Raw genomic sequence first — 62,089 nt, forward strand, 5'->3', positions numbered from 1 at the left:
TTCGGTTGATACGTATCGAGAAAACGAGGGGACGGGCGCACGGGTGAAAGAACTCATTTTCATTTATCTCCATTGAAAATGTCTCGCGCAAGTTTGTAAGTGGCCCCGAAGTCCGGAAAAGCTCTTCGGGTTATGCCACTGGCTGGTACAGTGGCACGTTCGTGCAATAACGGTAATCGCCTCGATAAGTATCTGCCCCTCCCACCCCCGGTCGGAGAACACATACTTCGAACTGGATCACGCTGTGCTCGGCCCTCGTACACGGCCACGGCGAAAAAGTCACGGCAACGAAAGAATACAACGTATTAACGGCGATTACCCGGAACGACGGGTCGTCGACCAGTTTCGCGGGAGGTAAGAACTAACACTAGGTGGATGGGGGAAAAGAAGCTGCGCGAAGAGGAAAAAAGCTAAAACGGCGTAACAACCCAGGGGAGGAGGACCAGAACGATTAACCGGGCTTGCCAGTGACACAGACGAGCATGTATGACCGGTAGGGGACAGTGAGTGTTGTAAAAACCGGAAATTGTGAAGGTCTACCGACACTATTTTTATGGGTAGTTCATTTGTGAACAATCTACTTTAGAAAGGGTCGCGGTAGAGAATTTATTTATAATTATATTTATTTGTTCGATCGCCATTCAAGATGGGCAGAACTTTACATCGCCGTCTTCTGGTCGTATTTTATCCTGTTAGGCTTAAATACAGAACGAACGATCTACTTTACGAAGACTACTTTAGAAGGAGAAGCAAGAATGAATGATAGATTTTGTAGTAACATGAACATACGTTTCATACTGTGGCTGTAATAATTTGGACGCCCATTGAATTTATATCTCTTAGAAGCTACACCTGTCTATTTAACATCGTCTGGAAAAATAGCGAGTTATATAGAGTGCTTCGGAAGTGGCAGTACAATTCGAGAATAAGTGATTCTACACACAAAAATAGGTCGAAAATGCAGAATAAAATTTTTTTATATAATGCTTCGTTTTCGAGAAAAGTCACTTGGAAACTTCAGCGAGTATACGCGTATTCGTGGTGACATTTAAGTAGAAACGGAATGTGGTGGGCAGACGCGTTAGCAAACATCCTACTCGATGACTGCACGCGTATCCAGCAAATCTTCAAATTCCATTATCTCGGAAACGAAGCATTATATAAAAAAATTTTATTCCGTATTTTCGACTTATTTTTGCGTGTAAAGTCACTTATTCTCGGGTTGTACCACCACTGCTACTATGTTACGGTTTAATCCGTTTAATTAATCGAATCAGGCTCGATATGGAACACTGAAGGCGCATTTTTCATCTCCGTCCAGCGTTCTCCGCCTCGTTTCCAGTTTTCTACGATGCAAACCACGCGAATCTCCCGGTGTTCCCGTAGGCTGGCTACGGCGATCCTCCCCCGGCTGTAAATTCTAATTTAAATAAAAATCGTCAACATAAATTTTCATAGGGCCGGGAGAGATCGCCGTCCGGGGAGCGAGTGGCGCGCAGTGTTGCCGAAACATTAACACCGTCCGGAGATTTCGCGCCGCGGAAGAGACGAGATCTTAACAAATTAATTTATATTCCGAGGCGAGGGCAATTTCCCGCTTCTGCAGCGACGCTTTCGTCTCCGGAGAATACTTTGACGGGGAGAAACCGACACGGTTTTTCAGTTGTGTTCCCAATGACTAGTGGAAAAATGTCTAATCTGCTCGGGAGTTATAGAGGACATTTCACAATATATGGTTACAAAACTTCGTAGATACAGTGTACGCGATCTGTTCAAAAAGATTTGAAGCTTCCAAACTCAAATTGAAACAGCAGTTTTCTCCTAAATTGAAATATTAAGAATAGTTTTCTTTTGAAGAGATATACTGTTCACAATAATTATAGAAAGTTTGACAATGCCTCTAATACGACGTCTTCTGATATGAGATTACAGAGTATTTTATTCTCTAAACGCATCTTCAGTTTGATTATCCGTCATATGCGTCTGATTCGGTTACATCAACTTGAATCCTGTTACCCAAATCGTAAAGAGGGACACAGAAACGATAATCGAAATTTATTTTGACACTCACAAGAGATCACCTGTTACTTCCTGCGCTCTACTTTCTACGTCCATTACTTATCCACGTCTATAATTGTGTCTATTCAAAATATCATCCCGTTAACCAATTAACATATAATATATTTAATAACATACGTCAACATACTACAGGAAGCTTCATAATTAAACGACGCTCCTTTTAAACAGCACTGTACACTCACGAAGTACTTCCGTTTTCCACCAAAAGGGGTAGCAATCTCTCTGTTCGTGTTCTACAGTTCGAGAAGAATTCCAATCGACAGTTTAATAGAAACAGTAAATTTGAACACGGGTAATTACGCGCGCGATCCATGGCGCCCATTTAATTTCCCCGTGAATACGATTTTCCGAACGGCACGCGGCGCCAGCCGACACGTTGAAAATTTAACGCGTCCTGCTCGTTATCATCCCCCTAATACCTGAGGCACGCGCGGCGTTCCGTGCGCACCAGGATTCGTGTTTCACGTCGCTGGAAACCGCGATCGCTTGTTTATAATCGAACAACCTGAACACGTTCAACGAAGAACGCGCGAATTTTGGTCAGCTTTTTGTGGAAAAGGACCACTGTGCGACGTCCCCTCCGAGGGAACCTCAACTGTTTGTTAGGCCGACCAAATTCCAATCATCTCTGATTCGCCACCCCTTCTTGGAAAAATAACGTAGCCGCGTGAAAAAACGAAGAATCCATGGACTGGTTGAAACATTCGTGCGAAGTCGCACGTTCTCGTGTTCCTCGAGTGCCGTTTCGCGAACCGTTTTTACGACGACGACGACTACATCGTTCCGACGAAGAAAGACCTCCTCGAAGTTCGCGGAAAACTACAAAACTTTCCGGCGTGTGTAATCGGCCGAGTCACGGTTTACAGGAGGGTGGTTGGTGACTCTGTGGTGTGGAATGTTGGAGATGGGAACGAATTGTAGATCTCGAATCGCGGTTTCAAGGACTTCTATCTCGGAAGTTGCTAGCTGATTGGTTCTAAACGAGATTTGTTAGGGGTTGTTACTCGAAATGCGTAGATAAACTTGTGTCTGGGTTATAACGTATTCAATTTTACATGATACATTTCCAATTTGTTTTTGCATGTAGAATAACTTCCTGTCCGGTTGTCATACCCGATTTAAAACACCCTGTAAAAATACGAAAACCTGTAGTTCGAATACTTTTATAACTTACTCCCAGTTATCATGGAACCTTATTTTCAGCCTAATACAAAAAGAGAAAAAGTAAAGTCGAAAGAGCGAAGTAAGTACTTACGCCACGATCTCAATACGTTTCTACATATTCTAGGCGTTAGTTATCGAAACGATTCCGGTACAGTCGGTCGACGGAAACCTGGTCGTAGAAGTAGAACGACGGGATACACGCGTTATTGCGCCTTTCATGAGAGTCAAATAATCGGGGAAGCGGGGCACCAGGAGAGAGGGGATGGGGTGGATCGAGGAAGGGCAGAGTCGTAGTGGGCAATATGTTCCGAAATTGTTTTACTCCGACCGGGAGAGCAAAAAGAAGATAAAAATGTTCCCGTCGTAGCTACGTCGCGCTGCTTCCTGCCCTGCCGAGCGCCGCGGAGTAACTTTTGCGGGATGTGATGTGGAAAATTGGATTCAAGTTTGGGGCGGGAGCGTAGCCAGAAAGGGACAGCGCCGCGGACGAGTACGAGGGTGGGTAACAGAGGCCTCGAGGAAGGTGGGGCACAGGGGACGAACGGAGAAATAAGACGGTGGAAACTCTGAGAGGAGCACGAAGACGAAGGAACGTGGGAAACGTGGAGCAACTGGAGGATAGAAGGAGAGACGAAGGAGGTCCAGGGAAGGAATAGGAGAGTCAGGAGGGCAAAGACACGAGGAAGAGGTTAGCTTCGGGAGCAAGGACACGCTCGTTTTATTGTATCCTTGCTCCCCTCTTACTCCCATCCCTACGTTCTTCCTTATCCAACCCCTACCAGAGTACTCTGTTCTCGTTCAACCCTCCGTCACTCTTTCTCCCTCTCTCTTTCGGTTCCTCTATACACACGCGCGCGACGCCTCGTTCGCTGTGAGCCACTGCATCCCCTGCACGTACACGTAAGAAACTACGCTTCACGGCTCGACCTTACTTCTCGTGTCTCGTCTACGATTTTCAACTCGACGAAGCGGTTCGACCGAGTAATTCCCTGGTGGCCGGAAGCAGAATCTCTCTCTCCTTTTCCACCTTCTTCGAGTCCGTTCGCAGCTGCGTCTTCTCCCGACGTCATCCTAAGACTTTCCGACGTCTTCCCTTCTGACTCCTACTTCCATTCTCCGCGTTTTCTTCTAACCTCCCCTTTGTTTTGTTCCGTGGTCAGGGATCTGGGAAATCGTCGGGAATAGCCGCAGATATTAATCGAGATGGAAACCGCTGCGAGCAGTTCCAAAACGATCGACAGAACAGTCGACTGTTCCTTAAAGCGTCAAACGCAATCCATCCGGTAATTCCTCTAAAATCGAGCGATTGATCGAATCGAAACCACTGTCGACTCGATCGGGACGATAGTTATTCTTTTCCGATGCGTCGACCACGGTGTACGCGATCTTAACTTACCACGACAATCGACAGAGACACACCAACGGAATATTCCAACCGACCGGGTGGCCTTAATTCGCGCGACCTTTTTTTTCCGGGCGAGGTGGCAATCGAGCCGCGACGAGCAATCCTCAATTACCACCGACGACCTACAAGTCGACAATGGAGGTACGAGGATTTTTTGTTTTTTTGGAACGTCAATTATCGTCGGCACCTCTCTGAGAAAGCTGTTCAAGGACAACGGCGTAAAACGAAATCGATAAACGCAGATAATGCGTACAACCAAAAGGGATTAGAGGCGTTAAGAGATTAGCCTGACCACTTGAAAATCGTAGGTACCTTTTTCAGTTTTACTTCATTGTATTTCCAGAAAAAATTCAAGTAATTACTTACGATTTTCAACTGGTCTCAGTCTAACCCTTAATGGTACTCTTTCGCTGTCGATTAGAACTCCAAAAGTCACAAAACGTCTGTGGGATTCGACCTACTTCGGCAGTCAAACGCGTAGGTACCTGTCGTTATTAAATTTACATCGATCAGCGGCTACACAAACTCGGTTCGAATAACGCACAGTCGAGGGGACAAGAAAAAAGAACGTCGGAACGGTTTACCTATGAATCGATGGCCAATGTTCGGATGCCAGCGACACTTTGTAACCGTAGCAAGGGAGAAAAAGGAAAAAAAAGAGTCACCGATACGATGGTCAATGCATCCGTGGAATATTTTATTTTATGGTGCCCACCCCACTAACCCACATCCGCGATTTGAGTTATCGGTAGTGGTTGTGGTGGATACGTCTCGAGATGTAATACACCGTGGACCAGGGGGAAGAATTTACTGACCGACCGATAAAACAGCGATACCTGCGTTCTGGCCGTAGATGGTTTCGTGCGACAAGCCGGTAACGGGGGGATCAATGGACCACGGAATTTTTGCGAAACGTCGTTAAATCCCCTCGTGTCAGCACGGCTCTCCGGGAATCGATTCCTCGGCTCCCAGAGCCTGCGGCTATTTCTGGTATCGTTCGGGATATCGAGCTCTCCCGCCACTCGGAGTAAGCGACTTAGCTGACCTATGTGAGCGACGAAAACTACCGTGGCGATTTTCCATTCGACCGGCTTTCCATTCAAGGAACCCAACCCCTCATCGTATTACTACGAGCTTGCACTATGCGTTAACGTGTCGCAAGTGACAAATCAAGAACTCGAAACCTGAACCTCAGAGCCAGAGTATATTAAGTTACACTTGCCAAACTTTAGAGGATAGCAAATCATTTGAAAACCTTGAAACTTTAGAAGCCTTCGAACACTCATCGAGGATTCACTGTATTCCCATTCTAGGTAAACACGAAGCTACTCAGACGTCATTCTTCCACAGAAGATTAACGGGAATCAACGAACCATAAAATTCGTGTTGAGAGGAGGTGTGGTGATGACGCCTGAATACCACCCCCTCCAGAATGACAAGACCGTTTGTTCGCGCGTCGCGTGAACGTGGGCGAAATAAAGGTGGAAAGGTGCAATCCCGCCGGGCTAGGAAGAGGAGCTAATCTCCCGACATAAAGTTGGCTCCACGGAGGCAACGCCAGGCGCTGCTTTAACGTTGTATGTACCGCAAATTATACCCTAACCAACAGAGTGCGAAGGGGAGGGGGGAGTGGCGAACAGCTGCGCCAAGAAAGGAAGAATACTGTGGAAAAGAGAGGAACGAGACCGTAGGAAGGGGGATGGATGCACGCGACCCTTTCCAACGGCAATCTGTAACTTCTCCATTCGACGCTAACAACCAGCCAACACGAGGAGTGAGAGAGACCCAGAGCTCTCACGAAGGAGCGCTCTTCACGGTCCGACTGCTCGACCTCTAATACCATCTCTCCTTCGTCCCTTCGTCTTGGTAGAGGATGGAGGGGGTGATAGTTCACGACGTTAGCACGCCCCTTGCCCCGACGTGTTCCTTTGGCCTCGTTCCGAAGTGCCGTTTCTCGAATAAACAGTCTCGACGGAAAGGGACGCAGGCAGGATGGAATGGTGGTGGATGGAAAGGGGGGCCGCAAAACGACCAAGTCCTTTTCGAGGAGGCCGTGAGTAACGTGTGGTCTCGGTGGCCGTCAGTAGCTTACTCGCTCTACAAACGTTCCTTGATGAGATCGACGCGAAAACACCCCCTCGAAACCCCCCCAGTTGGTCCTCAAGGGAGAGAGACTTCTCGAAAGTGTGTGGGTTTGGTCGAGTGGTCGTTCGCTCCTCGGTTAACGAACTGAATTTTCAAAAGACGTTGCCTTTAATGGATCGAGGAAGAACGTTTTCGGGGACGCGTCCTCTCGTTCGACCCGCCGACCATTCTCGTGAATTACACGCGACCACCCACCAGGTTCGTTCTTCGACCACGAATTTCCGTTTGTTCCATCCTGGGGCGAACGATCGTATATCTGATATATCTTTCTTTCGCATTTTTTAATCGCAAATGTTCTGTAACACACGCGCGGTACATCGAAAAACGTTATCGAGCAGGAAGCGTGAGGGGCACCTGTTGCCAGCGTTCGGCTAATTTCTCGGCGAAGCCGCGATCTACGTCGACGCGATTCCGTTCATCCGTTTTCAAATATTAATAAGGCGTGTTGAACAATTATTTGGTAACCGTTTGTGCGTAACATGACGTGGCTCGCCAGCGAGAATACCCATCGCGATGTTTGTGAATGAACTGGATTTTATAGTTAATGGATAGAGTGCGGCGAAATGGAGTAGTATTTTCCGATTAGTGAAAAGATATTCTTTGCACCTTGGTCGACACACCTCATAAACGACCCTGCTTTCCATAGGGGTGTAATTTTCCAAGTAGCGCACGGTTTTGTTAAAGAAGAAATATCATATCGCCTACACCTGTATCTTGTCTATGTTCTCCCGTCCAGGAAAAAACCAAGAAACGTTTCATCCATAGGACACGCTCCTGGTCCCGTAGTCGAACGTGAAGCTGGACCAAGAGAACCGAAGGTCATCGTCGCTCTACCGATCCGCTCGTTGATTGAAAGTCATCAGGGATGTCGCGGCCGGAACCGGAAAGGGCATACGAGCACCCTACCGGTGCGAAAAAAAAGGAGGGCGTCGATGGAGGAAGTGCAAAAGGACCGGACCAACAGCCGGTGTATATCGCGCACCTGTTGCCCCCCACAGGATCAGGATTTACATTTTAATAGACAGTAGAACCACCGCAAGCGACGAGAGAGTTCAGGGTTCTCGACTGGTCTTCGAGTCATTAGGAAAATGGATCCCCCCCTTTTCACCGTCGTCGTGGGACGAACGAATGGGTGGATGGAGTGGGATGGTCGATGACCCGAGGTATGGCGCCGGGCATCCAGGGAACGGTCAATCAACGAAATTAAAGAAAAACGTCGGCCTAATTGGAAAAGTTTTTCACTGGGAAAACAGGGACCAGCGCGCTGTTGGCGGTGGGTGGGTATTGCACGGTGTTCAAACTGGAACGCTGGAGGAATTACATTTAAATTAGATTACCGGCCCTACCACCCCTCCCACCCACCCCCCGTAAATATTGGAGTTGTACACGGTTGGACATCGCGCGGACCGGTATCGTATTACGAAATATGAATAAATATCATTTCTCGACGGGCTTATTGCACGACCGTCGGCGTGCACGGAACGCGCGCCCTTTGTTTCCGGTTAATTTCGTTGATTCCCATCCACTTGTTACGCGTTACTCGCGGCGGTTGTTCGCAGCTACGAAGGATACGCGGGGCTGGCGCGCCCGTGCATCTGGGAATTTAATTAGCTTAATTAAACTCGGATTCTTGCCGAGCCCTGCGCATTATCCGCATAACCCAGCACCGGGACCGCTTGACCTACAATCACGCCCGGAAGAATGCGGTTGGGTTCGAACTTACGGTGCACGACAGAACAAAATTTACTGATATGATAAATTCTCGATGAGTGTTCGGAGGTTCCACGGCACTGATACGAAGAAGTCCCCTTTTCTTTTTTTTTTTTTCGAGGAGAAATCTTCAAAAAGCGTACCGCCTTTGCTGGGAGTATTGGGAGTATTGAGAGGTTTGTGTCTTAGTCCAGATTGCACATGACACCTTGAAGACTATTTTTGGTCCGAGGTGCCTTTAAGCTATCTTCAAGACGTCATGTGCTATCTGGGAGGAGATATGAATCAGTTGGTATATTTCTATCACAGTAATTCGTGGTATCACATTACTAAACTTTGTTCCACATAAGAATAACCTCGTTTCGTGCATGGAACAGGATCTATGACTATTCATTGGTAGAAGATCGGCAGAGATAGCGAGCATCAAGCAATCGCACGCGTCCGAATCGGTCGGCAGTAGGGGGGCTGCGCAGGTCGGTCGAAAACTCGTCCGAGCATGAGGTTATTCTTACATGAACGGGGTTTAGCATCATTGATTAGGGAAAAGCGATTAAATCACGTAAAGAAAAACGGTCATCGAGGTGGATAAAACACGCTCGACCCACGTTTCGATCGGGACCATCGAACGCCTGGGTTGTGGAAAACTGCGAATGGAATTCAAGGAGGAGCCCGTTCCCGATAACGCGTGTGCGAAGGGGATGAAACGGTGTTTGTCGGAGTTTACGCCGCATCGTTTCGCGCTCGCTTTAACTTCGCCGATTGAATCATGAGTGAGGGGTGGCTGGTGGCCCTTTTCTTCGCGACGAGGACCCTCTACCCGGAGGGTGTTGCTTCGGTTTTGCGATCGTGGAAGAGAGGGCCAAATGGAATGGGATTCGGGTGTCTGTCGTTCGTGGAACGCACGTATAGGCCAGACAATTTCGCGTCCACTCGCCGTTCAATGCAATATAGGTTAAAGGGGGAACGGATGGAAGTGGAAAATGGTAGGATAGAAGGCATCGATGAAAGACACGATCCCCTCCGACACTCTAGAATTTCATTGATTTTCTAGCCACCGATTACATCTTTCCACGATTGCATTTTTAACCGTAACCATTAGTCATTTTAATTTCGAGTAGGATCGTCAGAGGAGAATCCAGCTACCGTCGACGGTGCTAGAGTTTTCTTTTTTTTCTCGAGTTTCAACGAAAATTTTCGAGAGCATTGACATTTTTTACGGGGGATAGAACGGTCGGAATTCGCGAACGAACCGGATGAAATTCGTGGAAAAGTGCTCGCGATACGAACAGGAACACGCACTGTTTCATCTTCCGTGGTATTTTCCGCGGCCCATTTTTCTCGATACACAGGGTGTTTGATTACCGGTGTCGGAAACGTCAAAGAACGATTCTATATGTGTCAAAGTGAAATGAAAAATCAAGAAGGACAAAATTCCGTTGGTGGCTTCGGTTTAGTTATTAATGGTTAGAAATTCGACCCCTGAAGAACACACACGTTTTCTTCACGACCAAAAAGGTAATGTGTAATACCTGCATTCGTAGCCTGGACTGTTTCCTCGCGATACTTCATAAGAAAGCATGAACGAATCGTTGCACGATATTGAAGCTAGTTACTTCGTCAAATCCACAACAAAGACTACTTCACACATACACACAGAATAAACACTAAATAATCCAACTCGAAATAAATTAAAACTCACCGTACTGCATTTTTTTCGAGAAAATACTTTGCACTGACACATTTACGTAACATCATCGCGCGCGTGGCAATATACAATTTCACTATACTAAATTAAATTAATATTGCAAAATAAAATTATTCGAGGGTTACTTCGCGTCGCCTAGATGTGTTCGCGTCGACGACGGTCACTGAACTAAGGAAACATTGCCCGAATTCTCCACGCGAAGGACATACAGGTAATAAAATACCGTTTACTAGCAGGAACAACACCTTAAGGACAAGCGAAGACGAGGTGTGGCCGAACGACCGAAAACAGCGGAGGGCGCTTCTGACCGCAATTATCAAGGACGTTAACAACTTGAAGGCAAAACCTCGTGCACAATTTCGTGATTTTCCTTTTACTACGTTTTATTTTTTATACATGATAGAAATTCGGTCAGCCATATCACAAGGGTCATCCTAGCCTTTAAACAGTTAATAAGATTAAATAATTGTTTGACAAATAACTACTCATTTACGCAAAAGCATTATCTTATTATGAAAATTAGAATTTCCACGTTTAATCAATGACAAATGGCAAAGTATTATACCTTTCTTTTTATCTTTTATTCATTATTCAAAACTCTTTCCACTTCATCTAGATAATGAATTGTCCCATCTCAGCTATAGGAAGGAAATACTCTTACAATCAACTTAACGAAACGCATGGAATCACGTATTATTTTTTCACAACGACATCGGAATACTTTCAAAGTGTTTCCCTATAAAGCTTCATCTCCATCCACCTCGGTGAAGCTTACGTTATACGGTCTCGAGACGTTAACGGAATCCTAAAGAGCCGAGATCGCGTCGCGAGTCGACCAAAGAGGACGTCTGAGAAAAACGGGACCCGAGGTTCCCAGGGACGTTGAATTCCTCCTTCCTCCGCAGACATCGACCGCGAGAGTCGTTTTCGACAGTGGAATAATTTGTAAAAATATTATCGATGGCAACAGCTTTCGCGCGCGCCGCGAGCGTGTTCCCAGTGTCTACGAAGCCGTTAATGGGCTCCTGAAGTACCAACCACGGTAGAAATCGTTAAAGACACGCTAACGATATTTCTCGGTTACTTCGGCTGTCGACAAAAAATATCTCGCCGGGGCGAGCGATCGCTTAAAGACGCAATTTAATCGGGAACTTTACATTCCATTACGTCAAAGAAAAAGTGCCGTATCGTCGACGGTGTACAGTTTCTCTTCCAACCCCCCTTGCACCCTTCCACCTTTCGCTCCACGGTGAAAGCTTCCTGTCCAGAGAGTTCGTCCACCTGAAATTTTCCTTTCAAGGAAACCCCCTGCACGAACTTTCAAATAGCAACCAACCGTCCTTGCTAATAAATGTTGGAAAACGTTGTATATCGTTTGACACAAATATGGATTTTGTTTATTTTTTTCAGAATGATAGGTGTAGAAAAATTTAAAAATAATACAATTTGAAAACAATGAAGGAAATATTCAAGGGAAAGACTAATGGTTTCAACATGTTGACTGGCACAGTAGAAGATGCCGTACGTAGCTAGACACACTTTACTTTTTTTTCTAAGTCATAAATCTTCGAAAGTGTCTTATGCGTTTGGTTAAAAAGGCTGTTGGTCTTGTTTCAAAATATACTGCAATATTAGTTTTATGGAAAATTTGATAAGGTATTATAAATATTCCAGCTTCTTTGCAATGCTCGTATGACCTATATTTGGATCAGATGCGAGTAGAAGTGTTAAAGATGTGCGAATTGGTTCCATGATGGAGTATTACTCGCTGATATTAAACAATACATTACACGGCGATACACTGACACCAACACATCGAACGTGTTCTGATACTAGGTAATACGGATAACTACCATAATCCATAGTGAGGGACCGTACCCATGAAGGAGTACATTGTACTTGAATTTCAATTTGTGCAGTTGTGATAACCTGTCCCCTTTAATGACACATCTATAATTCAATAGAGCTTCAAACGTATAGCTTTTAGTGCGAACAGTGAATAATTGACTATTAGTCGTTACAACTATTCCATACATTACATACACATTACTTTTACACATATTGAAACATTATTTTACGACTTACACAATTACGAAGCGTATAATCTACTTCTGTCTGTTTTCATAGTTCCTCCAATTTATTATTCCAGTTCGACGTACACGTGTAGATCAGTATAAACTCATTGCTTGTGGCAGTTCGACGTCCATACATACTTTCCCGTTTCTTAAATATACATTTATAATATATTAAATATTTACATATATTAAATAGATTAATATATTAGTAGTGAAATGTGTTAAATCACTACTAAGCATTGAATTCATCTAAATTAACTACCGCCCGAGCCATTCCTTTAGTAAATAATTACCTGGTCAAGGGGTTAATACTCATACTTCCAGTCATTAAGGAACATTCTTCGTTAACAGTTCATTGACTTTATAAAATTTCTGACTTTCAATACCTTCGGTAACCAGAATCGTTAAACAATCCCCTCCTCGAAACGAGTAGCTGATTATCGCCCACGATAATAACAAGTATCGAGTCGTGCTAGTCGCGCTAAAGGCATCTCGACAACAGACGATCCGCCGATAGCGGTTCCTAGACGACGTCGACGACCAGGAGCACGAGAGTTGGGGCTTATCTCACGGCGGCTGAGAACTGCGTCGCGACACGCCGTTCACGCGGAATTTCCACCCGTTTATCGACTCTACCCCTGTATCTTTACGAGCCGTTATCGTTGATTCTCACGCCGCTTGGGCACGTCGACGGAAATCGTCAACCCGACCGAAAGCAGACACGGGTGGAGCACAGTAGGCCAAAAACAAACAGCGGAAGAATATACTCCTTGCGTTTAATCCATCGGGACTAGACGGCGATCCATTTCTGTTGGGGTTACCTTCACCTCAACAATCATTTCACCGACACGAGTTCATCGACATCGAATTTTGCCGACAATATTTACTCACCGACACGTTTAGACCACAGACAATCATTTCATCGACAATGTTCACTTTTTTTTTTAATTGATACCAAAAGAACTCTCGATGAGCTATGTGACTTCAGATGAGTTTACATAATCAGTCCAAGAACCTAAACCGAAATCATAACAATTTTCAAGCCCTGGTTAGAACCTCCAACTGCGAAGGCATCCAGAACCAACGGACGGAACTGCGTCGTCTCACCCATAGTTGTTACACTTCGCCTTTGTTGGGAGCGCAAAGACGCCAGGTTGACGCCAGTCGGCAACTCGGCCACCTGGGAAATACCTGGTAATTCCCGTAAAGCTTGTATTCCTTTCTTTCTCTCTCTCTCTCTTAGCATCTGGCTGAACCGTTCGCTCGCCTGATTCCTGTCCTCGTGAGTCTCCTTTTTTCCACGCGGTTGCCTGTCCCTTCCGTCATCCCGTCTTACCTCCGCAGGAACCACCTCCAGCACACCAAACACAAGCGAATGGGAGACGAGCATCCGCGAGAGAATTGGCCACAGCCCCGACTTCCGTGCTCTGGAGGCCTCTGTAATCAGGATTAGAAATGCGCCACGACCCCGGACACCCTGATGATTTAATTTACCCAGCCTGTTCGCTCTTTCCATTCGACTCCAGGAGTCGCGGCTGAGTTTCCTCGCAACGAGAACAGTCGTATAAAAAAAGTCCACCGCTGATTGGCTATTGTACGGAACTTTCCACATCGAAATCCAACGGAAGTAAAAATTGATCCCTCGGTAGGTCGCTGTCTCGGTGAATGGATCGGGAAGAAGTCCCGTGGACGATGGACGTAAAACTTTCAGGAACTGAGGGGGGGCACCCTCTACTTAATGATTCGCGAAGCAGCCAGCGAGCACACCTTCGCGACACTAGTTTCAGAAGAGTATCCGCGGACAAACAGAACGCGTGGATCCACGAGGATGGTTCAATAGTTCTACACCGGTGTTCGAAACTTCGATTGGAAGCACTGACCTTCTTTCCTTCCACCGATTCTCAGCTAGTCGAGGAAGAACCGAACCAGTGAGAATTTGAATAGCCCAGGTCGTCAATCTCTTTTCTTGGTCGACGCGCGTTGATCGATGTCCTTCGATTTTTTACGAACGAGTAGGAGATATTTGGCTAACCGATAGAGCACGTAGATGATCGTTAATAGGACGGTGAACAGGAAAGTGTAGACGTCGACGAGATTACGTGTGCACCAGGACATGTTCGCCCCTGCGGTCCTCACGTAGGGTACACCGTTCCCGCGACCAATGTACTCGGTCCACCATACCGCCGTTTCCAATGGGGTTGCGGGACGATCTCTGTACGCTTTTGATAACCTTCGAGCGTTCTCGCGGTACCTGTAACAGAATAATAATAATAATTTATTTTAACAGGTGTTGTAAACACTGATTCTTATATGCTTAGTGAATAGCAGTTACAACAACTATCTGTTTACACACACCACAGTACCAATGACCATATCCATGCTGAAAATCCCCCCGATCACTAAAGATCGCCCATACAGTCGGTTCAAAGTATTTTCTAACGTCACCACATACCATACAAACCTACGTTACGGTCGATTACGTTTAACTCAAGCGCAGCTCGACAAGTCCGCAGCTAGCAACGCTTCCCAGGGTGTTTCTTCCGGGTCGAGACGTTAACAACGTAACAGCCCGGTGCACAATACACCGAGGGAGACCGTCTGAATAATTCATGAAATACATGGAAATCGATCGACCATTCCATACCAACATCGAACGAAAAAAGATGCCGCGGCGATACTTTATAAACGTCTCTGAGAGCTTTTAACGGGCGCGCTCATATGTCACCGGCGAAACAACCCTTTCCATATCGACTATCAGGCACCAGAGGTTTGGATGGCGGCCGTCTCGCCCCAGGGAACATCGAGAACATTCTCCCCGTTCCCCTGGGATTGGTTGTTCGAAACGCGCCTTTAAGCGCCAAGTGCTCGAATCCTCGAAACGTACGTGTAGCGGAATAGTCCTGGGGAAATCGTTGTCGAACAGACAGAGATGGGACGGAAAAAAGGAAACGGGAGGCGAGAGGGTGAAAGAGGAAACACACACGATGCACGCCAGGCCGGAAAGGGAAGGGGTAGAGAGTAGAGTGGTAGCTAGCAACCAGCCCTGACGACCCGGAGCACACAATTTACCAATCGGTACTCTCCATTATTCGTGTTTACAGCTGGAGGCCGCGAATCAACCTGGTCGTCCCCCCTGTTATTTGCCTCGGTCAAATTCAGTCGCAGCCCTGCGGTGGTTTTGAATTAACCATCAATTTTAAGCGCGTTCGACGTCCCTTCCGTCGACGCTGCGCGGTGCCCGTACGCCGGGGAACACCGCGTCCGCGATGTTTCGAAAGGGTGTCGGACCGACTCCGCGTCGATGAAATTAATTTATTGTCGCGAGCGCCAGCAAGAAGGGATGGGACGCCACGCGGTCGAAAAAGACGGAAACGGAGAGACTCGACGTGGAAATTGTTCACGGGCTTTTGATTTTAGAGGGTTTGGTGTGATCGATCGTCGACGACTCGTGAATGATTGCCTCGACCATACACGAGGGTTGTGAGTCAATATACAAACGACAACTATTTGATAACTTCTGTCCTAAATGAGATACACAGGGTGTTGACCGTTAAGGGGTCTTCCCACTGTGACATCCTAAAAAATTGTCATTTTTTCTGTCTCCACTGAACGCTGGATGGATACCCAGCTTAAGAAGGTTAAATCGATCCTCTCGTTGTTAATCTCTGATGAGCGTTGGTTCGTTGTTTCAAGCACTTAGCGTTAAAAATCGTGAGTTTCCATCCTTCCCCAGTTTCATCCCACCGATTCCGACGTGACAATCGTTCCAGAACAATTCCTTGCCCGCTCGGCACGGTGGCTCGGTTAGTCCCATGGGCGCCATAGCGTTCACGGGGACATCGTTCTTTCTCCACCGCAATTAAGAATCCCCTAACCGAATAATTCTACGCGTGGGACGCCGCGGATGAGTTGCGCGTGCTCGAGTTTCCGCCCCCTACCCCACCGGAAGTCGTGGACTCGCGGAGGAACGAAACGGAGGAGGCCGGCTCCGTGTGGTGGTGGTCCCTCGCGATAACGTTACAAGTCGGGAAGTAAGTTCGTAACGCGCGTCGGTGCGGCCCGGGACCGAGCGACAACGATCCGAGATATCGCGGGAATTATGATCCCCCGGAGATACGAGGCGGCCTCTGAAATGGGGATAGAAATGGTTCCTCGCCTAACTTTCGCTACATCTGCCTGCAGACTTTCCGGGGCTAAATAATTTCGCCCGGTTCCCGATAACGCCACCCATCCACCGCCCCCTCTGGCAACCCCTCGAACTATTTCCTATTCGCAGAAGGAAAGAATCCGTGGGTGGATATCCACGAGCGACTCCGGAGGATACGATCTTTCGAAAGTTTACCACCTTGTTAACTCGCCCTTTTAGGGAGTGTCCATGGAGTATCGATCGATTATTTGGGAGGTCGGCTGAAAATTGTATGGGTCTCGATCACGTACCGGATAAGGTGGTAATGCTTATTGGGTAATTAACCTTATAGTTAGGAATGTCCTATGTAACAAATTATCGTTTCTCAAGATATTTCAGCACATGTTTTGCAATTCGCGAATAACCCCGCCATTTCGTAACATTTTTACTTTCTAAAAATTTGAGAATACAGCTGGAAGCTACATTTATATACTTAAACTCGTAATTATCATGAAGAAACTTAAAAAGATTAAGTCTAGCAATTCAGACCCAGCGATTTGGAAGACAACTGTACATACAATCCCGAAAAACATCGCCAGAGTCACAGAATTCAATGAAGTACCATAGTACCATAAATCTAGAGGACTTTATGGACACCTTGTATGTTTCTGGCATACTTTACGAGATCGTTAATTTCCATAACACGGAAATTCAACGTTATCACATTAGTTACGATTCTACTCACATTCGTGAGTGAGCGAAGACGGGAAATCAATTCCATCTCACAGATCCCACAATTCGAAAATATATCCAACAAAAGGTCAACGGAATATCTCCATCGAAACATAACACCCCCGATGTAATTGCGAAAAAGTTAATTAAGCAGTCGAGAAGCATAACGAACGATCCCGACGAAATCGTCGCGCGGTTATGAAATATTCCCACGAAAGAAATCCCACCGCGGCGTAGGTGGAGAACGTTTCACGATCGGGGGCGTGTTGAGTGGAGAAAGGGGCATATAATAAATGAGACTTCCGGTTATCGGGATCTCGCCACGGTCCTTTGCCGCTTGCAAATCGCCCTGGAAACGAGTCACGAATATTCCGGGCCACGGAACCGACGCCGCTGAATATGCAGGTACATGCAATTAAAATATTCGCCGACGCCACGCGGCACCCAGTAAGGGGGAGGGGGGGAGGGAGAAGTAATTTTTCAAAAAGTTAGTTCGCTGGTCTCGTCATGCGTTATATTGGCCGGCCGAAGTCGGCGAAATTCGAGGCGTGTTGGTCCGCGCGGAAAGTAATCTTCGTCCCTCCCCCCCCACGCCCCTCCCCCGTGCTCGTAATTCCTTCGAAGTTACTTTACGATTTCCTCGGGACTGGGCTCGAGCTCGTTGTCGCCCTGGCCGCCAACCCCGACGCGTTACCAACTTACTTTCCCGACTTGTAACGTTATCACGGCGAGGCCGACGAAGAGGAAGCCTCCTCTCCCCGTCTCTCCCAATTAGCCGTGGTAACCGAACTCGAGCACTCGACACACCCCCTTTCTGAACCACTCCCCCTTGCCGTCTCCGTCTTCCGTCGGCGCATTATTCAGGATTCTGCCGGCAGTCGTCTTCTAAATTATAAACCATAAATTTCGGATCGCGTTACAAATAGCGTCGCAATTACGGGCCCGAACGAGGCCCCTCCCATTCGCCCGCGGAACCAGATACACGCCGCCCATGTCTCGGCGGGGAACTCGGGGAGCGATCGAACGGAGAATATAGTTCCCTTTGAAATTTCGCATTTTCTTGTGATCCTGAATTCATTAACCGTCACGGGAGTAGTATGGATGGTGTTATTCAGCTTTGAGGGGAAGGGGGAGGGGCAACGTGATACAGCTGTAACACGACCGCGAAACGCTTAACAAACAGCCGTGCGAAACGACCGGTCGCGCGTTCCGCGACCCCACGCTAATTGGCCCAGAAGCAGAAAAGTCCGACAAGGGAGGGGGGAGGTGGGAGGGTATGTTTCATTTGCACCTGACACAAACAACGTTTAAATCCTCAATTACAGTCGCTCGCGCGCGCGTCACGCGGACAGGATATCCGTTTGACGTACGTGCCCGTTAATTTTGGAACGTGGTTCCTGAGGTCCTTAAATTGTTTTGTTTAAACGACACAAGGTCTCGTTCCTATTCTCCGATCCGTCGGTTTAAAATTGCGTTTCGGTGTTGAACGTATTTTATTGCTTAAACGTTGTCGCGTGATTTTGAATGTACTGTAAAATTGTAAGTGATGATGGTTTATACTGTATGATGGTTTTAGAGAATTTTGAAATTAGGCAAATATTAGTTTCATTAACGAACGAATATGGCGTACAGAGCGCACTTTGTAATTATACTGAATGTTCTTATTGATTAATTAGAATTAATTGCTGTTACTGTATACATATTGTGTTAATATGTGGAGCTCGCCAATGGCTTTCATCAGAACGGACAGTTTGCTGATAGCCTTTGAAGCACGAAACGCGCCAACAGTTTGATCGAAACAGATCGGTCGTTATAGAATTTCCGCATAGCTAGAAACCCTCTTTACAGTAAAATGGGAACAGTGCAGCCCAAAATTTGTCACTGCAATTCTGCAACGTTCTCTGTCCTAATGGATCCTAACCGAATTTATTGCATTTAACATTTTGGTATAAACATTAATTTACAGTTTTGGCTGGAAAAGAGATGTGTGACATATCCATAATGCGTCGATCGAAGTGTTAAGTATGTCCACTTATCCAGAGATTACGTTTCTATCCGATGTAATTCGAGTCGGACGATTTTAAAGAACTTCTCTCCACAATCGTTATCGAATAGAGTCGAATGGATCGAGGGTCACGTCGCTCCGTGACCGACCGTTCCGAATTAATGAAACGCAGCAGCCAAGACAGCCGAGGCGGATCGGAAAATGGGAAAGCCAGTCGGTTTAAGGAACTGCGATGAATTTACAGTGACTTTGTTCTTTTCAGCTTCCTTGCGCCCTAGTTTGATGAATTTTCAACTAACGAGTGTTGCCGGCGACGCTTCGGAGAATGTTTGTTTCTTTTCGTTCTAATTAATCCTTTCGACACGGAAATCGAACTGACTGGTCTACGTGTTTCCGTGCCACTATATACGATCCAAATAATAGAGGGTCCACTCTAACAAAAATACAGCTCCAACTTCTTTAATGGAACTTTTAGGGCATGTAGTAGGCTTCTTCGACTTTACAAATCACCACCGATATAGGGTCTGATACTAAGTTTTTGAGTTATTTGCTTTTGGAGTTCCCCGCGTGAATTGAATACAAGTTATGTTGCCCGATTATTCGTGGGTGTTGTGGCGACAACGTCCATGGTTCCTACCGTAATGGCGAGAGTTCAAAGACGTACCTTCCAAAGATGTTTTCAGATGTATTTGAGACATATTTGAAACATATTTGTGACATACTTAGGACATATTTAAAACATGTTTGGCACATATTTGAGACATATTTAGGATATATTTGAACACTAGCCATCACGATCAAAATCCTGAACGTTGCATCAATGCTCGAAGCTCGATAACAAACACGAAAGACCAGAAGTGATTAGACGGTTCCGGTTGTGAAATAATTCGAGGGCGAATCGATACAGCGGTATTAAACCCTTGCGCACGGAAGAATAAATGCCGGGGCCAAGACATTCGCGCTTATCGAAGCTCTCGTGGCGCCTTGGAAACAGAAAGAACGAAGGAACCTCCGGTGAAATGGCCCCCAGGCCCCGAGCTCCGATCCAATTAGATTTTTAATAAAAGTTTACCCATCCCGCCGCTCTGTCCCGCGAGTCACGTACCGGTTTGCGTCCCTACGGGCAGAGAAAAAGATTAACTGGTTCCCAGGGTAACCGGGCTTTTGACACCAGGCTACCGGATGCCCTACCGCGGATTAAAGAGTTCACAGAGCACCATCATCGATACTTGTCTATGTTCTCATCACTCGATATAGGTGTGGCGAATACTGAACTCGCTAACGTTGTATTATACAGCACGTGTAATCTAAAGGGTGATAAAAGAAACACTCTAAAACTTTAAGGATTTATAGCACTCACCAAGAAGAATGAAAAATGTTTAATTAACATAGGTCCTACTACTTATTATGATATTTGAAAATTGTACGTGGATTTGTAATGAGATATGAATTTTGTATTGAAATGGAAGGAAAGCATATAGAACGTCTGTAATAAATGTGAAAAAAAACTTTTATTTCTTTCGGAGGATTGATTTCAGGACCTATGTTGATTGAACATTTTTTAATCCTCTTGCTGAGTACTGTGGACTTCTAAAGTCTTATACTCTATTCCTTTATCACTCTGTAGATAATTCTCTTCCACATTAGTCTACTCCAAGAAATTGACTATCTGTACTCGACGTCCCCATTCTTTTCATGTCACCGTATAAATATGGTAGTCGTAGGTTGTCTAATCCTCTGACTACCACATCACTCATATGCGTACACCTGTGCCACAACTTACGGACTGGAGCTTGAAATTCAATTTACAGTAAGAAGTCGACTCCAACAAATCTAGTTACGTCCTGTGTAGCTCGAGACTGTTGAAGAATGATCAATGTTTCGTACGTACAGTTTCTGTTCCGTCAATGAGGACTTCAAAACTCCAATAATTTTCTGAAGCCTGTTCTAGTAGTCAACCTGTTACGTACACCGAATACCACAGAAAAGTATAGACTCTATTTCCTACGACTGTAATTATAAAAACTTCTCCTGGGACACGCCCATACGAATTTCGAAAAGGCGAGCGTGGCTCTGTGATTTCCGAAGTGGGCGGAGCATCCGGGCACCGAGGGCGAACCCGAGGGGGCTGGTCCCCTCCCCCGTTTTAAGCAAAGGAGAACACAGACCGCGGGCCAAAAGGCGATCTTTACCGTGGAAACGTACCCTCGAAGACATCCGGCCTGCCCCGATATAAGTATTTCGAGTTCGAAGGGTGGGCGGGAACCTTGGCAGCCGGTGTGGATGCATAAAGTCCATGGCTGTCCGTAGCACCGGGATTCTAAATTATCGCGGTTCGCCGCGGCGGACACGTGAAATCTACGTATTCGTAACCCATTCGTAGAAACCCCTTGGCAGATATCGAGAGCAATAAGATCGGAAAAATACACCGTAGTGGGGGGGGTAGGGCAGAACACTCCGTGGGCCAATAATCCTCGGCTGAGGAAACGCGAGAGAAACCGATTTTATATCGTTACGACCGATTAATCAAGATTGTATATGATGTTAATTCCATTTCGGGTCGTTGTTGGATTTTTTGAGTCGTGAAGGGGAGGTTAAGATTTACGGGACAAGAAAATTTATTTTTACCTACCATTGACTAATTCTAATTGGATGTATACTAAAGGGTTACATACCCGTATATGAATAAATAAATAAATATTTATGTTCCTATTGCGTCTAGAACCAGATCAATTCCGTTGCCCGCTCGAAACGATCGAGGCGCGTAAGTCGAGGGTCGAATCTGTATCGACGGTATTGTGTGGCGAGAGGAAGAGAATCCGTCGACGGTGGAACGTCACGGATGGATTACAGGGAACGGAGAGATATCGCGATTACCCGACGAGGAAATAGAAAAATCGTCGATGGAACCGGGTTTAATAATCGTGGTCGCTCGCCGTCTTTCGATTACGCTGATTCCGTCGATCCTCCTCTCCCACCGAGCCCGCATCCAGCTTTATAAAATCAACCGGAGGGCGTCGGATCGATTGAAATTCACCCCGTCATCGCTAACTTCCCTTGATTAAAGCGGAACCGGTGAGTCTTTCTTTTGCCCACGCCTCAGTTTTCTCGAACGACGTCGTGGAACGGAATTAGGAACGTTGAACATGGACGATTTTAGATCAGTCATGATTTATATTTTGCGGAATGATACGTTAGATATTGATAATGAAACATCTTGCAATACATAGGTGTTGTCGATTGTTCGCAACGAAGTCGCGATTTGCCACTGGTCGTTGATAAATAGACTGCGGATTTTTATGCAAAATGACATTTTGTAAAGTGATTCATAAAGACCAGAACAAAAGTTGGAATTGCTTTCTTCTCTAAAATACTTCACTGGGTATAGAATAATATAGACACCTCGTTGACTCTGATGAAAGTTTTGTCTTTAGTTGTACTTGATACAGACCTATACCCATCAATGCATAAAATGCGCAGTCTATTGATAAGTGACCACAGATCAAGATGAAATAACAGTGAAAGTTCTTCCACTTTGTACTCGTAACTAGAGTTTAATCATTATTTCATCATGATTTGAACTTCTTCATAACCGTTCCTCTGATGTGTAAAACGCAAGAGATTCCATAAATGGAATTTCGAAAAGAATTCGTCGGACCTAGATTATACGAACCTACCCTGCTCCCGTTGCGAGTGCATAATCCGATTAAGACGGAGGATAGGGTACTTACAAGCTCTTGATCATCCCAGATATAATCTATTCCAGCAGAAGCCATTAGGAACACCGAACAAATTTCTACTTCCTATCCCAAGACGCGTATTTCGGAGCACCCTGTGTGTAAAACCGATCTCATACCTCCCCCACCCTCGCCAGAGGCTTCTCCCCGTCGGGTGCTAGACGGTGGTCGGGAAAATCCAATCGCTTCCCAACGATATACGTCTTTGTAACTCGATAAGTCGCCCGGGTAATGCGGCGACGGCGGCGGCAACGGTGGAGGGAGACTTGGGTAGAAAATTTCGACGTCCAGCAAGGAAGGATAGCAAGATTGAGGGAGGAGGGGGGGTGGTGGAACGATAGGAACGAGATCAAAATCCGGAAATCTTATCCCTTGCCTCGGATATTCGGATGCGCGGTCGTTCCGAGGAACACGTGACGCGACGATTCGAACGAAAGTGCTCCACGTGGGGATGGAAAATTGTGGTTCTATCTGGAGCAAAATAAAAAAAGAAAGGGAAACGTGACACGTTTCCTCGACGTCGAGAAGGACAATCGAATGATAGAAACGGAAGTAACATCGAGGGTGACGTCGTGTCGTTTAATTTCACCAAGGGGTGGGACCGTTCTTCCGGTGTTGTTCGCGGCCCCACGGAAATTTCCAGCGGACCACCCCCGCGTCGACTCATTCAACGAGGCAAATCCCGTCCAGATGATACGAAACGGGAGAGAGATAGATGCAGCTCGCGCCGGAGAATTGAATTCGGCCGGGAAGTTTCGATCATTATAAGATCAAAGGCGTCTCTGCCGGGATTATCCGGCGCATGGAGCTTAATAAGTCCGCGCCCGAATGCGAGAACGCGGGAAATAAAATGGAAGGCAATATTCATCCCCCCGGTACGAATGAAAGGGAAACTCGGTACGTAACAAGATCAAAGTCTTACCGGTGCCTGCCTGGTCTCGTTCTATCTCTCTTTCTCTCACTTTCCTCGAGATCTTCGATGCGCCTCCGCGAGGCACCAGCAACGTCACGGAGAAAAATCCCTCCTTAGAGAGAGATTTACTTCGATTCCCAGTGATTCATTCTCCCTTTTTACCCCGGTGCCGTATAAATTTCGAGATGGATCTCCGCGATCTTCGGGTAGGAGGATTAAAGAGTACTACTCGCGCGGTACTACACAAAAGGACGGACTTACGGGTTCGATTCCTGGAGAAATGGACCTTTAACGGTACGAAATTTCTGTAGAAACGTCTCCATCGGGAGGAAGATAGTTTGACGATGAAAGAGTTTGTCAGTTCGTAGTCGAGATTCGTATCTGACGATTCGATTTGGCGCTGACTTTTTCTGCGAAATTATACCTCCAAATGTAACGATAATCTGAACGCGATTTTTCCGATTTGTTCGGCCGCTATTCGCTGTAAATCTGGGTATGATGTGGTTCCGTATTATTCGCGGTACGGTTTATCATTACGCTGTATTTGTTTCGTTCGTTTAGATGAATTATTGCGGATAAAAAATTCGCGGTAAAACCACACGCTTCTATTATACAGGGTGTAACAACCAGTGATTTGGAACAAGTTTTTAGTTATCATAAATGTTATCCGAAGCTTTGTTAACGAGATATTAACGAACAACCCCGACCAATCAGAGCTCGGCCGGCAAAGAACGTCGCGACGAAATTTACAAAGCCTCCCATAAGATTTTTGCTAAGGAAAAACTTGTTCCAAATCATCTCAGGAGTGCCCATTTCAGGGACCTACAACACTTTTGTTACACCCTGTATACTAAACTGCTACTTTATATAAAATCTCCCCAAGAAGCATACAGGTTAGAATAACTGTATTATAAGTAATGTATTAACTATATCTATAACATTGCTTCTGCACATGTTCAGAATGCATGCTTTATAAAAACCGCAAAATTTGAGGAGTCAGCAGTCTAGTAATATTATATAAAAGTCTTTGGATAAAGACTCCCACAAACCAACGTGAAATATTCGCAGCGGCAGCGAATATGGTTGGTTTGTGGGAGCCTTAAAACACGGCCGCTGAAAAATCACGCGAAAAGAGGTCGAGGCCCGCTTCCGATTGGATCGTTCGATCATCGCGGGGGAGGAGTTGTGTTACGAAGATGTCAGGTGGGCAGACGCGCGAACGTCTGTATTAAGGCGGCTTTCTAAATGCGGCTTTCGTGTACATCGGCCCGCGAATGCATTATTCAAACACTTGTACCCGTACACGTAACTTAAATAATGAAATTCAGCAGATCCGTGGAAGCCAGCTTTTTGCCTCTCCCCGTCTTCGTCCCTTTCCCCTCAATCGTCTCGCAGCCACGCTTTAACTCCGCGCAATGGAATATATTCGCCGGTAAACACAATACCGAATACGCGGAAGTTCCATTTGCAAATAAGCAACTTTTTAATCCGAGAACCGCGAGTAGACCGGGCCAGGGGCGAGGAAGCGATACCGCCCGAAGTCAGCTGCCTAGGCGAACTAACTTTCGAATTCGCGCGGGTGAAGCTATCCTCCCTTGGAAACGAGACCATCAACGGAACGCCTCCGCCTCGAGGGCAACATTCGCGCGAAAACAGAGATCCCACAGCGTTAGGGGGCACCGACACGATTCTCGAATCTGTTCGCTCTCGTTTCATACTCGGAATAATTCGGGATTAGATTCAACGTGAAATAATCATTGGTGGAAAGGTTTTCCTTACTTCGTTGAATCCTACGCTTGCTTGTCTTGAACGTCTTCGTGTATAAATTGAAGGGATAGGTTTTCATAAATACTCGTGGTTTTGAATCCACTGACGACCAGGAGTTTTTAAGTTTCTCGTGTAGGTATCGCCAGGGTTTAAATAAAGCAGTTTAGAAATAAATTATTTCTGAATGGAATAAGTACGGATTTTACGCACTTAGAACCTATAAGGCTCTGTGAAATACAGTAAGAGACTGACGTCTATATTTCTCTTTTTGAAATTATAGAAGGCAAATTAGGGAACAGACATTGTAAAGCCTTCGATCGTCGCTCCTTCCACCATTTTGGAGAACCAGGCATTACATCTATCCTCAGAGCTCTATAACTACTGTGCACAGTCTGTCTCTTCAGAACTATCAGTATTTCACAGAAAATTACTTCCTTAAACTCAAAGACCATTAAGATAAGCCGTCCATAATTATACCACATTCTTCTGGTCATCTTATCATTTCCTATATTTTCCATGCGACAGCAAACAATTGCAAAGATATACACGCTGCTATCGACAACGCAAATGTACCTCTTCACTCAACGATAACATATGTAGTTCCCCGACTTCGAGCAATTATTTCTCTTCAGGATCATATAGCCCCGACGACCCATTTAAACCGTTCGATGCTCGACTTAGGACCCTGAACTTCTTTACACTGCCCCCGGTTTAAGAAGCATCAATCAGAGACGGAAGTTTCGGTGCTTAATTCTCCCGGTCTATCGAACGGTTCTCCCATTCGTCAAAGCGGAACCACCGTCTATCCAAGAGTTAGCCCTAACCCCCCCGGGGGGTTGGTTGGTCCAATTACTTTCCCGTTCGTGACACGTTCCACGCGTCATTACGCAGCGTCTCCACTCTCCTGTTCATTTCCACCGGTGATCTTAACCTCCAACTCTCAGGTCGACCCATTTTCACGTTTCCCCCCCTCTCGTCTTCGCGGCCATTACGCGTCCCTTACGAGCCAGCAGGTGCAGCGAAGCGGCGGTCGATGCCTGGCCACCAACCCTCTTTCTCTTCTTCGCCATCCCCCCTGTGCAAAACGAAGATTCCCTCGCGCGAGGAATAAGAATATATCCCGGTGCCCGCATTTCGTCTCTCGAATAAATCCGTGGAACGAAAGGACGTCCCGGCGAACGAGCCACCGGGAAACGGGGGATGTGACGATATTCCGTGGGGTCGGTTCCGCAAGCTGAAACTCGTCGTCGTCGTCGGGTGAAAAGGGTTAAGCTCGACGGAGAATAAGGACGAGAACAACAGAGCAATAAAGCGAGGCGAGGGTCGGTTGGTTCCAGGAGGAACGAGAGAGGACGAGTAAACCGAGAAAGATAGATGAAGGGAGCGAACCGAGCGAAAAACCGGAGGACAAAGCGGACTAGCAGGAGTATGAGGGAGGAAAGGGGTGAAAAGGAAAGGGGGCGAGAGTTGGGTGTCGGGCTAACTTGACGACGGAGCTGCACTATGTTATCCCTCAGCCGTAACCGAAGAAGAAGCGGAGGAGCAGGGGCGTGCCTCGTACCTCCTTACAAACTGCCGAAACTTTGACTACCACCACCCCTTCCCGCCCGCCCTTCCGACTGCTGGCTTTCCGTGGCAGCTTGCACGCCTCGCCACACACACACACACACACACACACATACATACGCAAGCGCCGTTCCTTTCACCGGTCCGAATGTACCTACGTGCACGCGCGTGTCTATTCTTGAGAGGGTGAACGCTCGAAGGAGGTGTTCGAGGCTCGACACACTCGAGCTGGTCTTTTAAACGTTTTGAACCTTGTGACTTCGGTGACCCATTTATGACTGGGTCGCGATACAATCGTGGAGATGAATATTATGGGATATCACGATGATCCATATTGAAATATTATTGAGGATATTATCCTTTTTAAAACAAGTTAACCCCTTGCCTTATAACATCGAGTCAGACAGGTAATGACGATTTCAAAATGGATTTAATAAACATGTATACTATTCATTTTCTTTGAGTCGAAGTGACATTCTGTTTCATTAGTATTAATATTTAAGATTTAGAGTAAATGTTACACTTGCCCTAAAGATAAAATTCCTTTTGTATCTGGGAAATTATTAACGATAAAGAAAATCGTAAGACAAGGGGTTAAGGATCACTACTCCATCAATACTCGTGGTCATTCTCCAAGATCTTACGCCACTTTTGACCGAATCGAAAATATCCTTAACCTTAGAGCGACACTATGTATACTACTATTTTTCTCTACAGAATAGTGGATCGATCATTGGCGCACCTAATATAGCACGTGAACGGAACGAGGAATTAACAGACGACGCCGTGTAGCTGGTGAAACCGAGAAGAAAAGGATCGTCGCGATCAGTAACTCGAGGACAGGTGTTCAAACACGACTTTCTTCCGGCGGTTCTTCAGCCGGTGGCGAATTAACGGGAGACCGTGTCCACTAAGTCGGCACGCTAATTGCACCAGGAACCGTGTTTTCTCACCCGTTAAGTCTGAAACGAGAAGTTTTTCCACGGACGGCAGCTCGACTGCTTAATGTATCGCGATTCACACCGGGAAAATGGAACCGTGACCTCGAGGTCCGATAAAATCGAACGAAATTCAAAGCGATCGTTATATTCAAGTTAGATGGTTCGTATTTGTGTGCATAAAGTTTCTTACAATTTCCCACAAAGCCTTAAGATATAGTGTATTGCAAAAAAAAAATTCAAGTCTCAAAGGGTTAATGTCGACTACATCAGTGTCGGTGTGTGCCGTTTTGATCGCCACTAAAACGCCTGGTAAGTTGAAGTTGGTTTACAAGCGCAATCATGCGCGAAGATCCAAAGGGAATTGAATGGCCACTTCGCGTGGTCCTCGCGGGACATGGAACCGGGGATTCAGAGAATCGAACAAGCTGCGCATCGGTGACAAGGGTCGCGAGCCCCATCCTCTATCCACCCACCCACCCAGTCGAGAAGTCGTGAACCGCAGACGATAATATAACTTCGGTTATGGCGATTTTAAGATCACGCTGATCACCCCCTGCTACCAGAGGTGAAGCTTTCATGGCCGAACGACGGAATAGACGACCGTCACTTTGACTCTGTCGACCCAGGAATTCGTGATCCTGCCGAGTTTATTGCCCCGATGTGTCTTTAAGTGGATACTATCCAGATACGGGGCTGCGCGACGATAACGTATTACTTTAATCGTGCTGTTTGGAAACTTCCGTCAGATTGTCGATATCTGCTCATCGTGCCGTTACTTCCCGTTGCAAATGTCTGTGGTGAATATGGACGAAGAACGGGATCGAGGTATATAAACGTTAGTTATTTAACGTGATTAATACTTAGCGATGGTAGTTTTGTTTCTAGAAATTGTTGGAATAATAGAACAACGTAACAATGTGTTCTGTATCCCTGATCTAAGGGTAATCTTAAGAGGCTTCTTATCTATAATGTAATATAAATGGTACCCCTAATTCAAATATCATAGGAAAAGCTGTTGTTCCGAAAACATTTTCCTCTCTTATTTCTAGAAACATTGCCTTACGCAATTTCGTTTACTTTTCGCTACCGTATTGAAATTTCGTTTGCATTTATACACGTTCAATATCGAACGTTTTGATTATACTTATGAACGGAACGACCACTCGACGAAGTCAGAGAACTCTTGGATCCTGAAGCCTACACGCGAAAGTTCCGCAATTAAACAGTTACCGAACCAACGCTCGAGGAGGTCCTCTCCCCGTACCGACGGACCTACGAAACGACTGTTACCCACCCCCTCGTTATTTTTCGCTTATGATTTAACGCCGATTTAATTACGATCCACGCGAGTCACCCAGCGACGAAAGCTGCTTAATAAATCAGAACGGACGCGAAAGCGTTGGCAGGCTCGCGTTCGACGTGGCTCGGTACCCCGGGGTAATTACGACAGGCCACGATTTACGAGCGCGCCTTGGATCTTCGACAGTGGTGGAACAGGGGGAGAGGGGGTAGGGGGTGGATGCCGAACGCCGCTGCGATCCTCCGCGGCGGCGCGACGTGGCAGGTGCGATTGTATCCCCGTTACGTAACGCCTTGAATATTAATTAATAAATAGATTCGAGCCGCGTCGTAATTGGACGATCGCAATTTGCATTCCCGTGGGTTACGTGATCGAAATATAGGGCCGCGTAATCGGGCCTGCTCACTGCCACGGGGCCAACGTGACGATCGTCGGTGAACGTCGCGACGAGGCGTCCGCGTCACGAGGTCCACTTATATTACGACCAGCACAGGACGAACCTTCGACGAACCATCGCTTTGTTGTCGAGAGCTCCTTCTCAGAAACAAAACATTCCTTAATCTCGAATCGGTAGTCGTACAATTCGAAGAATTCCTGCAATCGTAAAAAACACTGATTTCCATAAAAATGGAATGCATCAGATAATATCTCGTTCGAAGTGTTCCTGTCGTCCTAGAAAATGTGTTTAAAATTAAAACCATCCACTTCATACGGTACAGTCTAATAAAACGGTAAAAGCGATCCAAAATATACAATCTCCATCTACTATTACGCTTTCCCCGGTCGAAAACAGGTGCCCTAATAATTATATCCAAAAGTGTCCATCAATCTCGCGACATAACGGTCATCCACAATCCCTATCCAACCGAAACGAATGAAATATTCACGGTCGGTCAATTGTCGCAAGTAGCGGATCCCGCGGACCGCGAGCGTAAACAGAAACCGGCCCAGACGCGCACCTATACATACAACGCATAACCCGAACTGTGCGGTTAACAAGTTATCCGACGGCGGCATTGAATAATGTAGAATTTAATTTCAGCGAGGCCGGTCTCTCCCACCCTCCCCGCCACGTCGTCATCGAGCCACGGCGTTGATTCGCACCGTGAAACATTTAGCGGCCGTGAAATTTCCCATGCGACCGACAGGATACATTCGTACAAACTGCGCGCCGTGTGCAGGCGTGACGCTTCCTCCCCCCGATCCGGCCCCAAGCCACCGTACTGTGTGTTTGTCGATGGACGAGGGCACCATATCCGGAGAACACGTTCGCCCTTTCCGTGATTCGTGCCTCGAATTTAAGACCCCGTTCTGCTGGAACGAGGTGGGGAAACAAAGACAGCAAAAAGAATGGTGGTGTCCGGCACAGGTGGGTTAGTGGGGTGAGGGGGTGCAGAGGAAGGAGACGGCATAAAGTATAAAGTGTCGGCGACGAGGAACGACACAAGGGGTGGGGATCGTAGGTCGAGGTGAACAGAGAAGGGTGGAAAAACGCCAGTGAGCCGCGCGCGTTACGGATTAACGGTGCAGAGGGGAGGGGGTTGGCCGCCTGTGCTGCAACGACGGTGCACTTCCCGGATATCCGAGCATCCGGACAGCTCGTGAGATATTCAACGGACCGAATATCCGGGCAGATTATACGATTTTCCTTTTTTGCCGCGGTTCTACCCCTCCCCCCTTCCACACCCCAGCCCCCTCAATCCCATCCGTTTCTCTTCCCTACCCTTTTTTTTGGTCTAGTTTTCTTTTCCCGACGTGATACCCCCCACCACCAAGCAGACGACCTGGATTGAAGCGCAAAGTTTTGGGGAGGGGGGTGGATAAACTGATAGGTTGCACGGGAAGGAACACACGCGGCGATATCCCACGTATCGTCGCGAACCACCAGGTATGAATCATTTATTGGAGGTTGAAAGGTGAGATGGCATGACGATGGTTTCGACGTCTGACGACGCGAGACGAGTCGAACTCCCCCCATCCCTGTTATCGCGTCCCCATGAATCGTTGATATTCCGTATTGGTGTGGATTAATTCGCAGGGATTCCGAATAATTTCATCCTGTGTCTGTTCACTGTTTATGCGGAACCGAAACGTGGGTGAATAGAGGGCTAGAGAGGGGATAATGCATATTACACGTAGGTTCGAATCGAACTGGAGAGTTTCGAACGTTTCATAAATGCTTTGAAACAGGAAAGCCAGACTTGTAACAGTTGGAGTACAGTGACGGGGTTGAGTAGTAATCGAAACCCATGAAATGAAACTTTGTTATTGAAATTGACTCGCTTTTTAAATACATATTAAACTTGATTCCATCCCTATAGAAGGGTGAAAGAACGTACCTGGTGTTATTGAAAATTTCGTCGACGGCGTGCCTCAAGTCCCGCTCGTTCAGTTCGCTGTATTTCAGGACTATGGCGACACCTCTGGCCCGAGCTGCCATCGCGTTTTGGTACTGGTCCCCGAACAACGGCATCAGTATCATCGGTATACCGGTGTGAACACCCTCAGAGAGTCCCAATAAACCTCCGTGACCGAAGTAACACTTGACGTTCGGGTGGTCTGCGCAAAGAAAGAGGAATCTGTCTTTAGACGCTTGTGAGGGCAACCGAAATGTTCCATGATTGTTGAGCAACGGAGATACATAATAGATTAGATAAATATGGATTATTTTACTTTTATAATTTCCCGAAATTTGTAGCTTTCCCTTCCTATAATATATTGACACTCTGCTGGCGGGAGAGTTTTTGTGTTTGAATAAATATGTAGCTTCAAATATTAAAAATTTCGTTGTATAAAGTTTCATTTCCAAAATATAAATCGACGATGAAAGTGTCCGGAGACCGGGGACCCGGAACAATTTTCCCATATTTCACACAAGAACATAAAAAATTGTCGAAGGAAATATTGAAATAGGTACCCGGTTGCTCGTACAACGGTTAACAGGACGAGATATCAGCCTGCCGAAAATTCCAGCCCGGTTTAACAAGATGAAAAGCTCCTCTACGTCGTCCATGAAAGAGGAAAAGGAGGGGGTGGCTCTTTTAGTAAATATACGACGTTAGATTTCATTCCCTTGCCGTCAAATATGAAACACTTTCGGTACTGGGGGGATAGGATCCCCGCGATACGAGGCTTATTACGAGCGGGCCCGTGAATGCTATCTCCGCCGGAAGAATCACGCCGCCCCCATATAATAAGGGAGGGACCAAGGGAGCCTGTCGGGACAGTTTCGTCTCTAAATAAATCCTGCCCGTTCTGGGGAAGGAGGTACGCTCCGTTAAAAAATTCCTCTCATGGCTGCGTTTATCGCGAGAAACCCACCCTTTCTCGTCTAAGGCCTTATTTCCACTTGCGACTGACGAAGGGTCATAATTCGTTAATTTATTAACACACTCAAACGATTAAGTATGGATTTTGTTCAATTCCTTGTTTTACATTCAAACAATTTTCGCGCCATTGGTTAGAAATGTTCATTTACTTAATATCGTTCAATCACTGGTAAAATCTGTATTCTTTTCTTCTTAGTTTAATTAATTATATTTTTCCAATATTTCAAATTGAAATCTATACATTTTATAATAAGGTATACACATAAAAAAATCTAATTGTCATGTGCCAAAAATCTAGTAGTATTATCATTTCAAATTTGACTGCAGTAGTTGAAAAATTTCATAAGTGTCCATTCATTGGTGCATTTACCCTATGATACTGATTGTGAGAAATTTTGGTGTTGCCCGCGATTCAGTCGCATCATTTCAAGTGGAAATAAGGCCTTAAGGGTGCGATACCGCGTCGCCATCGCTCGTGATTCCGCACCTCTGGCGTCAATTCTAATGTCAAATTCCATTACGCCAACACCACCCACCCCTTCGCAGCTCGCCTTCGACAACCCCTCCCCATCATCGCAGCAACAGAGACGTGACATGCGCGCGTACGTGTCGTCGAAACGGCGGCGAACGTTCGACGAGGTTTCGCGGCCGATACATCGTCGAATCGCGAGCATCGTCGATACGTGACAGAAGGATATCTATCTGGGGGACCAGGCGTGAATTTTTGCGGCAGACGTCGCGTATGCACACCGACAAGAAGTTGAGAGAAGGAAAAATCGGTAGACGACGGTTCCTCCACCGCCTACACCGATTTCCACGAAATTCTGTCCCCCCCCCCCCCCCTCCCCTCGCTGCTCCCACGCGGCGGCAGCAGACACTTTTACGACGGCTGTAATGAGGAAATAACGCGCTGGTATTTCCCGTCGGGCATTCCCAGCGTTTTACGACGCAGATCCCCCGCCCACCACAGGGAATTGATATTTCGCCCGTGTCGAAACAGCGAGCCGAGCAAGACGGTAACAGAAGGATGTGACTGGCTGTTTAATTTGTTCGGGAAATTAACCGAATCACACGATGAATTCTTGTGTGGTTTATCCTGCGTGGATACGTATGTTTCGAGATGAATCAATGACGGATGGCCTGGCATTATTATATCGTCGCCCGAGTTTTTAACTGTTCTAACTCCATTTTTCCATTTAACGAAGCCGGTATTTAACTCAGACGGTCTTCTGAATTAAGGTCGCCAGATTCGCGGATGATTATGTACAAGAAATCGGTATCGCAGCCGAATGAATTAACCCGCGGGAGATAGGAAACGATCGGTGTGTCGGATTTAATTCGAGTCGTCCAACGTCGAGAGAGCTTCCGCAAATCCACGGGACAAATTGAGTCGCGATCGATTCCCATTTGAAATTTCCACGATGCATCACCAACCGTTGCATGGAGTTAGCATGCACCCCCGCCTCAATGGCCGTCTGAATACGTCCCATCTAATAGACCCGTGAAAGTAACAAAGAAGTATATCCTATTCCTTAATGGATATACACCGAGCGGAATAAAGTTGTTCGCCAGGATCGAATAATTCTGCTTTTACCACCGACCTGGGGGTGGGTGGGGGCGTAGGTAACGCGATCCCCACCCGCGCGCGTTTCATCCCCCCAGCTTTGCCACCGTTAAATGCGATACCCGAGGGCATTGCGTGTCAACACATCCCCCCCTTTCCCTGTTACCGACATCGTTGCCTCTAAAATCAATTACATTAGTGGATCGTATGCGAATCGACGGAATCGATTGCAAACACCCCGTCGCGAAAACTGGACTGGTTCCTGTGATCAAGAGAGAGTCCACGTCGATTTATCAAGCCTGTGTCGAGGTGGTCCGTTTGTTCGATCGATCCTCCGGAATAGAGTATTCAAATTTCAGAAAACTAGATCGATCTTCCCCGTGTCGCCTTGGAAATTCACCGTTTGCCTCTACCCTCCCGTTATATATTACAATTGCGTCAGATAAAAAAGAAGTAAGTAGCCAGTAGATTCTTATTTGGGTCGTTAGGTTAATCGAAGTAACCGTTTATTTGGGACAAAGCTCAAAGAACCGAAACTTAATCGAATGTACAGTAAATCCTTGATGAATATTCAAAGGCTCCTTGGCATTGAGAGGTACCAAGTGCAACGCTGACTTTTTTATAAAGCTTATCACAGTGATAGAGATGAATACGACACGAGCAACGGTATTATTCCCACCATTGGGGGAATCCCCCTGTGGAACTAATAAAAAAAGGAGTAAACAGAAGCTAAGCAGAGGCTTGGCTTCGGGAAAAAAAATTTATGAGAGGCTGAAAATCTTTCCATCTTGCTATGAATGCTCCGAAGTGGACAGAAGTATGTCGCACTCATCGAGACGTTACTGTATATCCACGACGACAAAAGATCTATATCGGTACCCAATTAAGCAGAGCGAAACTGACGATTTCCACGGTTTAGTAAAAACAAGGTCGTGTGCAAGGAACCCCGCGTTACGATCAGCTGTTGTCGGGGTTACGTGGCACCTTTTCGCGTGGCGCGACTGGTTAAAGCGGTGCGAATCTAACACGAGGCAAAGCACAACCACGATCTTATCGTGATCACGAAGAAGCGGGTGGCCAGGCGGCGCGACCCAGCCAGAGACCACGAGACCCCAGAATACAGCAGTCACAGCGGGTGAGATAATAAAATTAAAGCGATCGAACCCAGCCTCCGGTCGAGTTACCGCCAGTTTCTAGCTAGATTATCTGGCCAACGGCCGGCGCGATGGCAACAACCCGCTCGGAAAAGGAGCTAGAGAGCTTCAACTGTTCGGGGACGTGTCTCACTCTGCAGAATTGATTTCTTGTACTGGGTAATTTCTTGAAGAGCTCACGATCGAAGAAATTTTAATGAAAAACAGACTTCCGAAACTTTCTTTGACCAAGTATTTTGATCTTTTTGACTCTACTGTCACCTAATTCTGTTTACCATAGAAATTATTTCTTCAATTCCAATCGAAAAACTGTAATGACTCATTCTTTAATGATAATAATCTAATCTACGTTACGAAACATATGATATTGGAAAATGCTTCGTATGTATTTGTACATTGATAACGACACTATTGAACAGAATAGATTCTGTGCAGAGCACTGAGCATACGAAAGTATAGTTTGTATATCAAATGCAAAATAAGCGTAGTTCGAGAAAGCAACAAAAATGTCTAATGATCATTATGACATTCTCGAAAGTTTCGTGATGAGTATTACGCGAAAATCGTGCCGTTCCCAGCGTTTTGCATAGAAGTTCCAAAAGTCATTTCCCCTAAAAGCCTATGTAATGGAAATAAATTCATTGATCATCGTACATCATGTATTACGTATTCAGCGCAAGAAAGATACCAGAATTGTGCAATACGAACGGCGTTTCCGCGTTATTATCGATTACGCCGTCACAATCGCGCGATTTAAAATCCATACTAATCGCTTTTCGCGAAAATCAGAACCATCACGTCAACACATAACAATTGTTACGTAAATGTCTACGATTCAAAGCGAAATGATAGTGCAAAAAGTATCCCTCCCTCTTTCGCTTGCTCCCATCGCGTTACAATCGATTCCCCGAGTCTGACCACGCAAGTACCTAAGCTACTGACTTCCAAACTGTCGCCGTAAAGGGTTGGAAAGAAGCGACAGGGCAACGCCAACAGGGATGAGGTCTCCCGTCCCGTGGAAGGTTTAACGGTGATTTATGTTGCCAGCGGGTCGTTAGCGAATTGCCTAATTAAAGTGATTTTGCGTCTACCAGAGGCCAGAAGGCTGCAAAACTACCTGCAGGAGAGTTCCCGCGGTCCCCCTTTCCCGCCCCGCCGCGTCGCCGCCCTCTTCGACAAACAGCGAACGGTCCACAAACCCGTCGGAAGAACGTCTTTGCCGCAAACGAACTGACGGTGTATATTCAGGACAGACCGGAAATCATGGTGGTGATCCCCTTCTCCTCTGAAAAAACCCTTCTCTCAACCTACTTTCGACAATGGAGATCATTATCTTCTTAGGGACCCCGTCGATCAACTTGATGACCGTTACTTACTAACGCACCGTAGACTCGAGATGCACTCTGACCATTATAATAATCGAGACCTTACGAACACTCTCCATCCAGGCCCGAATTAAGATTTTTCTGGCCCGGAGCTATCAAACCTTCGAGGGCCCCCTTGGCTGAAGAACAGAGGGGGATTCAACAAATATTTGTAATAAAATATACAAAAAATACATAAACCTTACAAAATTGAAATTTATTCTAAGTAAAATTGAATAACATTTAATAATGACGAACGTTATATTTCAACACGTTTGTTTCGATTTATTTCTACATTTAGTGCAATTTCTAATTATTTGAAGAGGGAAACAGGAACAAAATTTCATTCAATTATTTTTGTTTACATAAATGGAAGGCTTAGATTAGGGCCCCCTTGGAAAGTAGGTCCGTGGCTGCACCTTGAAGATCCTTTTAATTCTACTTTCCTTCTATACCTATGTGCTACCAACTCGAAAGTGAACAGCGAACGGGACACGATCGTCGAAATAGCAATCGATAATTTCGATCCGATACGCATGTCAAGAGGCAATTGTTTTCTCTCTACAGATGATTTTGTGATTTTAGAATAATTTGCCGTTCAACGATCGTACGCCGGACATGTTGCATATCAAACGTTGCGTTATCATTTCGGGGACATCAAAAGCTCCTCGACTATGCGAGCCGTTTCAGGAAAGTTTCTAAACTATTTGACGCTCGCTGCCACGGGGCGCTGCCGCTGCAACGAAATACCGAAGCGCTCTCGAAACCGTTCCTGCGTCGAAATCCGCTCTCGATATTTCGCAACGATTTTCGACGGTCCGCCCCCTCCCTATCCCCCTTCGTCCCGATCAATTTCAATCGCAATAACGGAATTTCAATTTCGATTTCGAGCACCGAATCATTCTTTGCGCCCTTCTATTACCTTCTGTTACTTTTTCCAGTTACCAATTATCGTCCGTCAGACTGAACAATTAATTTTGCATGAAAGTTTTATTATCGTTATTCTGTAACACGTTCACTGCCACGGTGAGCGTCGATGATCGACGCAATTTAAATTGTATGAAAAAACATTCGATTGTGTAAATAGTAACGTTTACAATGTTGTGAATAACGAGGTTATCGTTCTGACGGAAAAAATGTAGACAGTAAACGTGTCAATTATTATTAGACTGCGTATGTATATGTAAATTCGGAATTTTAGATATTAATTTATTAACATACAAATGAGATAGAAATTTAGTTTTTGCATCAGATGTTTTATTATGTTGACAGTAATATATAAATATCATTAAATATCTTTCATTAACATTTCGAATGTTTGATTTCATTTTAAAAACGTGCACTTGTGTGCTTAATTGTTTTTAAGCTATGACGAGTATACTCGAAAAAATTACAAATACGTTTTTCATTTTATCGAAATTTTACTTTACATAGCAAATACTTTTTTTACTTAATGACGAATATTCTCGTCACTAAACAAAAAGATCCAATCTTATCATGACGAGTATACTCGACGTAAACATCGAAAGAGTTCAACTTCCTTTGACCGTGAAAGAAGTTATTTTTGAGACGATCTAATGAAACCAAGGAGACTCTAAATTTTGACCAACGGTGAAAGAAGAATTTATTCTCTCTATTAGCGCTCTTAGGTAATAGTGCAAACTCATAGGCGGGGATTCATAGTTCTATCTTTCGAATGTTTAAGTGATTCAGCTACGAACGCGACAAAATTCAAGGACAAGATGAATAATGCAAAATATCCGTTAATCGATCGAATGACTTGCAGCTCTATTCGCGGGTACAAGTTCACGGGCAACGTGTGTGTATGTGTGTGTATTTAAGCAGCGTTACTGAAAAGTCCATGCTGTATCTTTGCTTTCAACCGAGATCATGATGAATCATTGTTTACAGCGTTCGAAACGTCAAATTATCGAACGAGCGACCGGTTGCGTAAGACGAGCGAGGAACGTCACGTAGTCTAATAACCAAATGTATTAAACAGTTCGGAACCAGTTTTCCTTTCGCGAGCGAAAAACGAATCATCCGACAGACGCGTGGGAGGGGGAATTAAGAATTCTCATTAAGATGCAAGCCGATGGAAAATCTCTTACCCTTTACGTTTCTCTACTGCCCTATTGAAGACCAAGTCCCGTAATACTTATATTGCAGCGGATTACTCGAGATTAATCTATGAAAAATTCTCATTACTTTTGTGTGACATTTTACTATGGCGAAAATCAATACTGGAAAACCTAACGATAATATATTCTTAAAGAATAATAAATAAATAATAATCTTTGTCTCTGGGGACGATTGCGTGATCTACTCGGAAACTGTGCGTAACGAAAATTTTGTTTCATCGATTCGTTACTAGAGACAGAAATAAAAAGTTCTTTTACGTCAACGAATAATGGTTTAGCACTGATCGACTAGATCTTGATGACTAGATTGTAAAGCACTGGCAACACGCGTCGTGTTATTTGTCAATCTCTTACTGAATGGACATGATCGTCCGATAATCTACATTTGCTCGCATATTTTCGGAACAACAATCAAATATACAAATATTTATGCCATTTCTATTTATGTATCCTCATTATCTTCAGTTCCGTCATTCGTTTCTGATCAGTTTCGAAGTAAATTTGTAATTTGATAAATAATTTGATCAATGAAATGTGACCGACTTACGGGAACAAATTTACGAATCACTGTATCATCATATCGATACATAACAAGATTATCCACGAGTATCGTTTTTCCGATCAGAAATCTTATCACGATATTACTTACTCATTATGTCGAACTGAGGTAACCATTTCTTAACCAACAAGTTGCTAGGTTTATGGGGCAGATCATCGGTCTCCCACTTCCAGATCACTTTCCTGGGTATAGAGGCGAACATATTCAACAGAATCGTCAATTTATCCTCCGGCACGGTGGACATTTTTACCACCGAGCCGAGATTGAAGTACAAAACTCCTTCGTGGGCATCATCCAGAAACTTCGCGATGTCCTGAGGCAACGGATTCGTCTTCCGCGGTATGTGAAGCCCCCCAACTTCGATCACGTTCGGTGGAAACGGTTGAGCGCCGTGAAGGGTATAATGCGTATTCACGAACATCAACGTCACATTGCGGCTCTTCTCCTTAAGATCGAACATCCCAGGTCCGTGGGTCTTCTCCGCCACAGACTGAGCGTTCCACTTGAACAGCGTGTTAGCTACCGTCCATTCGATCATCATCGCGACCACGTTCCACGTTCTCTGGAAAAAGTTCATCGGTCTGGGCACATGCGAGAACAATGTCGGTATATAACTGGCCTCATTGGAGATGCCCAATTCATCAACGGTCCAGGACATCAGCTGATGCGTGGATATTTCGATGAAAGGTGCATCGACACGATGGAACACAGCGAAGAAGCAGTGAGTGTTGAAGCTCTCGGTGAGCACCACGTCGAACTGCTCCCCCGATTTAACGAGATCCTTGACATCTGGGTGATTCAAACCAGCCTCGCAGGCTACAGACGCCATAGAGTTCAGGAAGTACAGTTCAATGAACACTCTGAAATATGTGTCACGGATTCGCTGCAGGTCCACCACGTTTACAAACACATCCACGTCCTTGGTCTTCAAGTTGATGTCCTTGTAATTCGGTAATGGTTCCGTCGCGATCGCTTTCTCGGTTCGCGGAAAATACGAGACCACCGTCAGGTCATGACCACGTCGCGCCAGTTCCTCGAGCAACGGCTTGAAAACATCGAAATGGCTCTTGCCCAGATGCCCGAAAACACCGAGGATCTTCAGCTTCTTCTTGGGCTTGGGATCATTGATGGTACCCGTGCAACAGGTGACGATCACTAAACAACACAGGAAGATCCATCCGAGCCGTGATACCAACATGGCCGTCGTTGGTCTACGATCTTCGTCGTGGGAACGTACCGAACGGTCTGACCAGCCACCGATTCTCGTAGAGGCGAGCACAAAATGAGCCGTGTGCGCGACGTTTCGTCACTGGGTCCGCAGAGAACGCTGCCTCTGACAAAGTTTCGACGTAGAGACACCACAGTGCCGGTAGTGTTCGGGAGGGATCGATATAACGACCGAGTGGTGAACGATAATAACAATGTCGTTCCGTAGCTCACGATAACATCGCACGCATATTTTCCTTCGGTACGATACCGTGATTGTAAATACCTTCACGGTACAATGAAATGGTACATCCAAACATACTAATCTTTTCGTGATTACAACGCAATCGACGGACTTATCTGAAGCGAAATCGAACGATTTATCATAACGATTTTTCTTAACTATTTCCCTGTTGAATAGAACAGCATACTCGTGAACGATAGATTATTATCGGATGAGGGAAGTCACGTCTTGTATTATCGGAAAGATAATACCGATACCATCCGATACGAAAAGCCAGTGGACGGACGAGATGTCGCGGTTAATACGCGCCTGCCATTATATAATTGATCAAAGACGTAATCGACGGCCAACGGACGGAGCACTTGCTATTCCGGGCTCGTAACATAAGGAGCCCAAGTTTTAGCCGTCTCTCTCTTTCTTTCCCAGTTGTTTGCGTCTAGCAAACCGATACCTGGCGTGTCTCGAAGTTCTTCTTTTTTCTCGATTACGAATTCAGTTACGTTGGATTCGGTGAATGTATTAACACTGTCGAATCATCAGTGAGCTTCGAGAATTTGTGACTGATAGAGAAATGAGGGAAATTCCTTGGATCTAGAAACGAAAGTCGATAGAGCACGGGACACATGAGTCATTGACATTGAACGATATCCATATTGCGACGCAAGGTCGCCTAGAATCGCTTAATTGCGCATGTCCAACGGAACTGCCGATTGCTTATCGCGGAGCATGGGAATTACAAGTGTTGGGGAAAGAATTGTACACTGTTTTGCAACTTAAACCGCTGAAAACGTAATTAGAACGTAGACGTTCGAATACAATTAACGATTCAAACATTCGTCGTTTAACATCTTACAAGGAAAGGCCACCAGATATAACGCTGACTTTTTGATGAGGTTTAGCACAACGATAGAGCTTGGAATTCTGAAGCGGATAATATTTGTTTCAGTCCCATATTAGGTTATAAAATATTTTATGTTAAAATTATAGGCTATTTACAGGATGTTTCCAAACTGGTGGTACAACCCAAAAGGATGTGATTTTACATGCAAGAATAAACCCATAATGTAGAATAAATTTTGTTCGTATGATGCTTTTGATGTTTTTGAAACAATCGAATTTGAAAATCTGCTGGACTCAATCGCATAGGACTCGGTTAACGCGTCTGTTCATTACGGTCTGTTTCTACTTACTGTCACACGAATTCGTACGTGTTGGATGAATGTCAAAAATTGATTATCTTGAAAACGAAGCATCATACGACAAAATATTATTGTAAATTTTCGACTTATTTTTACACATAGAATTACATCCTTTCGGGTCGTACTACCAATTTGGAATCATCTCGTAGGCTACACCTTGTACATCAAGTATCTCATAAACTAATGGCCATATGCGTCTGAAACAAATATCATTGTCATTAGAATTCCAAGCTCTATCACTGTGCAAAACTTTATTAAAAAGTCAGCGTTACACCTGGGTACCCCTCCTTGTTAGATCGAAGAGTAAGTGTTCTTTATTGGCGCTACCGATGTCTACGTGGGCTGTTTTAAAAGAGAGTATTCGCTGTAGCGAGTATTGGAGGTCGTCCAAAAAGTACAGTGTTCATCACACTATACGTATCGTCCTAGAATATCTACGATATATGACTTGCCACCAGCATTAATCCAATGCGACAGGAGAGTAAGGCAGATTCTCAAGGTGTTTTGCTTTATAACTATATTTCCATTATGTTGTACCCTTCGATTACACAGGCCAGGAGTAAAAAAATCACCAAAAGAACGAAACATTTTTTTCACTTACTCATTATATCGTACTGCGGCAGCCACTTCTTGACCAGAACGTTGTTAGGTTTCTGGGGCAGATCATCGGTCTCCCACTTCCAAATCACTTTCCTCGGTATAGAGGCGAACATATTCAACAAGATCGTCAGTTTATCCTTCGACACGGTGGCCATTTTCACCATTGAGCCGAGATTAAAATACAAAACCCCTTCGTGAGCCTCGTCGAGGAACTTTGCTATGTCCCGTGGCAACGGACTCGTCTTGGGCGGTATGTGAAGCCCCCCAACTTCGACCACGTTCGGTGGAAACGGTTGAGCACCGTGAAGGGTATAATGCGTATTCACGAACACCAACGATACGTTTCGACTCATCTCTTTCAGGTCAGGAAACTCGGGACCGTAGATTCTCCTCACCATATACTGATCATGCCAATGGAACACAGTGGTGGCAAATATTCTTGTGAACCACATCGTCATCACGTTGTACGTCCTCTGCAGAAAGTCCATTGGCTGTGACACGGATGTCCACAACCCTGGTATGTAGCTGTCCTCTACGGAGAAGCCTAGCTCGTCAGGGACCCAGGGCAGCAGCGGATGCGTGGATATGTCGATGAAAGGCACGCCGATCCGATGAAACAACATGAAGAAGCAGTGCGTGTTGAAGTTCTCCGTGAGCACCAGATCGAACTTCTCCCCAGACTCGACGAACTCTTTCATTCGTGGATGACTCAGACCTGCCTCGCAGGCCAGAGATCTCATTCGGTACAACATGTCCAACGAGTCAAATATCTTGAAAATCGGCTGAAAGCGTATACTATCTGGTTCGATTACGTTTACCATGATATTATATCTGTCACTTAGCAAGCTGATATCTCTATAATTTGGCAACGGATCCGCAGCAATGTCCTTCGCGGTTCTAGGAAAGTGTGAGATCACCGTCACGTTATGACCACGGCGGGCCAGTTCCTCGACCAGAGGCTTCAGAAGCATGAAGTGGCTCCTTCCCAGGTGACCAAAAACCCCGAGGATCTTCAGGTTCTTCGTGGGTACAGCGTCGTTCGGGGTGTCCGTGCAGCACGCGAAAATCACCAGAGAACACAGGAGGATCCAGCGAAACAACGAGACCGACATGGTTGTCTGTGGTATTCAGCGAAGTTGCTCATAAAGGGACCTACACCATTGTTCTGGTAGTGGGCAGTGAAAGGCCATTACTTATAGACTTGTATCAATTTACGTACAACTTATCGATGACTTCCCTATCTTTCTTATTGCGAAAAATAGAAATTGCAAATACTATGGATAGTTTGACAAGGTTGCCGTAAATAATGGGATAAACGAAATCGATAACACGGTGAAGTAAAAAACGTATATGTTGTTTCGAAACATGAAACGCTTCAAGGGTAAACGGAAAATCGACGTTCCTGATACGATTAGTTCATCTTATCCTTCGACTTGGACCCACGATGAAGTTGAACTTGCCAGCTCTGCCCGTGTCCTTGCGGGTCGTTTATAGAGAGCGAGTATTGGAGATCGTCCAAAGAATATCGCAATCGTCGCACCGCACGCGCCACGTTCATAAGATGAACGAGCCGGGTCGGAGTATGTGCAACTTCCAACGCAACCACTTGTCATCGCGTTGTGTCCGAGTGCGCCGGGGACAATGGCACAAAAGCTTATTAAGGCACAGAGGCTACTCGCGTACCTTAATCTGAAACTGGACGAGCTAGTTCCCTTATACAGCCCCCCACCCCCGTGGTTCCTTTGACTTTGGTCCATTAAATTTGCTCGCCTAGGGTTAGTTAAAGTGCCACGTTTACCAGACGTTAAACCCCCATACAGAAGGCACTTGTTGGTAGCACATGTGCGGTAAGCACTCGCGAAACTGGAAACTAAACTCTACCCTCCGTTTTCTTCGGCTACATCACAGAGAATTGCCGTAGGACCAAATATCGAAGATATATATATACAGTGTCCTGCCTAACGTGAACACCTTAAATATTTAATTTTATTTTTTTTTAATCCTAAAATTCTCATCTATTCCCACACATTTGTAGATTTTCGTAGCCGAGGTCACATGAAGATCACACTATTATAGGTCGTTGAATTGGTCTTGACCTAAACTATTACGCCACAATGATAAAAATATATGGTCCTATTTAAAAAAACAAACACAGATGATCTAGAAAATTCGAAAAATATGACCTTGAGAAAATTTGCTGTTTATCACGGTATTTGCCCCAAATAACATTATCCCCTCATATTGTTTTGTATCTTCAAAAAGAATTGAAGGTACGTTGGGTGGGACACCCTGTATAATGATTAACATGAATGTATTAAGGCTACCACAAACCAATGCAATATATTCGCAGTGGTAGCGAATATTACGCGGCGATAGATTCGCAACAGTTTAAAATGCATGGCGTCTTATGAGACTGTTCACACCAATGCGAAAAATTTCCGCAAAAATGTATCTATAAAAAATCTATCGCCGCGAAATATTTGCTGCCGCTGCGAATATTTCGCGTTGGTTTGTGGGAGCCTCGTGAGTGTTAATGCTTTCGGATACGAATTTTTTTCATATAATTGATATCCCCCGTGCGTTTTTAAGCTGTAAACAATTTTCAAGCACCGAGCATCCTTTTTATTCGGAATATTATCGAATATTTTAACAATACACGTCCATGAATAATACCCTACGTAATATCCACTTGAAATATAATATTTTTGTGAAAACAAACACACACGGAAGCTTCAATTATGCGAGAAACAATGGGTCGCGTCAAGCGTCCAGCGCACATTTTCCATCGATTCCTCTTCCTGTTTTTTGTTTATCGCGCAAAACTGATACCCTCAACGTATAAAAGAAGAATGACAGAAAACAGCCAAATTTATGGTTTTTCAGACGTGTAAAATATTGAAGAGATAACATTCTACTACTTGTTGAGTAAAAACAAACTATGTTTTTGTCGTATGTAAAGAAGCACCTTAAAACGCAATTATAAACGGCCTGTTTTATAAACATCTGCGACGCTCATTTATCATTTTCTGTAATTGTTTGCTTTTTTACATACAACGCAAATATAGACAGTTTTATCACCAGACAGCCTTCGAATTTTGCATTTCATGCATTATTTAATATTAACAACTTTCAACTTGGTCGCATTATGCACCTTTTTTTTCTTCTACTATTTTTACAACTTTTCCATCGTATTTCCGGTAAATAATTATGTTTTCCCAATTCCTTCAAACTTTCGGAATAATGTCTCATTAATATTTCAGCTGGTGAAAGTACCATAAATCTCGCCAATTTCTACTGCTCTGAAAAGATTCGCTGGCCACTGGTGCATCCACACACCCCCGTCCATAATTTCCTCGCGTTCAGCCTGCATCTTGTTTGCTCCAGTTTCGCGGTGCGAGTGAATTCCCCCCAAAACTCCGGACAACAGGTAGAACCTCGTTAAAATGTACCACGGACCCAATAGTTTTATTTAATTAATGGCGAACACTTTTTTTCCCGGGCCAGTTTTGAAATGGTGGCGCTCGTTCCTCGCGAGTACGAGGAAAATGAACTGTATCGAACTCGATGCTCGGAATTCCACGTGATTATACGGTTTCTTTCCGCCGTAAAGTTTTTTGTCCAATCTTCTTGGACATTTCTGGCTTTACTGTATTATCTGTAAGGTACTCGAGAAATTATCTTCAATTATCCTTTTGGTACCCCTTAAATATGGTTAGGTTTTATAACAACCTATGGTTGTAATGGATATCTAGCCCTTTGTAACTTAAATATATTATGTATATGTTCTGATCCACAATGACGAATACGTAATAGTAATAAGAATAATGCAAGACCTTTTTATTCTCTTTTCATTGAATGACTCTCGACATTCGTCCCTTTCTTTCGGTGATTCTGCTCCAGAAAGCACAACTCCGGTCGACTGTACACCAAAGAAGAATCGTTGAAAGAAAGATACATATATACACGTATCTTTGCTTCGTTTCCAAACCCCCTTCCCTTTTTACCTTCTAATATTCCACAATTCCTACAATTCTCCCTATTTTCCGGACGCTTTGTTTCGTCATGGGATACGATAACACAAAATAAACACGTTAGGGCCAATACGGTCCGTTGAACGTTGTAAATTCATGACTCGCAACGACCTGTAAAACCGTTGAATCGTGATTTCTGCTCTCGCGTGAATGAATTTTATTTACAGTCAAGCACAAAAGCCACCGGTACATGGAACAAAATACAGGAACAAATATTATTACGCATCTGTTACACGAAACGCATTGCTGTCCATTAGATACACTCTCCTACCGATCCGTCTAAATGAGAATTCTCCATTAACATTTATTCGGATTTTCAAATTTGTATGGTTTTCTAAAACTATTATTTCTGAAACTGGAAAGTGCAAACGAATTTGCTTTGCAACATTTAATAACTTAATGAAATAATAGAAGTTTTCACAAATTTTCAAATGATTATATATCAACACGTATTGAAACGTGCTTACTTTAAAGCATTGGGTATGGCCACTGCGGCCCTCATAATTAAAAAGAAAGGTTAACAATAATACAGAAACTTTACAATATCCTAACGTTAATTGCAGACTGTTTCAGGAAATAAAAACTCCTCTCGAAATCGAAAATGATCATTTCCTTACTTTCGTAAAAATTACCGTGATTGAGCCCAAATTACCCCAAGTTGTGTTATGATTTAATCTAATACACACAACCCGAAAAACGCTAAAGAGCAAAATCAACTGACCATCCGGGGACAAACCAAAGCACGGTCCCTGCTGATCTCCTTTACCGCACGATTTACACCAACCGAGGGGCTCGTAACAGGCGCGACTCTAACGACAAACGACGCCGGATCGAATCCGCCGGCTGCGAAACAGGGCCGAGGTTCGATCCGGCTTTTATTTATGAAGTCCCAGCGCCGAAGAAGCCCTCGCCCCATAAATTCCCCCGTCGAAATCTCTTAATCCCGAGCACCCGTCCCAGGGCCACCGATAACGAATCCAGCAAATCAAAATAAACGATACGGGCTCGCGAATATCCGTCTAGGATCGACCCTGGTCGAAATTGATGCCTATACCCCCCTCCCCCTACTCCGTTCTCCAAAACGCGATGACGAACTTAACCTCTTCTCCACCTCACCGTGAATACGAGTTTTTCCCACCAATATACCCCCGTGACATCACTACAAAACCACTCTAACATTTTCAATTCTTACATATTGTGATTATGTAATGTTCTTACGTACATGTCTCGATGAGTGCGACGTACTCGGGTGCAGTTTGAAGCATTCGTAGCAACACGGAAAGATTTTCAGCATCTCATAAATTTCTTTTTTTTCCCGAAGCCGAGCCTCTGCTTAGCTTCTGTTCACTCTGTTTTCATTGGTTCGACATGCATCTTGTTTGAAATAATTGACAAGGGATCACTGTAAAACAAAAACGAATCAAGTACGCTATCTCTGAAATCATCTTAAGAAATAATGTTTCTCCAGAAAAGGATAGATTACATTCCCTAGGAAAAAAACTGGTTTGTTTTTATTGTAACCACAATACACAAGGATTGAAAATTTCAGGGTGGTTTTATAATTATACCAGACAGTATAGTTCCATCCCTCCCAGTCGTCTGTTCGCGAGAGGTCGAAGAAAAGCGAAAATTGCAGCCTCTCGAATGGTCCAGCCTAACCAGAAGGGGACGCGCAGGTAATTGGCTGGACTCCATCGTTTCTCCCCATATTACCCAGACGGCTTTTTTTTTCTCTCTCTCATCTCGCCCCTTTTCCACGTCACTGCGTTCCCATTTCTTCCGTATACCGCACGGTCCTTGTGGCAGGAAACGTCGGACGCGGACCGCGAGGAAGTTGCCGCGTATAGAAAGAGAGAAAGAGAATCCCCGTATTTTCAGACACGCGGCAGCAAACAACAGACTGCGCTTGCCGCCTGTGTGTGTTGATTAATTCATGAACCCGCACCGACTATAGTAGCCGTCTACAAATTACCGGGCCTTGAGGGCTAAACGAAAAACGAACCGAAAGACGCGCTAATCCACGAACGTTTCGCGCGCTAAACCATCACTCCTCTCCCCTCCCCGGGAAAACGGGCCCCGTAACCTTACTCACTCCCGTGCCCCTCTACATAATGCACGCATCACCGATTGTACACGATACACTGCTGCGGCCGCGTTTTTTATTGACTTTTAATTTAAAAACGCGATCGGTCAGAAATAATTCCGGGCGAGATTTTATCGTGGCTGGTGGCTAACTAGTGTTTATCAAACACTAACCGAACCGTTCGGTCGAATGCCTAATATAATTGGGAATCCGTCGGCCGGAATCGAAATGCACGCTTTAACGAGAACAACATGTGTAGGGCGGCTCTCGTTCCGGACAAACGTAACATTGATCGCGCCCGCGATAGATATCCCCGGCGAAGTTACGGGGAGAAGTTTGCAGTGAAGATTCTACGTTCATTTGTGAGGGAAATCGTGGAACTGTGTTAGTTCACCGGGTAATGTAATTATTGCGGTTGAACGGAAAGTTTTTGGGTATTTTTGTTGGTATACGGGATGGACCGTGGTACAACCGGCCAGGTGGTGATTGTGCGTGCAAAAATAAGCCGAAAAAGAAGAATAACATTTTTTCTTTTAAGGCTTCCGCTCTTGAGATCATCGAATTTGCAATTTTCATTCTAACAGTGTTTTAATATCGACTATAGTTTCCAAGATATATCGATAAATAGGGAAAAATACATTTAAGGGATGATTTCACCCTAAAGAACCGAATCCCACCAAAAACGAAAAATTGCCCGATGCTTCCATCGAGATTCCCTACAAGCCTACAAAGTTTTAAAATAAAGAATCTGAGTTTTTTGAGTACCGAAGTTCCCTCGCAAGATCGCATCGTAACTTTCAACCATGTAAAACGTGACTACCCGCTTGAAAGACGATTCAACGAAATAATTCGGCGTCAACGTCTGTTCGCGGACGGTATCAACGGAGCTTACTCCTTTCTCGCGTGCCACGGAATGATATTAAAAGGCGCAATAAAGCCGTGCCGACGTTTATCTATCCCCTCCCCCTCCTTCTGCCGTGTCACGTTTAATAAAAACCCGCGTTCCACCGGAATTCCCGTATTTCGCGGGACAGGGTGGGGAAGGCCGAGCGTGCCAAGATTGCGCGCAATTTTTGCGGGAATGCGTCTTACTGAAATTACGCGACGTTTCATGCATACGTTATTGTAATGTCTAATAAAACGCGCGATACCGCGCGACAAGGGTGGTCGCCAGTGGAGAGAGGGGAGGGGGTGATGGTGGTGGCAGCGTCGCGTTGCAATTTTTGGAGAAATATCGTCGCGGCTCGCGTAATTTGCGTCGATGGGCCACATCTGGCTGGTTGGTCGTGTGTGTGTTCTGCACCCCCGGAATAATAAATTGGCCTGCGGGCGTTCTGTGCCAGAAGCGACGCTTCTTCGAGGCACGCCACCCCGCGCGACGGGGGCTTAAGCGGTATTATTGAAATTGCCTTCCGATTTTAATCGTAGCAGCCCGAGATATTCTTGGATATTCCGTTGGGGATAAACGGCAGCAACGAAAAAGGAACGGAGAGATCCACCTTTATTCTACGTCGGGAATGTTTCAGCCTGATGTCTAAGAACGTTGGTAGCGCGTAGAGTTATCTTGATAGAACGGTTTAAAGATTTTTTGCAGATACATATCAGTACAGTTATCGAATGCAAAGAAAATGAGGATAGACATTGCGAATTTGTATATCTTGAATGGAAATCTTATTTCCAAGATGTACAGGGTGTCTCTGGACGGGTGGTTCCAATAGCAGACAGTCATTCTAATGCAAAGTTACGTCGAGGATATAGAATAACATTTTTTTTGTATAATACTTGGTTTCCGATATAATCGAATTTGAAAATCTGCTGGGTTCGCGTGCGATTGAATAGGACCTGGCTAATGCGTCTGTTCGGTACATACCGTTTCTACTTATTCACAGCACGAATACATACCGTGTTAGATGAATTTTCAAAATTAATTATCTTGGAAACGAGACATACAAACAAAAATGGTATTCTGACATTCGTGTAACATGTACGTATCCGTATGCTGGAAATAAGTAGAAAGGGTGTGTAATGGACAGACGCTTTAACCAAGTTCTGTTCAGCTGCTTGCGTATCCAATAGATTTTCAAATTCGATTTCCTCGAAAACGAAAGCTCAAACGAAAAATATTTATTCTTCCTTTTCGACTTATTTTTATTTATAGAATCACCTCCTACCCGGTTCTACTGCTCGACGTAAAACACCCTTACAATAAAAGTAGAGCAAACTCCGACATTTCTATAAAATTCCCTATTTTCTTCGTACACAAGAGGCATTGTAATATTTACGAATAGAAGCGTATCAACCTCGGTGCATCTTTGTCCCTGACAAGGAGGTCAGAAGATAAGATATCGTCTGAGTAAAGCAACACAGCTACGTTACCTCGACGATAAACACTTGAAATTCTATAATTTTCCACGCTTCTCTGTACCATTAGTTCGTCGGTATACACTAACGGTATCAACGTTACAATAACGATAAAATTATCGGTATCAGATCGACAGAGACCGAAATGTTTGCAGAGGAACAGTCGAAGAAGAGAAAGAGGATGACCGGTCGTTTCTCTGAATGATTGAAACCATTCGGCACCCTTCGTCGGCCGGAAACCGCTTGGCATTCAGCGCGCATCGATTCCGTGGCACGATCAAAGCGTGTGGCCACGGATTAAATTTTTGAATGGGCAACCGTCGCGGCCATGGTGAGGGGAGAGAACGGCGGCGAAAAGAGACCGAAAACACGGCGAATTCGTTTCGTCACGTAGCGAACATCACCGCGGAATAATTCCGCGCAAGAAATTTCCTGCGGGTGGCCCCGTTGGTATGGGGGACGCCGAAACGAGAAAAATCCCTCGGTGTATTAAAGTTTCCGGTTCCCGCCCGAGAGCCGGAGCACGGACGAGAAAAAACTTCGCTAAATAAATGGACGCTATATTAACTGGCCACCCAAGACACCCGAGATGCCGGTTTCCACCCTCTCGTCACACAATAAACTATCATTTTGTGCATTTATCGTGAATGTAGATCTTTTTAATATCTATACCTTTTTAGAACGTATAAATATCAATTAGAAAAATTGAAAAAATGTAACTAATTAAATTCAGAAGAAAAGAATACAGATTTCACCAGAGAATGAATAATATTAATTAAATGAGCATTTCTAACCAATTGCCCGAGAATTGTTTGAATATGAAATAATGAATTGAAAAAAAATCAATGTTTAATTATTTGCTTATTTTAATAATATAATTTACTCGTTTTTATATATAATGTTAAAAACTGGTACGAGTGTATCCACCCAATTTTTGTACCAGACAATTTCTATCGTTTCAAACCGAGCTACTGAATTCCACAAATGCAATGTATGTACATATAGATTATGAAGCCAAGGAACGACAGATAAGATTAACATTTAGAGACAGATAAGGACTATCCAGTCGGGTATAATACGTCTCGGAAAGTGTCCCCGAACGGCTAATTCAGTTTGATCCGACAGTTCGTGTCACGGTCGTCCCTCTCCCTCTCGCACTTTTCGCCTGTAATGGGCTGCGAAGAGTAGATCAGCCCTTCCGGCATCGAATCTTCCTCGGAAGATTACAGCCGCAGGGATTTCGTTGCGTACCGGGGGTCATTAACGGGAAAGTGGCTTGCTCGGAGAGAGTGGATTTCCAGCTTGGAACGAGTCCGTCCGCTTTTACGCGTGTCACCCCTTCTCGAGGGGTGGCTGAAGGTGGAGGACGACGCTGGTAAAGATACCTTGCACGAAGGGCAGTAAAAGAAACGCGGGCTTGAGGGCCGACGAAGAGACGAAGGAAAGAAAAAGCAAGGGGAGGGGGCGGGTAGGGGGGTTGGGAAACAGAAGAACGGGGCGGAGAAGGTCGGTCGTAACGGCGAATAGAACAGCAACATAAAACGTCGCGAGGAAGGCGCGTTGGTCTCCCGCAATTTCCTCGGGATCGACGAACCTACCCCCGTCGGCTTATTAACTTTTATGATAGGGAACGAGTGAGAAGAGGACGGAAACGTGGCAGGGGGGAGATCTTCCGTGGAAAAGAAGCGACGATGCGCCCGTTTGCAGCTCGCGAAAGTATTCCAACCACTACGGACTTTTGTCTCAACACAGGGTTGATTTTACTCAACCCCAAACGCCCTCCTAATCCACCCTGTTGTTCGTACGAGTCATTCCAGGAGCAAACGAAATGTTACGATTACCTAAAATATTCCGTTCGTTCTAGAAAATAAGTCCAAAACGTGCAGATCCTGTTCAATCGACTTAATGTTACGCGGCCTCGCCGAAACAACTGTGCATCCTCTTTTTTTATCTGCAGCCACCGTCTGGCCTCCACCGACGTTTGATCTGCCGGTCCTCTGGTAAACGTTCGAAACCCACACCGTCGCGGCGAAGAGAAAGAAAGAGGAAAACGAAAAGCAAAATTCGTCGGAGCAACGTAGGGCGAACGGAGGAAGAAAAAGGTCCGCTTCAAGGGAGGGAGAAAAAGGGGGAAAGACAGAGAGAGAGACACAGGGAAAATGGAGAGGGTTGCCGAGAGGTCGGTGAGACGCATGACTCCCAAGGGAAATTTAGGTGCGACCTCCATGTATCACGGAACCTGGCCGTAAGTAGGTACGTAACCGACGTACGTACACCGCATACGCGCGCGCGAGCGCGAATTCCACACGTATACACGCGTGAAAATCGGAGAGTGCGCGCGCGCGCGTCCAACTTCCGCCTAAATTCACCGCGAACGATTGATTCACGGATCGAGGAATCGGCGCTGGGTAAATTGCATCGTTCGGATATTCAGGATTTACGACAGCCGCAAAACTGTCGATTCCTGTACAGGGAATCGCGAAAGATTCCGAGACCGTGCAATGTACTCTCGGAGGATTGAGGGATGGTTGGGTTGAAATCTCCTTAGGATACACGATATTACATTCTCATAAACGAAAAAAGTATATACAGAGTGAATCCATAAGGATTACTATCTCAAATAACTCGTTATGACTTGAAGTAGCTTCAGAACCCTCAAATTCGGAAACTTAATCGAGGTTTATATATCGAGGTTCACATCTCTTGTCACTCTCTACCAAACCTCCTTTGACTATCCTCGGTCAACCTTCTCGACCCCCTTGATGGTCATCGAAGACCAAGTCTCAAGGGTCTTGATGGATCTTCTAAGGCTACCGGGAGGAACTGGGCCCTTCAAAGACCAACAATAGTACCTGACTAGTTCTAGAACATACCAACTGAGCCTGGATAATAAATCAACAATCCATAGTCTAGAAAATGATCTCATCCTTAACGGTCCAAGGGATGGAGGTCAATTTTTTATTCCCCTTATGTCGATATATGTACGTTACATCATCCATCAAACGCATCAAGAAAATCGCGTGCATACTTGAATGTCGTTTATCAGCTGACTTTTAATGCCATTGATAGAAATGTTCGTGCATCCGCAGCCCCACTCGTTTATCTCTATTGACAGAACGGGGAAAGGAAAACAGCGGGGCGACGTCATTTCCGAACCGGGGTAAAACTTTCCGTGGCTTTGAGCCTTTGACAAACGGCCGCCCGTAATTGGATTCGTTTTATAAAGTTCCAACGAAACGTGGAGCTTTCTGCTATTAATTGGAGATGGTAAGCGGTGTGCGCTGCCACAGCGACGCCGGTGCGGGACCCGGGGTCGATGAGGTTGATTAATTTGATTCAATTACAAACCGGCGGCGGATTCAGGGCATCGATTTTATTACCATTCTCTTGCCGTCGGGATCTTCCAGGTCGACGTGAAAAAAAAAAAGCGGAGACGACCAGAAGTTCGCTTTATCACCCACCCATCCGTCTTTTGGTTAGTTCGTGGATTCCGTTTTATCCGCCCGAGTTTCTTTGAGAGTACTCTTGAGGATCGGGAAATGTACGCGTATATTTCTTACACCGATGGACCGTAATATTATTATTAGTCAAAGTAGAATATCCACAGGTCGTCGAACCATTTACACTTATACTTTAACGAACCGTTTGCATCCTCGTTTAGGGACTCGAACTCCATCTATCTTATAAGGGTTATAATCTTATGTTTCCCTAGTATTCTGCGAGCGTACTAGATGATGTAAATTGAATACCAAAGCAAGTAGAGAACTCCGACAGCTCAAGGTAAACAACAATCCCCCTAATTGCAACCGAATGTATCTAATGGATCCAGGCGGTCGAAGCAGACGGACGGTACGCTTAATTAATAATTAAACACCTTGGGAAAGGTACCACCCTGTCACCAGACATATCGTACACTTTGATTAAAGTCTAACTACCTCCACGTACCGGCTACATCGCAGAGAACGTAACACTCGTATGCAAGAGAAAAAACATTAATTTTATTAATGCACATCAATTATCAACCAAATGGGTATCTTAGTACGAAAGATTACTCCTTAATTATTAAAAAATATTTCTTCGCTAAAACGTTCATTCTATACACCTCTTATTACATCTAGACGGATTAGTCGGGATTGGAATTGGTGTTACATATTTAGATAGGATACGACTTTAAAAACACTACACGCTTTGGTTCGGCATTTGTAACGTCCAGTTTGTCTTCGAACGCATTCAGTTTTCTGACTAGGTCTCCTACACAAATCACGAACAATCATTTGGATTGTATTATTTCCTAAAACTTGCCCTTTATTGAAGCAGTTCCATAATCATTACTAGTTTTTCCTGAAACTTTGTTTACATTGTAAATAGATTTTACGTACCGTCCAAGCACCTGCCACGTTCAAATGTAACAATTCACACCTGCAGGCCGGCTGCGAACGATAAGTACCAAGCACTATACACTTCATAGATAGGCAAATGTTGCCTGGAACTAAAGGCTTGGACCTTTTACATTACTTTACATGATTTTCTCTAAAAAAAAAATCAAGCCACCCCCCACAGATTGCATGTTAATCTACCTACATGAAAACTCCGCCAGCTTCAACAATCAATTAAACAGGTCATCTACAATGTAAATCTATGTACATCAATAAAAAGATATTTCCCCATCTTCGCATATCCTTACTTTTTCGACTACATTATTGAAACAAATAATATTCTGAAAAACATAAAATGCAAAACGATTGTGCAAGACTGGAATTCGTAGAGGAAAATATTATATCTTTTCCCGAACTAATCGCGAAATAAACTCTTAACACCTAACATTGTAAATACCGTTAAAAATCCAAAAAATGAGTGATACCAAAAACTTTCAACATTAATATAAATTAAAAGTATTATACAACATGTAGTAATTGAACCTAAGGAATTCAAAGCAGTTTAGGTTTATCCACGTATTGCTTGCCATGGTGAATAATGGTTGCGAATGTACCACCTACCATAGCACCCCAAAATAGCATGTATAATAAAATTTCAGTGGTGTATCTCGAAGGGAGAATTATATGAGCCACTAGCATCGATGATGCTACAAGAAGCACCAAGGGGAATGTGGCGTAACGCCAGTTTCGTTCAGATTCCAAAGGACATTGAACCGATGTGCATTCGCCATCTTGCACAATGTAACGACCCAAGAATAGATCTAAAGAATCCTGTAAAATTTGTAACATAAAAATCTCTTCTTAAAGATAGGTAGTCTATGTAATATTGTAGCTATGTACCTGTCTATACCCATCGGTAAAATTATTTTTATAGTATCTTGTTAAAGAGTTCATTCCATCTCTCATGGCACCTAGTTTCGTACGTCTACCAGTTCGCGTGAAATCTGTCTTCAATGCACCAGTGCCTGAGTACTGGATACTTATCACATCTGCATTATCGGCCCAAATCTGCAAGTATTTTGTTAGAATCAATATACGAAAACAACAGATCATAAGCATATAATATGAATGTATTGTTACCCGCTTGAAATGCTCTTCAACATTAGGGTGATCTTCGATTCTCCTAAGGATTTCTAATCTTGATAACGCGTTGTTGAGAATCCTCTTTGCTATCATACTCTGAACAACATTAGTTCTATCAAGACAATCAATACAGTTTGTGCGAAAAACACCATCCTGTGCAGACAATAGCGTTCCATCTTCCAAAAGAAAGAAGTAACCCATTTGTTCCATTTCAGGAGCTAATCTATCAAGTAAAACGTTCAATCGGTCCCATTTTAGTCGTCTACATTCGGCGTGGAAATCAAAACTTTCATATTGAACATTTTGATTGTTAATTTGTTGTACTATATTATGATACGCCTTTTCCAGTGCAGCTTCTGGACCACGTTGATCAATCTGTACAAAAGGCACAACTCGTTAATAATAACGACATTTAGTAAAGATTTAGTTATCCTTCAAGACAATGCCTTACTAAATTAATCAAAATCTGCTTTCCATAGTGAAATATCTGAGCTTCGAAATGCCGAGCACAAGCAGTTTGATGGTCTTCATGGTTACTCAACTGTGGTTTAGGTTTATACTTCAAATTCGGTGCCTGATACCAAAACAAAGGTATAGAGCCGCGTGTTTGTACAAACGATATACGATGTCCATTATATTCGACCAATTGCTCTGTTTCTACGTAGTTAGAAACATTACCAGTAGAATCTATACCACGTGAAAATAATCTAGTTCCTGCACGGTGTACACTGCGTCTAGACACAATGCTCAAATTGAATGATGTACTACCAGTTACAGTAATAGTGTTTAATGACACAACTAAAAAGAAGTATTAAGGAAAGTACAAATCTTATAAAACTTGTAAGGTAGACGTATTCTATAAAATTTGTTGGTTTTAAGGATACATCCATGAATAATAGGCAGGCAAAACTTATACTGCTCTGGTCTTGATGTTAGATCTTGCAGAAGATAAGCATTCCATACAAATCTAAGATCTGCTCTATCATGAAGTGGCATCTATATCGTACAAAACCAATGCACTTCCATTATCAAATAAAAACAATTATTATACATTCACTACAGAAATAATAATAACCTGTAAAAATTCGGGTGGTGTATTATGAAGTCTTTGCATTGTATGGCTAAGATCATATGTATAACTGAAATAGAAATGTGGTGTATTCAATACAGATTTTATCATTTCTAAATATGTAGCATTGTTTTGCAGTTGCTTTTCACTAAGATGCAAAGAAGATTTTGTATATGGTATAACTTCTGTAGCAACTATTTTATAAATTAGATGGCCAGCTATAGTTCCAATCTCTGTGGCTTCAGTGATGACTATAAGGTAACGACATGCTAACAACCTTATAGTGCCTATTATACCCCATATTTTTCTACGGCTTGCACTTGATGGAATCTGACTGGCAGTACCAGCTGCAATAAAAAGTATTCTTCTTATAGACATAAATTCTTGCTTGAATGATGTTACATGTAAGCTGTGATATTAATTACCTTGAGTATAAATTTGCTGACTCACTCTATCAACTACAAGTAATACTTTAGTCCCAACAGGTTCTACATAAAACTTTTCCGGTGTTATGTATCTGAAAAGGACAATATTTGTCAATGGAGATGTGTCAACGGACTTTTGTGAATTAAATGCATGTTTGTCAAAAAGGAAATATGAAAAGTACTCACAAATACAGTTTGTCATATACGTCTGTGTGCAGCTTCATGATGCCACTTAAAAATCCTGAGATTGTGTTATACAAGAATATAAACTTGCAAGAAACGAAATGCAATGAGGGAAAGAAAATAAACTACGGTAACAATAAGAATCGTAAACTATACATATGCACGGAATAGAATACGATGAAAACTTTAGCTACGAATTAGTTATCAAACCGTTGTCAACTAAATATTTGAACTGGCATTATCGAAATCTGTCAAACTCGAAGTAACCTCCATCCGCGCAAATTTATTTCTCCTTGGCGGCACGGTAAGTATATTACTACACTACACAGTGCTGCTACTGCACGACTGCTGCACGACTTACAACGAGTGCTGAACTTTTTGAGATCGCCATGGTAGCCAACGTCTCAGTAAGGATGCTCTTATCACCACAGACGAGATAGAAAATAGACTTATCATCTTATGGGACTTTGTGTCTCATATTCTAACATACCGATCGTGCAAACAATAGAGATTTTTTGCTGCCCTCTACGTTATGAGAACGGTGAATTCGTGAATTACAGTAGAAGCCCAATAATTGAGTGTCCGTTAATTGATCACTAGGAATGCCCCTCGCTCCAACGTATCCCTCGACAAGTTGAAAATTTGAACAGAAATATAGCCACATTCCTTAACATTTCCTCTACAAAATATGAATCTTCGAGCATGGTTTTTCTTATCAGTTATGCCTCGTCTGTGGTGCTGCGAAAAGATTATATACAGAACAAGTAAACAAGTAAAAAATAGCAGCCACAATAGGGCGCTAAACAAGTAAAAAATAGCAGCCACAATAGGGCGCTGAACAAGTAAAAAATAGCAGCCACAATAGGGCGCTAAACAAGTAAAAAATAGCAGCCACAATAGGGCGCTAAACAAGTCAAAAATAGCAGCCACAATGGGGCGCTAAACAAGTAAAAAATAGCAGCCACAATAGGGCACTAAACAAGTAAAAAATAGCAGCCACAATAGGGCGCTAAATAAGTAAAAAATCACAGCCACATAGGCGCTTATAAGTCGCAATACTAATCATTTGTCAATAATTAGAATGTCTCCTTTGTTCGCCACTCTAATTTACTGAATCCAAAAATCAAAAAAACTCCCGTGCACCTTCAATGTGCAATACGCAACACTAACTTTAGATTGATGCAGTTAGTGCAGCCACCAGGACTGTCGTGAACCACTCATTGCAGCTATTTCAGCTGCCTTGTGGTTCTGCTGTGGTTCCAGCATTGGGCATTTCATCGACCGCAACACTAAAACACACCCGATCAATTCATATCGCAACACTAATTCAACAAAAGAAAACGACTTAAATAAAAAGTAATAAGCAATCGCGCTCAGTCATTTTCGCAACACTACCCTGAAAATAAAGAAATGATCTTAATGCAAACACGATCTCATCATTCGCAACACTACTCTGAAAATATAAAAATGATCTTAATGCAAACACGATCTCATCATTCGCAACACTATTCTCCAAGTAATTAGGAAGATTAATATTGACAATTTACAAAGCTAATGCAACCCGTGATCTAGTCTCATCCGCAACACTAATTCAATCCGCGATTTTGCCCAATATTGCTGGTCGTTGGGCCGATATGACGGCCAATATACAAACTACTACTACAATTACAGGCGAGTACAGTGAACAAATATTTAGTAATGACTCCACATCCGAAGATGCAGAGCCATTCGTTGCTGCCCTCTTGAGTACACAGTTTGTGCTGGGCCTCTTCTTTTCTTCGGCGGTCCGCCCCCTGAAACCCTAATGCTGCTCGGTTGTGGACGACCAACGACTCGAAGAGTCTGTATGATCGTACCACGAGTGCAATCGAGCAGGTCGTTCGTTTCGACAATCCTATCCTTCCGACCGCGACCGCGACGACGACCCCCTTGGGGTTCGCCGAATTTGAAGAATCGAAATCGAAATCGGAAGCAGACAGCATGCTCCGTCTGGACCAGTTTCGAATCGACGCTACAAATTATCCCGGTAGCAGGACTATCACGCGAAACCTACGCGAGCCTACGCGAGCCTACCCCATCGGAGAATGTGATAGCCTGCCCCGGCCCCTACCTACTTACAGTCTACTCGCACACATTCACACACCAGAAAGTATGCTACCTGCCTACCTAGCCCTATATTTAAAAAGAATTTGGCAAAAGACAGATTCTCACCAACACACAACACTCCACGGTTCTCAAGCATGCGCCCGGGTGCAAATCAACCGGACACCTAGAGAGGACGTCCCGGGACGCCTCCGACACCCGAACGTGATATTCAACTTGCACACTCTAATGTACGTACCATTTTCCTGAAATCGACTGGCAAAGGCTAGCATCCATTGCGAGAATAGAAAAATTGTTTAAGCAATATACGTATACTTGGTACACTTTATATCGATTACGCGTTAATTTTCTCGTCTGATAGCGAGATACTCTAAACCGGTACATATTCCATGGAAATTTTATTATAAACATTGTATAAAGCAAAGGAATATGTACGACCGATACCGGAAATTGTGCGAAATTGTTCCACGGAACAATTACAGATGAAATGTTAATTGATAGAAATCTAAACGACGCAATTCCACTGCCTAATCACACACACACATAAGTGGAAAATACGTCGTGCACGGTAAGCTAACGCATTGCCAGTCGCATAGACATGTTATTATTATATGAAATCAAGTCATCGTTCCCCGTTGCTCTCGCCCAACCAAGTAGCACCTGGGCACGTGAAAGGGTTCGAGCAACGAACACGGAATAATTATCCTGAAAATCCTAACTAAAATAATTATTACTTTTTGCTCTTCTAACGGGCTACTTCTCTTTTATTCTTTTTCATTTCATTTTGCAATAAAAGTGACTCGACTTTGTATTAATAAAAATTGAAAATCAAAGATTGACTATTTATTAATATTGTAGAATTTAGTTATTAAGACTCTAAGCAAGACTCTGCAATTAGATAAATGACTCTATGTATTGAATAACCCTCGGGCGATCCCGTCGTCAAAGTCAATATAAGACATAACATAAGTGTAACAAACATGTCACTTTGACGCAGAAATCTACCCGTCGCGAAACGCCTTCTTGTACATGGTCTGTAACATCATTTTTTTTAGTGTATCAAAATACACTACTTAATTTTTATTTATGTGTTAGAGCAACGTGGTAGTACGTATTTCTGATATAATTCAGTACAAACTGTTCATCTAGAATTGCATATTCTCAAGTAAACTGATATATTATATACTGTATTCAAATAGTAAATAAATTTAAGTTATTTTCATTTAGTTATTTGTCTACAAATGACGGTATAACTGTTGAAAATAATAATTAACAGACTAATGGGTGAAATAAAATTTTATTAAATACTAATTATCATAAAAATTAACTCTAATACCAAAGGTGTCCAAATGCCGCCCACGAGCTACAAGCAATTACAAGCTTCCCCTCGTAGGTTTCCCCGACTACCGACCTCAGATTGACTCGAGCGAGTCAATCCAAGTCCCATAGTCAGGGTACCTCCGGAGGGAAAGATTGCTGCTCGCAAGAGTAGATGAACACCTCTGGGCCTGCCCTTTTTTATAGGACAGAATATAAATACTCATTCCTTCTGAGTATATACGTCGACCATACAAATATGTTTGTA

General features: G+C 44.4%; 3 protein-coding genes across 3 annotated transcripts; all 3 read right to left on the reverse strand.

The window, feature by feature from the left end:
* Positions 1 to 12,635: 12,635 nt before the first annotated feature.
* On the reverse strand, positions 12,636 to 40,781 carry LOC107192199 (UDP-glucuronosyltransferase 1-7-like). The gene is made up of 3 exons (XM_015581406.1): positions 39,572 to 40,781; positions 31,710 to 31,929; positions 12,636 to 14,534 (listed from the first exon to the last, which is right to left on the reverse strand). The coding sequence occupies exons 1-3, from the start codon at positions 40,677 to 40,679 to the stop codon at positions 14,237 to 14,239; spliced, it is 1,626 nt and encodes a 541-aa protein (XP_015436892.1). The 5' UTR covers positions 40,680 to 40,781; the 3' UTR covers positions 12,636 to 14,236.
* Positions 40,782 to 42,723: 1,942 nt separating this feature from the next.
* Positions 42,724 to 43,842, reverse strand: LOC107192197 (UDP-glucuronosyltransferase 2B15-like). Its single transcript, XM_015581404.1, has one exon. It carries the CDS (start codon positions 43,840 to 43,842, stop codon positions 42,724 to 42,726), a length of 1,119 nt encoding a protein of 372 aa, XP_015436890.1.
* A 12,291-nt stretch (positions 43,843 to 56,133) lies between these two features.
* Positions 56,134 to 58,583, reverse strand: LOC107192231 (phosphatidylinositide phosphatase SAC1). The gene is made up of 8 exons (XM_015581441.1): positions 58,405 to 58,583; positions 58,219 to 58,310; positions 57,800 to 58,140; positions 57,609 to 57,720; positions 57,176 to 57,522; positions 56,722 to 57,099; positions 56,482 to 56,649; positions 56,134 to 56,412 (listed from the first exon to the last, which is right to left on the reverse strand). The coding sequence occupies exons 1-8, from the start codon at positions 58,440 to 58,442 to the stop codon at positions 56,134 to 56,136; spliced, it is 1,755 nt and encodes a 584-aa protein (XP_015436927.1). The 5' UTR covers positions 58,443 to 58,583.
* Positions 58,584 to 62,089: the final 3,506 nt, after the last annotated feature.

This window comes from Dufourea novaeangliae, unplaced genomic scaffold (assembly GCF_001272555.1).
Source record: "Dufourea novaeangliae isolate 0120121106 unplaced genomic scaffold, ASM127255v1 scaffold299, whole genome shotgun sequence".
In the NCBI taxonomy this organism is placed as follows: Eukaryota; Metazoa; Arthropoda; class Insecta; order Hymenoptera; family Halictidae; genus Dufourea; species Dufourea novaeangliae.

Excerpts from the sequence above, each read along its gene's own strand:
- LOC107192231 (XM_015581441.1), bottom strand. The coding sequence starts at position 58,442 with ATGAAGCTGCACACAGACGTATATGACAAACTGTATTT. Across the intron at positions 58,311-58,404 it reads GTATATGACAAACTGTATTT|ATACATAACACCGGAAAAGT; the intron begins GTGAGTACTTTT and ends TGTCCTTTTCAG. Across the intron at positions 56,413-56,481 it reads TTACCGATGGGTATAGACAG|GATTCTTTAGATCTATTCTT; the intron begins GTACATAGCTAC and ends CAAATTTTACAG.
- LOC107192197 (XM_015581404.1), bottom strand. The coding sequence starts at position 43,842 with ATGTCGGTCTCGTTGTTTCGCTGGATCCTCCTGTGTTCTCTGGTGATT.
- LOC107192199 (XM_015581406.1), bottom strand. The coding sequence starts at position 40,679 with ATGTTGGTATCACGGCTCGGATGGATCTTCCTGTGTTGTTTAGTGATC. Across the intron at positions 31,930-39,571 it reads ACCTCAGTTCGACATAATGA|ACCACCCGAACGTCAAGTGT; the intron begins GTAAGTAATATC and ends TTCTTTGCGCAG. Across the intron at positions 14,535-31,709 it reads GAAATTTTCAATAACACCAG|GTACCGCGAGAACGCTCGAA; the intron begins GTACGTTCTTTC and ends ATTCTGTTACAG.